This window comes from Barbus barbus (genome assembly GCF_936440315.1).
Source record: "Barbus barbus genome assembly, chromosome: 24".
Lineage (NCBI taxonomy): Eukaryota > Metazoa > Chordata > Actinopteri > Cypriniformes > Cyprinidae > Barbus > Barbus barbus.
In genome coordinates, this window is record NC_136752.1 from 30,186,541 (window position 1) to 30,238,873 (window position 52,333).

The 52,333-nt window shown below is 38.5% G+C and overlaps 2 protein-coding genes across 3 annotated transcripts; one reads left to right on the forward strand and one right to left on the reverse strand.

The window, feature by feature from the left end:
- Positions 1-296: 296 nt before the first annotated feature.
- Positions 297-15,301, reverse strand: LOC306843725 (uncharacterized protein). Its single transcript, XM_079375366.1, has 8 exons — positions 15,208-15,301; positions 11,810-12,236; positions 9,491-9,796; positions 6,655-6,765; positions 5,909-6,061; positions 5,797-5,828; positions 2,569-2,703; positions 297-1,994 (listed from the first exon to the last, which is right to left on the reverse strand). Exons 2-8 carry the CDS (start codon positions 12,153-12,155, stop codon positions 1,923-1,925), a joined length of 1,155 nt encoding a protein of 384 aa, XP_079231492.1. The 5' UTR covers positions 12,156-12,236; positions 15,208-15,301; the 3' UTR covers positions 297-1,922.
- A 1,099-nt stretch (positions 15,302-16,400) lies between these two features.
- LOC306843393 (actin-related protein 10-like) lies at positions 16,401-28,567 on the forward strand. Of its 2 annotated transcripts, none has more exons than XM_079374868.1 (13): positions 16,401-16,571; positions 18,742-18,814; positions 19,365-19,447; positions 19,535-19,643; positions 19,998-20,105; positions 20,530-20,597; positions 20,682-20,761; positions 21,549-21,584; positions 21,763-21,842; positions 22,958-23,031; positions 23,325-23,406; positions 24,635-24,836; positions 27,731-28,567. In XM_079374868.1, the coding sequence occupies exons 1-13, from the start codon at positions 16,495-16,497 to the stop codon at positions 27,907-27,909; spliced, it is 1,251 nt and encodes a 416-aa protein (XP_079230994.1). In that variant the 5' UTR covers positions 16,401-16,494; the 3' UTR covers positions 27,910-28,567. The 2 variants fall into 2 exon arrangements, with proteins under 2 accessions (XP_079230994.1, XP_079230995.1); XM_079374869.1 differs by lacking the exon at positions 27,731-28,567 and adding an exon at positions 24,997-25,697.
- The last annotated feature ends 23,766 nt before the right edge of the window (positions 28,568-52,333 follow it).

Here is a 52,333-nt window from a genome sequence, read left to right on the forward strand (position 1 = left end):
GTACTGCAGAACCCAAACACAACTCTTTCACTGTATCAGCATATTTAAGAATATGTTTCCTATTTATTCATTAAGCTTACTGCATATTATATAAACAAACATGAGCTCAGATCAATGGAGCCTACGATCAACAGCTCCAAAAAGAAGCACAAAACCTGTGCAAACTGAAAGAAAACAGTCATTTTTGATCAGGAAGGAACACCACAAGTGTTGGGAAAAATTCCTCAAAAGTACAACAATTATGAATCGATTAATTAATCAATAATGTAACTGAAAAAGACGGCACTGCAAAAGTACATGATTAGATATTTTATTTGAGTGTATTTACAGTAGTGTGCTGTGATTCTTCATGATCATCCTCTTACTGTAAAGATATTTCACAACGTTCACAAAACACCATAAGAAGCCTGCAGTGAATTTATGATTCTGATCAGATTTCCATCATCAAATGAAACAGAAACACGTCACATATAGTTCATATAGAACTGCACACATCAGATTGTCATCATTACAACATGAAAACAACATCATAACAATCATATTTACAGTCAAAACATCCTATATACTGTATGTACAACATTAGATCAAAGAGTTTATAAACTGTTTTAATCATCGTTTATTTTATAAAGCATGAGTGCTTTAATTTAGAGGATTCATTTTAATATCTAATAATTTAATATTTTCTAAATGAAATGTTTTATTTTATAGATATTGTCCTAAAGCAGCATTTCTTGCTGAATTCGTAAAGCATTGTGAGTCTTGAGTTTTCAGATGAGCCGTGATGAATGAAAGCACTATTATTATATCACTATATCACTGTTTAATACTGGATTCTGACGGATGTTTGACGTGTTATTAATGTTTGATCTCAAATGATGCCGTCTTACAGCAGATACTTCAGTGGTAGAAAGTAATTCTATATATTTTATGTGTTTTAAATCGACACATATGTAGTTTTACAAGTGGAATAATTGACAATGAACTGTTTTGAGCTACTGAAAATTAATATTTACCCAAGATGCTTAAGACCGGTTACTATAGCTAACTAAAACAAACTAAAACCACCAAAAAAAAAAAAACATTTAAAAACCACACTTTTTTGTAACTTTACTTTTTTTTTTTTTATCTCAGCTAATTGCCAAGATAAAATTTCTCATCTTCATTTAGTCAATGTACTTATAGAACAAACGTTAAAACTGAAATTAAAATTAATAAAAACTATATGGACATATATTTAAAAAATAAAAAGTACTAAAAATGACACAATAAAACAGCAAAATGACAAAGTTAGAAAATATAGAAATTAAAAAGTGATTCAAAAGATTAATAAAACTTATAATATCATCTCAGTGATACTAAAGTAACGCTGTTTTGAAGATTTTAAATCCAGTTCATTTTACATGACAGGTTACAAGACAGGTTACTGTAGTTCACTAAAACTGAATCTAAAACCATGACAAAACGTTAAAAACCATTTAAAAACACACATTTTTGTTACTTGGAGAAAAAAAAACACTTCTTATTTCAGCTAATTGCCTAGATTAAAATTTTAATTTAGTTACTTGATATAAAATAAAATAAAAATTTATAAAAACGATATGGACTATGGATATGTATAAACAAAAAAACTACAACAACAACGAAATGACTACAAGATTAACCAAAATTAAAATGAATACAGAAAATATAGAAATACAAAGTGATTCAAAATATTAATATCATCTCAGTGATACTAAAATAACACTGTTTTGAGGATTTTAAATGTTCACTTTCTCAGTTTCTCAAAACAGTCTGGATGCAGTTGAAGAAAAAAGCATATTGCGCTTCTGAAAGAAAAATGCATTTATAAATGTACTGACTGTGTGTTTTCTCGTTAGTATTTGTGAAACGCTGTTGTTCATATCACAGATGATTCCAGATCATCAGAACTCGTCTTCTGAGCTGTCCGCCAGCAGCATGGCGTTGTCTGGTCCGCTGCGCACTTCTCTGGGAGGCTAAAAATCATCAACATTCAACATAAATCACAAGATTAAAAGGTGATGCATGAAAGATGAATCTACTGAAGCTGCCAGGAGCTCATTTGTGTCCCTGCAGCACAAAAGCAGTCATCAGTAACACAGGTATATCTGTAGCAATAGCCAACAATACATTGTATGGATCAAAATTATACATTTCTCTTTTATGCCAAAAATCATTAGGATATTAAGATCATGTTCCATGAAGATATTTAGTAAATTTCCAACCGTAAACTTAATTTTTGATTAGTAATATTTATTGCTAAGAACTTCATTTGAACAACTTTAAAGGAGATTTTCTCAATATTTAGATTTTTTTGCTCCCTCAGATTCCAGATTTTCTAATAGTTGTATCTCAGCCAAATATTGTCCGATCATAACAAACCATACATCAATGGAAAGATCATTTATTCAGCTTTCAGATGATGCATAACTCTCAATTTTTTAAAAATTGACCCTTATGACTGGTTTTGTGCTCCAGGGTCAAATATGATAGAACTGTAGTGTTTGACAATCATGATTCTGACATTAAGCTTGGCTGTGACCGCCGTACCTTCCTCCTCTGGTGTTTGAAACTGTTCCTCCTCTTGCGATGGATCACTCTGATGCTGTACAGAGCACCGACCAGCAGAAGAGCTCCGGCTATTCCAATCCCGACCGGAGCCAACATCCCTGAGACATAACCAGCCTACGAGAGACCAGCGGAGAGCTTCAGTCTTTCTCAAAGAGTCTCTTCTGCTCACCAGGGGCCTCATTTATAAAATGTTGCATAGAAACCATCCTAAATTTCTTATGATCATATCTCTAATATGCGTACCTTTGATTCATAGAATGAACGTACGAACAGAAAACGTGCGTACGCTTCTCTTTCAGATGCCAAATCTATGAATCTCAAATGATTTTGAGCTTGCGTGCAACTGAATGGTTTCAGTTCTCTGCTTGTAAACGACTCCTAATTAATATCATTAGCATATAAAATACCAATCATCATAATGTAGAACAGCGAGCTGCAAGAACAGCTTAAATAAAAAAAAAACCTGCAATACTCCGACAATAAAAAGTGTGTACGTCTCCTCAGACCCTGACGTGACGCTAAGCACTTTTCCACGTCAAAGGCCGTCTTTATAAATATGAGCGCTGGCGTGGATTTAAGCGTACACACACTCTACGATCAAATCTGAGTGTACACACACTTTATAAATGAGGCCCCAGGACTGCATTTATTTGATTAAAAATACAGTAGAAATTGTGAAATATTATTATACAGGTACATCTAAAAAAATTTGAATATCGTGAAAAAGGTCAATATTTTTGTGACTCATTTCAGAAAGTGAAACCCATATATTTTATAGATTCATTACATAGAGTGAAATATTTCAAGCCTTTATTTCTTGAAATTTTGATGATTATGGCTTACAGAGAATGAAAACCCAAAATTCAGAGTCTCAGAAAATTTGAATATTTCATAAGATCAACCAAAAAAGGATATTTTAAACAGAAATGTCAGGCTTCTGAAAAGTATGTTCATTTCTATGCACTCAATACTTGGTTGGGCCTCCTTTTGCTTTAATTACTGCATCAGTGCGCCGTGGCATGGAGGTGATCAGTCTGTGGCACTGCTCAGGTGTAATGGAAGCCCAGGTTGCTTTGATAGCGGCCTTCAGCTCATCTGCATTGTTGGGTCTGGTGTCTCTCATCTTCCTCATGACAATACCTCATAGATTCTCTATGGGGTTCAGGTCAGGCGAGTTTGCTGGCCAATCAAGCACAGTAACACCATGGTCATTGAACCAGCTTTTGGTATCTTTGACAGTGTGGGCAGGTGCCAAGTCCTGCTGGAAAATGAAATCAGCATCTCCATGAAGCTTGTCAGCAGAAGGAAGCATGAAGTGCTCTAAAATCTCCTGGTAGATGGCTGCATTGACTGTGGACTTCAGAAAACACAGTGGACCAACACCAGCAGATGACATGGCAGCCCAAATCATCTCTGACTGTGGAAACTTCACACTGGACTTCAAGCAACATGGATTCTGTGCCTCTCCACTCTTCCTCTAGACTCTGGGACCTTGATTTCCAAATGAAATGCAAAATGTACTTTCATCTGAAAAGAGGACTTTGGAGCACTGAGCAACAGTCCAGTTCTTTTTCTCCACAGCCCAGGTAAGACGCTTCTGACGTTGTCTCTGGTTCAGAAGTGGCTTGGTAGCTCTTTTCCTGAAGACGTCTGAGCGTGGAGACTCTTGATGCACTGACTCCAGCTTCAGTCCACTCCTTGTGAAGTTCTCACAAGTGTTTGAATCAGCTTTGCTTGACAGTATTCTCAAGCTTACAGTCATCCCTGCTGCTTGTGCACCTTTTCCTACCCAAATTCTTCCTTCCAGTCAACTTTGCATTTAATATGCTTTGATACAGCACTCTGTAAACAGCCACAGCTTTCAGTAATAACATAAAATATATGAAAGTTTCACTTTTTGAAATAAGTTACAAGAAAAAATTAACTTTTTCATGATATTAAATTTTTTGAGATGTACCTGTAGTTTAAAACAGCTGTTTTCTATGTGAATATGTGTTAAACTGTAATTTATTTCTGTGATCTGCAGCTGTATTTTCAGCATCATTACTGCAGTCTTCAGTGTCACATGATCTTCAGAAATCATAATAATATACTGATTTACTGATCAACAAACATTTCTGATTATTATCAATGTTGAACACAGTTGTGCTGCACAATATTTTTGTGGAAACTGTGATACATTTTATTTATCAGGATTCACAGATGAATAGAAAGTTCAAACGATTTATTTCAAATTGAAGCATTTATCTGAAATAGAAATCTTTTGTAACATTATACATGTCTTTACTGCCACTTTTCATCAATTGAATGCATCCTTGATGGAAAAAACAACTATTAATTCCCTTTTAAAAAATGAAAACTTACTTTCTCCAAACTTTTGAATGATAGTGTATCACAGTTTCCACAAAAATGCTATTTATATAATATAATATAATATTATTAGTGCTCACGATTAATCGCATCTAAAATAAAAGTTTTTGTTTATATAATATATGTGTGTGTACTGTGTATATTTATTATGTGTATATATATATATATATATATATATATATAAAGACACACATACAGTATTTATATTAATATAATTTATATAATATATATATGTTATGTATTTATGTATACATAATAAATATACACAGTACACACACATATATTATATAAACAAAAGCTTTTATATTTGGATGCAATTAATCGTGATTAATCCTTGCATCGCACTAAATATTATAATATTATGTGCATAAATATTATATGATATAAAATTATATAATATATTTTATATATAATAAAATATATACAGCCTTGGTTAACATAAGAGACTTCATAAAAATCATAATTATTCCAAACTTTAAAAATATCCACAAAAATATTGAGCAGCACAACTGTGTTCAACATTGATAATAATCAGAAATGTTTGTTGAGCAGTAAATCAGTATATTATTATGATTTCTGAAGATCATGTGACACTGAAGACTGGAGTAATGATGCTGAAAATACAGCTGCAGATCACAGAAATAAATTACACTTTAACACATATTCACAGCTGTTTTACATCACAAAATTATTTCACAATTATTACTGTATTTTTGATCAAATAAATGCAGCCTTGGTGAGCAGAAGAGACTTCTTTCAAACGTTTGACTGGTAATATTTGTGCATTTCTCCAGTGTTGTGGATTGAAAGCATCAATATGAAAACAATGAGCTGTACCTTCTCTCTTATAAGCTCAACCCAGCTCCGCACTGCAAACAGACAGAGAATGAGCTCTCGTTATTAATGATGAATAACAGATGAGATGAACATAAGCGTGGCCGGTTCTCACCCAGGCCCTGGTTCCGCTGCACCCAGACCGGAGGAGGAGGGATCAGGCTGTACGGTGGACGGCTGTGGGGTGCGATGGTGCTCTCTTTCAGGTCCTCTTCACTCTCCTCCTCAGAGTCCATCTCCTCGTCCTCCTCATCTTCATCGGGCTGCTCTGGAAGACAGAGACGTTCAGCTCTCAGTGCATCAGACACCACACGCACTTAAATATAAAGGATCTTAAAAGGTTCTTCACAGCGATGCTATAGAAGAACCATTTTTGGTTTCACAAAGAACCATTCAGTCAAAGAACCATCTCTTTCACTGCAAAAAAAAATATTTTCTTAGTATTTCTGTCTTGTTTTCTAGTTGAAATATCTAAACATTCTTGAATCAAGATGCATTTGTTTGACAAGTAAAATAATTTATTAAGTCTTGTTTTCAAAATATCTAAATTTTGTTAGTTTTTGCTTAAAACAAACAAAAATATCTGTCAATGGGGTAAGAAAAATAACCCCATTGGCAGATATTTTTGTTTGTTTAAAACAAAATTAAGATTTTTTGCTTTTAGATTATTTAGACTTTTTTACTTGTACAGTAAATGCATGTTTAGATATTTATACTAGAAAACAAGACAAAAATACTAAGCAAGAAAATTATTTTTCGCAGTGTTGTGTCAATAGATTTAAATTACAATACATATTTTTAAAGGCTGTTTTCTCAAAACAAGTTTATTCTCCTACACCGAGCCATACACTTTTTACAAACCTTTAATTTTGGGATATTGCGTGTCTGTCTTTGGTTTTGACGCTGGTAAGTGAGCGACCTCAGAGCCCCCCAGAGCCTGATGGGTAACGGCACTCTGTGTGATGTCATCACCTGCAGGACCAATCAGAATGCTCAAATAACTGCACAATTTTTAAATCGTTTACAGAATATAAACAATCTATATCAGAGCTTACAGCTTGTTTTTAAACAGCACATGTTGTGTGTGTAAAGGCATGACGTATTTCTGTAGGCCAACACAAGCGTTTTAGCACTTTCAGTTCTATCAGCCTGAAGTCAGTGGGATTCTTTGAATGGTTACAAGTGTCAGTGAATGGGTGCCGTCAGAATGAGTTTAGGGTTATGAGTGTGTTTCTTCATCAGGTTTGTATAAATGTGTCTCTGCATCAGTGTCTCAGCAATGGATGCTCTGCAGTGAATGGGTGCCGTCAGAATGAGAGTCCAAACAGCTGATAAAAACATCACAATAATCCACACCACTCCAGTCCATCAGTTAACATCTGGAGAAGACTAGAGATGAAACACATCCAGCATTAAGATGTTTTTAACTAAAATACGATAATAATTAACTATAATCCCAATTACCAAAAATCTAAAAACGTTTTGTTAATATTTCCACTAAGTTATGAAAACATATTTCTGAATGTTGAAAGTGTCCAGTTTTAGAAATGCTTTAAAATGTTCTTAGTTATATGAATGTTTGATATATGAATGAGGAACATTCCATTTGATAATTTTCCAAACATTATGGAAACATTAATTTTGGAATGTTTACCTGAATGTTCTGAAACAAGTAGCAACACTTCAAAAACGTTAGGTGAACAATGTATAAATTATTTTAAGAACATTATTAAAGACCAGATAAATCTGAACAAACATTTCATTAATGTTACTGGAAGTACGTTTGTTCATAACATTGAGAGAACCTTCCCAGAACGTTCTGAGAACATTCTCTGTTATCTGATAATCCATAATAACGCTTCCTCCAGTGATAAAGTGTTCTGGTCTGAATCAGGAGAGACATCTGCACAGATCAAAACAGCTCTAAACAAATATGTGGCTGGAGTTTGATGTGAGAGACAACAGCAGATGCACTTTTCACTGGAGGAAGTGTTATTATGGAATATAGACTCATATTTGAGTTAAAACCGTCTTAATGCTGGATTTGTTTCAGTTTTTGTCTTCTCCTAGAGCCCTGCATTTCAGCCCGACGGGCCCCGACTTTTTTACGCCTCTAGGGCCAGGCTTCAGGCCAATGTCCACGTCATAGTTCAGACGCGGGTCGGGCCTCAGGCCTGTTTTGGGTTTCTCCTTATTTTATATTGTAGACATCCATCGATTAGTGATGAATAAATCACCGCGCTGGTGGAAACAACAGGAGACCGTGCCGTGACTGAGAGCAGCTCGATGGTGTTTAGTGTCCCGCAGCAGCAGCAGCTGAAGAGCTCTGTGTTCAAACGCACGCAATAGACTAAAGCTTGCTGCAAAACCCCAGCAAACATAACCATGAATGTGTCTGTGGGAAATAGTAAGGAGATATTTGAATTATTTACTAATAAACTAATGTTTTCTGAGTCCGTGTCTCAAGGATGAAGTTGCTGATCCTGACTCGCCGTCTCCTCATTAGAGCGCCTTTAGAGAGAAATGCATCTTTATTGATTATGATTAAATTATAATAAGAGTTTTTGTTTTCAATTGTTTTATTTGGTTAAGTGATAATGTAAAGCTTTCTACAGATATATGTATCATGTCTGTGAGGCATGTATTCTCTGCTGAAGCTCCTGTTCAAGACGGCAGAAAGCACATCAGGTTTGTTTTCTTTGTTTTATAAAAGAACTACCTTTTGTTGGTATTGTGAGTGCACACAAATACAAGTAGACCCTTTACAGGTCCCAATGATGTATTACTCTTACCTTTATCAAAAAAATAAATAAAAAATAAATGACAGTGTAGGCTATTTTAATTAGTTTCCACTGAAAACAATGCAAGTGTTTGCTGGTGCCTCCGTGTCCTGCAGGAGCGTGCTTTAGCTTCCACTCTCAGCACAAACTCAGATACAGGCTACACACATTATTATTATAGCGCAGGATTGTTATATGCTTGAACTGTTTAGTATATCTATAGATCTTATTTTAGGCAAGTCGTGATGATACGAGAAGGCTAAATTGATCAAACATAGGCTATGATCAGCTCATGCCGCTGGCCGCTTGGTCGTTACTTTAAAAAACTAAAACTTATAGCCTATTTAACGAACAAAAATGCTCCAAACGTTTTTCTAAATGAACTAAGTATTAAAAAAACGAAACGAAATATAATAATTTTGCCATTACACACAAAACCTAACTGTTTTAATAGCCGAAACAGTAGTATAAACTGTTTTAGGAGAGGAGGGGCTTGGGTCGGTAATTCTGATAATCTGTCGGACACGGGCCGGGCTAGAGCCTAAATTTGAGGCCCGTGCAGGGCTTTCTCTTCTCCAGATGTTAACTGATGGACTGGAGTGCTGTGGATTACTGTGATGTTTTTATCAGCTGTTTGGACTCTCATTCTGACGGCACCCATTCACTGCAGAGCATCCATTGCTGAGACACTGATGCAGAGACACATTTCTACAAACCTGATGAAGAAACACTCATCCTGATCTCAGATGAACTGAGGGTGAACACATTTGAATTTTTATTGAACTATTCCTATAATTTGTGAAGAATCATAAACTTTTGTGGGTCACAGAGCTCCTTTTCTGCAATAATCCAAAACATCAAAATAGTGGAGAGACCCAGAGTGAAGCTGCATCATCTCTGCTGTTATATATTCTCACGTTGTGTCGTCCCATGATGCTCCTCTGCTGGATGGGACTCTGTGATTGGCTCTCTTGCTCCAGACGTCTCCAGCGCTCCTGAGAGACGGACATCAGAGGAAGTGTGGTCTATATCCATGGACACCATCCGCTCCAGCTCTGCGTCTCCCGCGGTTACGGCTGCTGGCGTCATGGCAACAGACGGTTCGGATGATGCTCTGGCCGGCGTGACGTCCTCGATCGGCTCAAAAATCAGAGGAAGGTCTTCGGAGGACATGGTGGCCTCAGTGCCGACGTCTTGAGACGAGGGCAAGACGGTCACTTCCTCTGTAGAAGGAAGTACAACAGGAAAATGCACTGATTTACAAGAAATATATAAGCAGTCCAATCACAATATCTTCTCAGATTCTCAGAAAACCCCTGCAATCTTACTACAGGTTTCATTAATATTTTAAATGTATTTGAAATTAATCGAGACTGAAATGTAACTGAAATAAACTAAGTTTACTAAGTTTTTTAAATATTTTAGTTTTAAATTAAATAATGTTTAAATATTTTATTTTATTTCAGTTGAAGTTTATTTTATTACTAGTAACAGTTATTTTTTGTGTGTTTTTGTCATTTTTGACAAGTTTTTATTTCAGTTTATTTATTTTAGTACATCAATATATATATATTTGTTTTTATATTTTATTTTATTTTTAATGTTTATTTTATTCCCAGTAATATTTAAAGTTTTAGTAATTTTGATGTGTTTTTTTATTTAGTTTTTTGTCAATATGTCTATACTTTTTATATTATTAATTTGTAGTTTTATTTGGCAACTAGTTGAAATAAAACGAAGGAAAAGGAAGTGCAACCTGATATATAACTCGCATACAAGAACTATATATGCTGTTCAGTCAAAAATGATTGCTATCTGTTTTGTAAAGTGAACTTAATGGACCAAAGCAGATAGTTTCTCAAGCTCCATTTCATGCATAGCATTCCCACTTTGAGAAGAAGTCTGCATTTTCTGTCATTTCCATAACTATTGATGCATTAATGTTTTCAACAGCAGCATGAAACAATGACTGAACTGATATTTGACCCGTTCTGAGAAAGCAGTTTGGACTTGATGTTGACTCAGTGTCAGAAACTGTGAACCAACAACATCAAAGCACGAGCAAACGGAGTTAGTGTGTGGTGCAGACGCTCTTTTAGCAGTCAGCTCCACTTTCCTCCAGCAGCTCTCAAAATAGAAAGTAATTAGGCTGCCGGCGGCGTCCGCTGGGGTTCAAACTCAAAGTGGAGCGGCAGCAGCAGCATTCAGTGTGATTTACTCTTATCTGTCTGAATAATGACTCGATAGAGCTGCTTTACAGCAATCTGTATCAAAACCCATGAGTTTTGCAACATTAACACTGTTATTTTCCTGCGAAGCTGCTTTGAAACCCCATCCAGAGTTTATTCACTTGCACTGGAAAGAAAACTCACAAATGAGAACATATCCTTTCAGACGCGATCTCAAGAGACCAAATCTGCATCTGTGCTAATTTAGCATTATGGATATACTCTTATAGTTTAATGTTTTAAATCAGGGTTATTATAGTTAATGTAAAACTCAAACTATAACCATTAAAGCACATTTTGATTACATGAGATCAAATAAAAAACTTAAACTTATTTTATTTCAGCTATAAAGATTTCTCATTTTTATTTAGGTTAACTTGATGTACTTAACTAAAACTGAAATGAAAATTAATTAAAACTATATATTTAAAAAAAGATGAAAAACTAATAAAAATGACAAAAACACAACTTAATTATTAAAGTTTTAGTACTTTTGTTGTGCATTTTACCTTTTATCAAGTTTCAGTGTTTAGTTTTTTACAGAAATGAGAAATGCTGCCTTGACCACTAGTTAAAATAAAGTCATTTTTAAAATATATTTTATACTATTTCAGTATGTTTATTTTATATCAAGTAATTGAATGATAATAACCTCAATCTGTATTCAAAAGTCAGAGATCTCAATATAAACTCCAGCGTTTCTCATCAGATGATCTGAGCTGCTCCACATTATTACAAACACTCAACCACTGAGTCTGTTCTGTGTCCAAAATCCTTTAATGATCAAAATTATAAATTTTTCTTTTATGCCAAAAATGATTAGGATATTAAGATCATGTTCCATGAAGATATTTAGTAAATTTCCTAACGTAAATATATCAAAACATAATTTTTGATTAGTAATAATCTTAAATCATTTTACTTGTCAGTAAATGCATCTTGATTCAAGAATGTTTAGATATTTATACTAGAAAACAAAACAAATCATTTTTTGCATCGTTGACTCACCTGCCCTCAGACGATCCGCTTCAGTCCAGGTGTCGGTGGCATCCAGCAGTCTGGAGCTGAAGCTGGGTCCGGATCCAGACAGCGAGTCTAGCAGGAGAGCTGAAGCAGTCAGTCTTCGGTCCTCCTCAGAAGAGTTGATCTGAAGCGTGAGGCTTCTCTCCAGATCTCCAGCAGGAGGCGTCGTCAGCGAGAGAGAGACGTGAGAGTCTCCAGAGGACGGAGAAACGGAGCCTTTATCTTCTCCATGTTCCAGGTTCTCCATCCGTCTCTCATATGGGGCGGCCCGGCTGACGAGACAGAGCGCCGCCAACAGGAGACTCGGGAAAGTTGCACCGGTGAACATCATGGATCCGTCGCATGAATTCCAAAAGACTCAAAACCGAAGCTAAACGTGAGCAGATCCGAAACACCAATGCACACTAGCTTCCTGTAGAAGATAACATCTCAGTTCAAGATTACACTGCAAAAAATGATTTTCTTACTTAGTATTTTTGTCTTGATTTCTAGTACAAATAACATTCTTGATTCAAGATGCATTTACTGTACAAATAAATGATTGTCAAGTAAATGCATTATTACTTAATACAAGATATTAAGTCTTGTTTTCTAAAATAAATAATCAAAATTTTGTTAGTTTTTGCTTAAAAACGAACAAAAATATCTGCCAATGGGATAAGGAAATAATCTTAATTCAAAGGCTAAACAAGATTATTTTTCTTGCCCCATGGGCAGACAATTTTTTTTACTTTTTTTTTTTTTACAGAAAACAAGACTATCTTAAGTCATTTTACTCGTACAGTAAATTAATCTTGAAGAGAATAATTTTTTGCAGTGTAGTTTATATTTTCATATTATGAGCATGAATTGCTTTAGACATTCTTAGACGTCTTTAACAAACACTAGGTTTGATTTTGGCATTGCAGCAGACAACAGACATTTCATTGTTTGATCAAAATTATTGCTAGGAATAATTTAATTGTGTGTGATATTGATAGGATCATGTCAGAGCGTCTCTACTAAACTCTACACCCTTGAAAACCATAACAAGCGATGACCAAAACTATAGTAAATATGAAGAGCTCAATTGAGTTTCTCTGAATTTCACAAAAAACTGAACTATTTCTTTAAGAGATATGTTCACCCAAAGCAGTTATTGTAAATGAAATGATCACAGACAATCATTTTGATGTACTCTGCCTGACTGAAACCTGGCTGAAACCAAATGAATATTTTGTTCAGAAACTGCACTTGTTAAAATTACAAATGACTTACTTCTTGCTTCAGATCAAGGCTGCATCTCATTGCTAGTATTACTTGATCTTAGTACTGCGTTTGACACTATAGACCATGACATACTCATAGATCGATTACAAAACTATACTGGTATTCAAGGGCAGGCTTTAAGATGGTTTAGATCCTACCTGTCTGATCGCTACCACTTTGTTCATTTAAATGGGGAGTCATCTCAATTATCACCAGTAAAGTATGGAGTACCACAAGGATCTGTCCTAGGTCCTCTGCTATTTTCAATTTACATGTTGCCTCCTGGTAATATTATTAGAAAACACGGGATTAGTTTTCATTGTTATGCTGATGATACTCAACTATATATCTCAACAAAACCAGGTGAAACTTCTAAACTATCTAAGCTAATAGATTGTGTAAAAAGTGTAAAAGATTGGATGACCAATAATTTCCTCCTATTAAATTCAGATAAGACAGAGATATTACTTATTGGACCAAAAAACAGTACACAGAATCTCGTGGATTATAATTTGCAACTAGACGGATGCACTGTCACGTCCTCTAAAGTCAAAAATCTGGGAGTTATATTAGACAGCAACTTGTCCTTTGAAAATCATATTTCCCATGTTACAAAAACAGCATTCTTCCATCTTAGAAACATTGCCAAGCTTCGAAGCATGCTACCTGTTTCTGATGCAGAAAAGATAGTTCATGCATTCATGACCTCTAGACTGGACTATTGTAATGCACTGCTGGCTGGTTGTCCTGCATCTTCAATAAACAAGCTACTGATAGTCCAAAATACAGCGGCTAGAGTTCTTACCAGATCAAGAAAATATGATCATATTACCCCAATTTTACAGTCTCTGCACTGGCTACCTATTCAGTTCCGTATCATTTACTAAATATTATTACTTGCCTATAAGGCCTTAAATGGTTTAGCACCTGCGTATCTAACTCATCTTCTACCACGCTATAATCCAACCCGCTCTCTAAGGTCACAAAACTCTGGACTTTTGGTAGTACCTAGGATAGCAAAGTCCACTAAAGGAGGTAGAGTTTTTTCATATTTGGCTCCCAAACTCTGGAATAGCCTTCCTGATAACATTCGGGGTTCAGACACACTCTCTCTGTTTAAATCTAGATTAAAGACACATCTCTTTAGCCAAGCATTCACATAATGCATCTTATAATCTTGTACTGCAGTTATATCTGATCAAATGTACATTATTATTATTCTTTAGCTTGGGTTGAACAAATCATTTTTGCTGAGATGGAACAGCAGCTACGCTAATTATGTCTCTATTTGTTTCTCTGTTGATTAACATCCCGTGGTAACTAGGAATGACAGAAGCCAACGCTCAGACAACATACAGAATTACCAAATATTGCCATAAGCTAAATATATTAAGGTTCTGCAATATATAAATATATTGTGGAAACTTAAATTCCTGTAGAGCTGCTTTGCAACGATTTGTATCCTAAAAAGCATATAAACAAATAAACTTGAACTTGAATGTGTCACATTTTTAGATAACTTATCACCATTAAAATAATCTGCCATGTCTAAAATGCTGCTTATATGAAGAATAGAATTTACAAAGGAACAAAAATAAAATTATTATAAAAAATTGGTTGTGTAATATTTTATAGCACACTTAAAATGAGCAATATTTACTGTAAAAAACAACAACAACAACAAGATTAATAATTGGTGAATGCATATTCATGTTATGTGCTGCATCCATTCTGTAATAGTCTACATGACTCTTTCAGTTCTGCAACAGTAACTTGACACACACACACACACACACACACACACACTACAGCAATTCACTGCCAGTGTCTAAAAATAGCACGGAGACAATGCGCCCTACTTTATCATGCAGTTATGTGCATTCATCATTATTGCTCTGTTTGCGTCCTATAAAACAAACATTATTGCAGGCGAGTTAATATGAATACATGCATGTTCTCTAGCGCTGAACGCCTGATTTCTGGATTGTCATCATCACTGCTGCGTAATTCCTGACAGCGCAGAATGCGTTTGCGACCGCGCTCGCGAGTCATATGCGTTAATGCATGCAGACACTGACTGCTCAGCTTCATTATAAGCACACAAACAGAGAGACGCTAATGAGGCTCATCCTCACCTGCTGTGTGTGAACGCGTCGCCAGTCTCATGTCCAGTGCTCCTGTCATCCGTTACCGGTGTTTAGTGGCATTATATTGTGTCTGCGTCAGATCGAGCTGCGCTCAAGTTTGCGCTGCTTCATCATCTGCAGACGCGCGAGGATCTGCGCAGACGACTGCCGCGGAAATACTGCACAATTATAGCAGCGGCACTGTATTATTATTAGGCTATTATTACTATTAATATTATTAATGGTTATTAATAATGAATATTGTTATTTATTTATTTTTAATATTCTAAAGTACTTTTTAATGACAGAAGTCTTTTGAAAATTATTTTAAACTCATATCCAAACCAAAATTTGATTTTAAATCAAAATAATTATTTTAAGAGTTTTATAATTTGAAAAGTATATAAATATATATTTTTAAATAATATTAATAATAATCAATTCATATAAATTCTTCTTCTTCTTCTTCTTATTGACTAATAATAATAATAAGAATTTATATGAATTGATTGCACTCTTAAAAGACAGAATGATATTAATACTAAGTGTTCTTTCTGTTTATAAAACAATGCAATTTGTTTAGATTTATTCTGGAATGGCTCTTACACAACATCATTTTGGTGTGATATTCTTGACTTTATCAAATGTTATGTGAATCCTAATTATGAGTTTACTTATAGAAATGTCATTTTTGGCTTTCATGAAGTGATGCCTATTTTATAAACCTTATTTTCCTGTTAGCTAAATATCATATTCATAAATGTAAATTTTGTAAATGCACAACTCTTTTTGTAAGATTCAAACTTGAATTATAAATGTATTTTAAATCTATTGAATTCTCTATGAACTTGAACGCAATAAGAGCAGTGGATTCCTCTGGACTGAAGCACTGAAGGACCCTGGACTGGACTGTTGTTGTGCTTTGACGATGACTATTGTTTTGCTTTTTTTATGCATTCAATAATCAAAAACAAAAAATAAAAAATAAAAACTGATCTCAGATCAGCGGAGCTGGTGACTTCACGCCGGACCCATTTCATACGCCTACCGTTCCACACAGCACTTACACATGTCGCTACACAGAAAAAAACAAAATAGTATAATTATATAAACGTGTAAAAATGTTTGTTTGTTCGATGTGTTGGATTATTTACCGTAATAATTGTCAGTCAGGCAAACACGGGGCAGCCATTCTGAAGGACCCCGCCCTTCCCTCTGATGCTATGAGTGTCCTCGCTGTGTTTACACATCAATAATTCTGTTTTCTGATACTTTTATTAATTTCTATCGATAAAAATGCCCTTGTTTGAAGGCTTGGGCAGTGGAGGAGAGAAGACAGCCGTAGTCATTGATTTAGGAGCGGCCTACACAAAGTAAGTGAGCTGTTAGCTCGAGGCTGAGGGATAAATAAAGTGATAGAAACCATGTTTTAGTCAAATAACAGCTTATAAAACCTGATTTATGCGTCCTGATTCATCAGTTCATCATTACATTAATAGCACTAGCAAAAAATACTGTTTTACCAGTGTTAAAGGAGCTGATGGCGTGTAAATACCGTGTTATTTGGACATGTATCTTGCTAATAGCATGTTTAATGGATACACACCATAGCAGTAATTTACTGCTCCGCAATTAGCTGGAGATTTGTTTTAATAAATAGACATACCATAACATGTGGATGAGTCATATTTCACACTATAATTTATGCTGAAATATAAAAATATATATATATAATATTCTAAAATGAAATGTTATTTATTGAAATGTTGTTATATGCATGTGTCAATTTTATTTAATTTCTTTATTTTCTTAAATATGTAGGTATATAGTATTTATAGAGTTGTAACTTTTAGTTTTAGTTACTTTTTCTTATTTGTAAGTCGCTTTGGACAAAAGCGTCTGCTAAATGACAAAAGTTAAGTGAAAAGATATAGGCCTATAAAATAATATATATATATAGACCTATGTAAATCAGCATAAAAGGGGGAAAGAAATAATAATAATATATATATATATATATATAAACGGTCCTATAAAGGTTTATGCTGATTTATATAGCATATTATAATTAATTATTTAAAACAAAATTATAAATATATTTCAAATATTTTTCCATCTTAATGGTCCTAAAAAGGCTTTACGCTGATGTATGCAGAGTAAAAACATTATAAAAATATCTAAACATAAAAAATAAAGGGCTGCCACTAACGACTATTTTTATTTCTATTTATCTAAACGACTAATTCCCCGCAAAAAAAATGCTTTTTATTATTAAAATTTAATGGAATCATTAAAATGGAATCCAGAAAATAATGGAAAACAGAATTTGGTACAGATACAACTGTAAAACTCAATTAATTAGACAGGCTTTTTGATTAATAAAATTTAACAAAACTGAATTTGGAAATAAAACGGATTTCATAGGGCATATAATTTTTTGTCATAATAAAAATGTATTTAAGTGAACAATAGCTTTTAAAATGACTTAATACATATATAATAGCAATGATGCAATAATAATTAGTTCAAATAAAGTATCAAAAGCAAGAAATCATATGGTTTTATTGAACAAAACTGTTAAAATGCATAATGTATTATAAACAGTAGAGCTAATGTAGATTACGCATCACAACAAAGACCTGCAGCGGCGCCGACGGCCACATTACTGTTTAATATTGACCAAGCACCATTTAATTCAAACGGACACTTAATCTTTAATATTTGTCCATCTCTTTAGGACAGAAATGCTGTATTTGCTGTAGTTATATGAATATGTGGACATCTATCCGTGTAACTCAGAGTGAGGGTTTGAGCTTTTATTTTGAAATCTCGATGTATTCTCCTGTGTTTGTGTAGATTTATAAATGATTTACCTCACAAATCTGATGAAATGCTGCACGTTGAGTTCCCAGATGAAGGTTATAATAAACACAAACTCACAACAGCATGCAGAGATGAGTTTGAGACGCTCCTCATGTAAATGATAACAGTTTCTGTGGAGCTGCTGTGAGACGCACGAGCTTAATCTACACACATGGAAATAATTAAAGACCATATACGGTGTGAACTGCATCGCATATCATTATTTCATTAAATCATAGCTTTTGTGAATTCACAATTATGCTTAATTCTTTTTAAATGGGTTTAATATATCATGTAGCCTTGGAAAATAGTCTAATAATGTGTTTTATGGATTCTCGTCCTAGAAATGCACCACTTCCGGTATTTTGCGATTTTACGATTTTTAATAATCGACTAGTCGCGACGAATCGCGACAGCCCTAAAAAAAATATTTAAAAATGGTCGTAAAAAAGATTTGTTTTACTAATAAATAAAAAATAAAGGTATTATTGTTATATTACAGTATGAAGCGCTTGAATATATGTCCTGAAATGTTTTGTGATGAATGTAATTTTTATTTATTTATTTTTTTAAATATCCTAATATCATAATGTGAAGCACAAGTATTTTTCCTTCAGACAGAAAGCTGTGCCGCTCGTGTTGATGTGTTGTACTGATGGATGATTATGCTGTTATGTGTAGATGTGGTTTTGCTGGTGAGACGGGGCCCAGATTCATCATTCCCAGTGAAATTAAACACGCCGGATCTCAGGAGGTCGGTCTGAGAACTAATCATAATAATGAAGTAACATGATCATATTAAACCGACATTTACTGCATCTTTATTTTAATATTGGATATTTGTGACCCTGGACCACAAAACCAGTCTTAAGAGTCAGTTTTTTGAAATTGAGATTTATGCATTATAAATAAATAATCTCTCCATTGATGTATGGTTTGTTATGAGAGGACAATATTTGTCTGAGATACAACTATTTGAAAATCTGGAATCTGAGGGTGCAAAAAAATCTAAATATTGAGAAAATCTCCTTTAAAGTTGTTCAAATGAAGTTCTTAGCAATGCATATTACTAATCAAAAATGAAGTTTTGATATATTTATGGTAGGAAATGTACTAAATATCTTCATGGAACATGATCTTAATATCCTAATGATTTTTGTCATAAAAGAGAAATGTATAATTTTGATCCATACAATGTATTGTTGTCTATTGCTACAGATATACCTGTGCTACTCATGACTGCTTCTGTGCTGCAGGGACACATATAGTTAAAACATTAACCTTAGCGTCTCTCACTCTTCCAGGCTGTGCGAGTCGTTCAGTACAACATCAACACTGAGGAGCTCTACAGCATCCTGAAGGAGTTCATTCACCTGCTGTACTTCCGGTACCAGAGACGCTTTTATGTGCTGTTTTAGAGCTGGTTTGTGTTTGTTCATCACAGCTGAACTCATGATGCTGTTCCTCCCTTCAGGCATCTGCTGGTGAATCCTCGAGACCGGCGCGTGGTGATCATCGAATCCATCCTCTGTCCTTCACACTTCAGAGAGACGCTCTCCAGAGTCTTCTTTAAGCACTTTGAGGTGAAGTCATGCTGCGTCTAAAATAAAACGTCTTCATATCTTAATGGTTGCTCTCTTGTGTTAAGTCAAAAGATCACATTGTTTATTATATGATAATTTTGATCCAAAGCGGTTTCGCAGCAAAATAAAGAATATGAATGGGAAAATAATAGAGTTTTGGAAAGCCTAACTGAAAATGATGGACAGATATTTAGAAATGCATTAATTTGGACCCAAACCAAAAATAAGATGATCTAATAGAAGATCTACTATGAGCCACATTTCTAGCGGTTACCTAAATTCTCTCAGTCATGTCTACTGATTACAGTATAGTAAGTATTACTCAAAACATTTCATCGTGTCTTTCTGTTGCAGGTCCCATCAGTCCTGTTTGCTCCGAGTCATCTGATGTCTGTTATGACTCTGGGCATCCAGTCTGCTCTCGTCATGGACTGTGGATATACAGAGACGCTGGTGTTACCAGAATCCTTTCACAGCAAATAAGCTCTTAAACTATTTTGCCTACTATTTTTGTTCAATTAAAAATGAAAATATCCTCACCCTCAGTTCATCCCAGATCAGGATGAGTTTGTTTCTTCATCAGGTTTGTAGAAATGTGTCTCTGCATCAGTGTCTCAGCAATGGATGCTCTGCAGTGAATGGGTGCCGTCAGAATGAGAGTCCAAACAGCTGATAAAAACATCACAATAATCCACACCACTCCAGTCCATCAGTTAACATCTGGAGAACACAAAAGCTGAAGCATCCATTGCTGAGACACTGATGAGAATGATACAGCTATTCCTTTAATTCTTATTCTTGGTCTGAATGATTGATTAGTGTTAGTCTTCACCTGTTGTTTACACACAATGTTATATGTGGTCAGATGACTTTAACAGTGCATTAGATCTATGAAGGCATTCCGATCCTGTCTGCGTGGGAAGCTCTACCGATGGGAGGAAAAGCTGTTCATAAGTAGGTCCATGTGGAGCATCAGATAAAAAGAGACGGTGTGTAGATCATAATGTTTGTGTTCTCAGTGTTGTTGTTCTTCTGTAGGGAGCTGCACAGTCTGCTGAGTGAGCAATGCACACTGGACACCGACTCTGGCACCGGCCTCAGTCTGCCCACCGTCATCAGTAAGACCGATACACATCACACATTTTGTTGAGGATTATAGTTGATCCATCAGGCTTTTAGAGCTCATATTGTCTGATACAGTGAGAATATGAAGGAAAAACAGCTCAATTTTATTCAAAAATATGAATTTGGTGCAGATGCTGATATTTCTATGATGCAATTCTGCTGCTTGTGATGTAAATCAATGAGATCTTTATAACAGTAGAGCAGATACTGATTTAAAATGATCTAAATATCAGTGGTCGCTCTATATCTCCAGTAATATGTCTCAGTAAGATGAGATGCAAATGATCCAAACATATAATGCAATGCTGATTGAGAGAAATAAACGCTCCTCAGAAGATGTGAGATGAAGATCATTCCTCCGCTGAGAAACAGAGAAAGTAAAGCTTCTGGAAACAAACACTCCTCTAAAGATCCTGATGATCAGATTTGAGACGCACTGATTTTACTAGAAAATGATTGATGGAGAATCAAGTAAAGCTGAGCTGCTTCAGTCCAGTAAGAGTTCATCTGGAGATATGACTGCAGTTATTCTGACCTTTACTTGATCAAAATCAGTCCAGATTTGACACCAGAAAGACACTGAAGCTGGACTCTTCTACAGTTACACTAAAAGAGCTTTTAACCCTCTAAACTATCAACCAGACGACAGAAGACATGGAGGAGATTGATAGCAAAGTTTGATTATTTAGAGGCCTTAGAAATGTAAATATGAATATGATACAGTAGGTTTGCAGGGTAAATATCGCTTCATGTTTGATTATCTATTGGTCTTTATCACAGGCTCTGTTCCAGAGGATGTTGTGGAGGATATCAAAGGTACGTCATATAGAGACGCTTCCTCAGGCATAAAATCAGACATCACTCTACATTTACTCTTCTTGACTCCTCTGTAAAATGAAAAATGGGTTGCAAAAACTGTTTCATGCTGACTTGATCAGCTAACTGTGTGTGTGTGTGTGTGTGTGTGTGTGTGTGTGTGTGTGTGTGTGTGTAGTGCGGGCGTGTTTCGTTAGTGACCTGCAGAGGGGCATGAAGATCCAGGAGGCCAAATTTAACATAGACGGATCTGCTGAGGTCAGTGAACACGCTTTTAAAAAGTGTTCTATAAAAGCCTATAAAAAAATATATAAAAGCCTATAAAAAATCTTTAAAAATATTTTTTTATAGGCTTTCCTGTAGCTCAAATAGTAGAGCATGGCGCTAGCAACGCCAAGGTCATGGGTTCGATTCCCAGGGAAAGCAAGAGCTGATAAAATGTAAAAACTGTAACTTGAATGCAATGTAAGTCGCTTTGGATAAAAGCGTCTGCTAAATGCATAAATGTAAATGTAAAATGTAAGTGACTATTAAAGCTGTCAGTCGATTCAGATGATTAATTGCTAGAAATATCAGGAAATAAAACAAATATTCACAATAATAATCGATAATTAAGCTGCAAATCAGCATATTAGAATGATTTCTGAAGATCATGTGACACTGAAGACTGGAGTAATGATGCTGAAAATACAGCTGCAGATCACAGAAATAAATTACAGTTTAAAACATATTCACACAGAAAACAGCTGTTGTAAATTAGAATAATAGTTCACAATTTATACTGTATTTTTGGTCAAATAAAAGCAGTCTTGGTGAGTAAAAACATAAATTTGGTAGCGTAATTTGGAATGAAATGTTTTATATAGTTTTCTGTTAATTGTACGGCTGCTATTAATGGGATGCTGCTGACATGCTATTAAACAAAATAATAAAGTTAAAATACATTTTCCAACAACACGTTTTAATGAAGCATAACCATAATCAAAGGAATAAAATGAACAGATTCTGAATTTCTGAATCTGAATTCAACTTAATCTAAATCCACTGAGCACAATGCAATAATTAAATGATATAATCATTATCCCACACTGTATAAACTGTAATGTGTAGCATTTTTTACTGCTGTTCTCCAGTGTTTTTTGCACAAATGATTTTTTGCTCATCAGTGATATTTTTTTATACTTCATCCAAATCAACCAAAGACTGCAGATGATGTTTACCTAATCTATTTTATTAGATTCATAAATATTTATATATAAATAAATATATAGAGTTTCCAATAACATGTTTAAGAATAATCACATAATTCAGTATGTTACCTAACTGTATGTAGAATGAGTAAATATTCACAGTCGCTCTGATTGGTCCATCAGAGACCGGCTCCTCCCCCAGATGTGGAATATCCTCTGGATGGCCGGAAGATTCTGCATATCAAGGGATCCATCAGGTAAAAACCTTCAAACCGGATGTGATGATCTGATTTTCTGAGTTATTTTTGTCTAGATGACTATCAAGTTTATGGTCATTGAATGTCTTTCCTGAGGTAAATGTGACCGTATTAATCTCAAGCTGTTTTATTGACATTTAATCTTTTAGCAGACGCTTTTATCCACAGAACTAAGATTAATGAGACGACACGTTCTCGTTATTGTCTCCGCTCTCTCTTACAGACGGGGTTTTGTTTATTAATCTGACCCACATTCTGTGCTTCTTACTGAAACGTGCTGCGCTGTTTTCCAGAGACTCTGTGGCCGAGATGTTGTTCGAGCAGGATAATGAGGAGAAATCCATCGCCACGCTGCTGCTGGACACTTTGGTGAAGGTACAGAATATTCAATTCAGTTGAATTTTATCAAAGGACGAGGAAGCGTAATGTTGTCGCCACTGTTAAGCATATTAAACTGTTCTGCTGGCAGTTTTGTTCCTGAAAAGTTCCTTTCTTTTGTTTTATTCGATGTGATGATACATTCTGAAAGTCTTTCTGGTGACGAGTACTTTTGAAAAATCTCGTTCCGAAATTAAAGTTTACGATTACCAGTTTGACGATAAATCATGATAAAAATTCTCCACGGTATTATCGTTTTTATATTTTAATCATCATTAACACTGTATTCAATTACCGCGATTTGAACAACTGAGGATAAATAAATACTATCCAGCATGAAGAGTTTTAATGAACAGTCTCAGCACACAGAGAAGTTCAGATTTGTGTGAAAACATGGTGGAAAACTGCAAGGTTTTAAAAGAGCGCTAAGGGTATTATTCAAATCAGTATATGAATTAATTATATGAATGTACCTCTGAAGGTTCTAACTGTCTTCAGAAAAGATTCGATGGCATTTTGTTTTCATCTTCGCTCCATGTAAGACCTAATAAAGTAGCAATGCTGCTGTGTCACGGAGGTTACGGGAAACAGCTGTAATTCTGCTGCTCCATCAGCGCCACCTGCTGTCAGAGACTGGATTTACAGAGACTCACATTCAGTCTGTGTGCAGCTTCTGTCTGGACTGAACACAGACCGGATTTACATGCCCTGTCAATTTTGACCGGTTGATAAAAAACAAGCTTATGTGGATTCTACACATTTAAACAATTCAGATAAGTTATCTAGAATTATTTATGGAGCAGATAATATACATATACTCATTTATTAATCAGTTATCATTTTGACTCAACCCATTTCTTTAAAGGCTGAAATGTGAGGTTTACCTTTTTATGAAATGTTTTCAAAGCTTTATTTGAACACTTCGTACGTTATTATTAGCTAAACTGTTGACATTTAAAATCTGGACATCATTGGTATGTTATTGTTTGTGTTTATGCAAACAAAGTAATGTTATTTATTGTTCGTTGATTTTAAATACAAAAATTGGTGAAATGATTTATGTGTCAGTACATTTCCAGCACATTTTAACAAGACCGTGATACTACTGATAACCGTGATCATTTTGGTCACTATAATCGTGATGAGAAATTTTCATACCGCTACATCTATAGTTCTCAGTTTTCCCAGCATTCACCTTGTTCATTAAGTGTTTGTTCCTCACCAGTGTCCCATCGACACTCGCAAGGTTCTGTCGGAGAACATGGTGATAATCGGTGGTACGGCCATGCTGCCCGGGTTCCTGCACCGACTCCTGGCTGAGATCCGCTTGCTTGTGGAGAAACCCAAGTACTGCGATGCTCTAGCTACCAAGAGCTTCCGAATCCACAGCCCACCCTCCAAACCCAACTGCACTGCCTGGTTAGGAGGTGAGCACAGAAAGTCACGGCAAAGGCTTTGAGACTCCTGTCCTCTGCATGATCTAAAGATCTAACGTGTTTTGATAAAGCAGTTGTGAAAATGAAGATTTGCTGAAAATGTGCTCACCCTCGGTTCATCCGAGATGATGTGAGTTTGTTTCTTCATCAGGTTTGTAGAAATGTGTCTCTGCATCAGTGTCTCAGCAATGGATGCTCTGCAGTGAATGGGTGCCGTCAGAATGAGAGTCCAAACAGCTGATAAAAACATCACAATAATCCACACCACTCCAGTCCATCAGTTAACATCTGGAGAAGACAAAAGATGAAACTAATCCAGCATTAAGATGCTTTTAACTTCAGACTATTGCTTCTGGCTAAAATATTTCAAAAGAGTTCATAATCCTAGTTAACAGATATATGTTCTAATGACGTTTTGCTAGCTTTCTCATGAAGTCATGAAAATGTTATTTCTGATTGTTAACTGGACGCCCAATTTTTTCAAATGTTTTATGGTAATGAGAATGTTAAGGGAACATTTGATCATTTTCCTAACATTATGGAAACATTAGCCTACTTTTATGTTCTCTGAACATTCTGAAACAAGTAGTAACATTTTAAAAAATGTCAGACGAACGCCCAGCTGAAATGTTTCAGAAAAATTCCATGAACAATGCATGCATAATGTTTTTGTGCCAACGTTTTGAGGACATTATTAAAGACCAAATAATAGAGATACACCGATTGCAATTTTCTTGGCCCATTCCGATTTCTGATTTTGTAACCTGCCGATACCGATTTTCTTTTTCTAAAAACTATAATTGACAGCATATACAAACAAAAATCTATGCTTTTTAAAAAAAAACAATTAAATGCTAAAAAATATTTACATGATGAAAAATGATTAAACATTACAATTCCCTCAATCTGGACCAAGTTAGATGTTCTCTCACTCAAACAACTCTCAAAATAGAGTGCTCTGTGACTAGAAAAGAGGTAGAAATAACAATTAACTGAAAAGGAGTTGCTGTATATAACAATACAGATGTCATTTCTTAAATTGTCATTTTTTTCACTATCATCTTTCACATCAAATTCTTACATTGTTTCAATTAATTCAGTTAGAATAATAAGAAACTGTAGAGCTGTTACTGTTCAAATTAAACCAGTATCAGCAAACTCGGGAAACACAGAAGCTGCATCTGAAGTGGCTAAAACCGGCAAATTCCAGTCCCTGGCTGGTCGATCAGTGCATCTCTACCAAATTACTTTGAATGAACATTCTGTTAATGTTACTGGCAGAACGTTTGTTCAAAACTTTGAGAGAACCTCATCAGAACATTCCCTGTTAGCTGGATAACGCTTCCTCCAATGAAAAAGTCATTGGATGTGATGCTACATTTGAAGAAACAAACTCATCTACATCTCAGATGGCCTGAGTGCGAGCACATTTTCATTTTTGGGTGAACCATTCCTTTAACACACCTGGATATAACAATTTTCTACCATGGAACTTTAAACCATTCTCTGTGATGCATGATATATCGGCCACCATATCGGTATCGGCCAATAAATGTACATTTTTTATGTTATCGGTGCGGTAAAAAAATTTGTCCGATATCTTAATGCATTATTTCCTTCAGAGACACTTCAGATGCACACCATGATGGTTTTAAAATGCTTAAAATATTATTGGAATCTCTTTGAAAAGGAAAATACACTTAAGCGCAACATGTGCAGGGCAAGTCTGTCATAAAGGCTACATAAAATGATAATGTGAATTTTTGTGCGCCCGTGTTTTGTGCGTGCATTGAGCAACGGAGCTACACCTCCATCACAGTTAAGTTCGCTTGTGCATTTGCAGCCTTAGTGCAATTGTACGTTGTAATATTGTTTATTTTATGTATATCTGCTTTATCTCATATATAATGCGTTTGGTTAAGTTAATAGAGCGCTTCAGTTTACCGCTGCTCTTCAGCTCAGCACACGCAGCTCAAACAGCAGCGCACAACATTAATAACTATGACTGGGAATGGCGTGTATATAACATTCTAATGAGAACATTATTATAATAAAACATTGTGAATTCTTTGGGTTTATTTGCCGTGTTTCAGCACGTTGTTATGGGAAGAGCCAAGAGCGTGTCCACAAGAGGAGATACACATTCTGAATATAGCACGCAATAACTGCATCATTTTGTACATGTATAGAAGCTGTAATATTATGTTTGTTGTATTAATATCTGATTAATCTCATAGGATGCATTTCCTTGAGGTAAATAAGCTGCTAGCAAGCGCTTCAGTTTACTTGTGTTCAATCAGCTCTTCAGTCACAGCGCATGCAGCTCAAACAACATTGCTGCTATTTAAAACAGTGGTATTAATCTGTTACTTTATCAAAATTATAGATGCATTATTAACAATAAGCACCACTTTTATTTTTCTCTTATTATTTTTGTTAAAAATATGGTTTAGTAATTAAAATAATTTGTATTATTGTCCGTGCAGAGGCTTTTCCATTTTATTGATCCATAGCGCATGCATTTTGATTCTTTACATGTAAGTAATGATGTCCATTGACTTGTTTGCATTATTTATGCATTATTTTATTTATTTGTAAGACTTTTTTATGAGGAAATTTGGTAATAGGAGAGTAAAATTATTTTTAAAACATACACTGTTCAAACTAGGCTGCTTATGTTGAAGTGTTTGGGACGTGGCTTTTAATGATGAGACCTTTTTTGTAATCAGGCTCTCAAAAATTATATAAATTTAATTTAGATTTCTCAGCCAACATATCGGTTATCGGCTTTCAAATATAAAGAGTTATCGATATCGGCCAAAATTTTCATATCGGTGCATCCCTACCATTCACTCAAAGTTGTTTTGTTTCTTCTTCCCATGTAGGTGCTATATTTGGAGCGTTGCAGGACATTTTAGGGAGTCGCTCGGTGTCCAGAGACTACTATAACCAGACGGGTCGCATCCCAGACTGGTGTTGTCTCAGCACCCCACTGCCGGATTCAGTCTATGAGGCGGGAAAGACGCCGCCTCTCATGAAGAGGGCCTTCTCCACCGAGAAATGAACTGGACACTTCACATCTAACCTCCTCTAAATCTGCTTATTCAGATATGCTCTTTTATTTTTACAGCAGAAACGTATATATGAGTCCTCACCTGTAATAGCCTAAAGTCTGCCATATTAGTCAGCTATACTTAATTTGAATAGTAGGCTAAACCAAAACCACTAGGTGTCAGTCACCATCAGCTCATCATGAAAGGCAGGAGAAAATCTTTTCAAATGCTCTAAATGGTTTCCAAAGCATGACACTTATGTAGTTTAGGTCAAAAGGTTACTTTTTATTATTATTTAAATGTATGCTTGATGTTGCACCATCAAATACAGATCATCTTGACCATAGTGCCAAGAAACTACATAATATTTCAGTTCTATTTAACAACAACGAGCTTGAAGCACTGAATATGTTGAAAAGTTTGGTGTATTTATTAGGTTTGTGAAAAAATAAACATTCCAAAATTAGTGTTTGAAGCTGGGGTATTCTATTATACTTGTCCACTAAGTGTCAACTGATTTAGTCATATTAACTCAGATTGCTCTTTTCTGTTTCTTACTTTTGCAGTCATGTTTTACTAAAGTTTGAGGTCTGGTCATAAAAAATAAAAAGCTGTCAGCGTTTCTCTTTATGTGTTTTCCAGTTGTTTCAATAAACTTGCATGATATACTTCTCTGGAAGCTTATTTCCCCCAAGGAATCAAAAAGGTAAATTTGACAACATAAAAAACATAAAAACATTAAAAAAAGTCAGCATAATTGAGATATTAGCAAACTCTGAGACAGATCAATCGTGGCATAAATAGTCAAAATTACGTTTTTAATTTTTTTTATATTCTGTGGTGGAAATTAGCTTCCATAGACTTAAAAACATTTACTGCTTAAAATTGTATTTTCATCATATTTGTAAGACCACACTTGTCAGCAGCGAGTGGTAAGGACAACGGCACCAAAGATGAACATCTACTTTTGGCAAGTTCTAGTAACTAACTTGGGATTGAACCTTTCTTATTTTTTGTCAATATGACATTGGAATCAAGAAACAGAATTTGAGAACCACTTACAATCAGATTAGTAAGATGCTTTTAATTAAGTTTGAGCATTTATGTTCAAAATGGAAAAAATATGAATCGAGTCTTGAGATCCAATGAGGATCACACAGTTGAATAAGCTCCCATTTGTGCAAGTCTGGAGAACCATGAGTGTTAATGAAGAGGGAGGAGCTATCATTAATTAGCTGAAATCTGTAGAGTACAAAAACACCAAAGGGCAGCAGTGTAAGTGAACTGCACTGAACAAAAAATAAAATAAATAAATCAACATTTGTATTTGGTCGGACCAAAGCAAGTGAACTAGCAGACTTTCATGGTGAGAATACACCCTTAATCTCTGATAAATGCTACAAGCTCACCGTCTGTTGTCCAGGCTTCTCTTTCGGTGTAGGTACTCTGGAACATCTGTTGAAGCTCTGGTTGTGGAGGTCAACTCTGTTCCTCCACCTCCACAAGTAGCTGCTCCTGGACCTCTCAGGGTGGAGCTCAGGCTGGCCAATGGCCAATGTGTCACCAAAGGGTGCGCAGAAGGTAAAGTCTTATCCTGTGTCTCCCTAAAGCCTTTCAAACTTGAGTGTGGTTAAACCCCAGTGTTCCTCAGGGGATGAGGCCTTCAAGTCCTACTACAGTGATGCTGATTATCCCGTCACAAAAGTCCTGCGGGAGCCTGTGTATGTGGAGGTGCGCATTATGGAGAGGACTGACCCCAACATTGTCCTGATGCTGGGACGTTGTTGGGCGACTTCAACCCCCAGTCCACTCCGTCTCCCCCAGTGGGACCTTCTGGTTGATGGGTGAGTGTACAGCCGATCTTTTATCCAGTTTGTCTACTGGGAGGCACTTTCTAACCTTCTCTCTCTCCTCTTCAGATGCCCTTACCAGGACGACCGTTATCTGACCACACTGGTTCCAGTGACTGGATCGTCTGGTCTTCAGTTCCCAACCCACTACAAGCGCTTTGTTGTGAAGATGTTCACATTTGTAGCTCCAGCCTCACTGGCTCCTCTGCAGGAAACCGTATGCCCCCCATTACTTGATCGGTTGTTTTTACTACTTGTGGATTCTATGACTTGCTCCTCTCTTCCCTGTCAGATCTTCATCCACTGCAGACAGAGGTGTGCCACCCATCTTCTGGCTCTTGTGAGCAAAGCTGCACCAGGAAACGTGAGTTCTTGCTTTAACTTGACCAGCAGAACTGAGAATTTATAAGCACGTTCACGCTCCTAAAATTTCTCTTTCAGGAAGAGACACCGCTATCAAGGCCAGGTCTAGTGAGCAGACCGTGGTTTCTAATGCAGGAGTTACTCTGGCCCTGCAACTCTAGTGTTTTTAATAAACTTTGCAGAACACCAAGATTCTTTGTCTATTGGCTTTGTAGAATCTGGTATTCCATCCCTCTTTCCTTCCAAGGTTCCACGATCCTTTTTGTACAGTCATGCATTGAGTCTAGGCTTCTGTACAAGCCATGACCCTTATCCAACCTCAAGTTGTTAACCTGGGCGACTGCATGAGGTACCAAATTAAGGGTTAATCATTACCTTTTGGTTAACGGGACATTTAGCCCATCCAACCAACATGCATCTATCACATCCAAGTCACCTTTTATTTATTTAGCGCTCTTAACAATGCAAATTGTCAAAGCAACTGCACAATATCAAAAAAGGAAAACCGTAAACGTAAAATGGCAAGCTTAAACTCCTTTCAGTTAAAGGAATTTCATTATTGAATTCAGTATCGTTCAGTTTAAATGCCGTCTTTGCAATCAGGTCGATATCGTTGAAAATGTAGCGTCCCCAACTAAGCGAACGAACCAGCAGTTCAACTGCAGCACAGTCAGATTGTAAGGGCTCAACTGGTTGCAGTGGTCTTTTCCCGATGGCTGTCTAAATGGCGGGGTCCTCTCTGGGGCTCATCTAGGTGTCCAGGGTCCTGTTTCAAAAAGTTTACCAAATAAGTCAGGTTTATTTCAGTTATTCTGACTTATTGTCAGTTGATTTTGTTCTAAAAAGTCAGACTAACTGAAATAAACCTGGCTTATTTGGTAAACTTTGTGAAACGTACCCTGGTCTCCACTGATGTTCAGGGCTGTAGAGGTAATCTCTGGGTGCTGATCCACCATCTGATCTGGTGACTGCCGTGACCATCTGGGCTGGATACGAACCGGATCGGGTGGCTACGGTGACCTCTGAATAAGAGAGAAACGGACTAATATTACCATAGATGTCAATCTTCTTACGATGTAACAAATACATTTGTTATGGGGAGTGTTCCTGGACCTAATTAATGCAGCCTAACAATCCTTGAACGGATTTGATATTAGAAGCATATTAGTGTGTTGTGTACGCCAGGATAAAGAGATGGGTCTTTAATCGATTTAAACTGACAGAGTGTGTCTGACTCCCGAACAGTGTTCGGTACATTGTTCCAGAGTTTGGGCACTAAATAGAGAAAGGATCTGCCCCCCGCAGTTTATTTTGATATTCTAGGTATTATCAAATGGAGTTTTGAGAACGTAATGGACGTGGAGGACTATAATACGATAAGCGCTCGCTCAAGTTCTGAGGAGCTAAACCATTCAGGGCTTTATAATTAATTAACAAGATTTTACTCTAGCTGCTGCTGCATTTTGAACCATGTGTAGCTTTTTTTTTTTATTAAGTGGGCAGACCAACCGCCCAATAAAGCATTACGATAATCTAACCTTGACATCGTAAACGCATGAATTAACATTTCTACTTTTGACATTGAGAGCATAGGTCTCAGTTTAGATATATTAAGATGACGAAAAGGCAGTTTTACAAATGCTAGAAATGTGGCTGTTATGTCCTGTGGACGTATTTGTAAATTGTGCGCTCTTGGGAGAGTGATGTCACCTGTTGGGCATGTTATGCATTGCATGTTTTCTTCTTTTGATCTCGCTCTTTCTGTCTCTCTGTTGCAGATCGCTAATTGGATACCAGCTGATGCTCATTATTCATCAGTACTGAGTGAACGCTACAGAAATCCAAGATGTATAAGACCGCAAAGAAACAATGCTGGATTGCTGATGGCTACGCGCTCACTCTTTGTCCTGATCCAGACCGGTTCTCTGTTGTGTTTCAGCGTGACCGAGTGCGGTCTTTATTATCTCTTAACTTAGTGAATGAAATTCTATCGCAAACTATGAGAGCGTATGAACACTATGGCGGGTGTGTTTATGATTCTTTTGTGTTACTTTTAGTTTTTGTGTAAATACTTTTTTTTTTTTTTTTTTTTTTTTCCTCCTCTTTGGAAGCGCGAGGGAGAGGGTGCCATTTTCTTTGAACTTGAGTTTTTCCTTATATTTATGGTAGACAGGGAGTAAGGTAAGACTCATTTATTTATTTTTCTTTTAGTTAAGGTTATTTAGAGCTTTCGTTGATAGTTAGAGAATTTTTATGTTGGCCTGGCCCTCTCCTGAAGATTTGCTTCCTTTTATCAAAATAAGTTAGTTTAATTTTGTGCTTTTCTGGATCAGGGGATTGATGTGACCGCCAGACCTTTTTTTTTTTTTTACTTTTTGTTACGACCTCATTTACCCCTAGACCAACAGGGACGTTCGTAACACTGTCAAAGGAGAGATTATCAAATAGCACACCTAGGTTCGTGGCTGATGATGAAGAATTTACAGAGCAGCCATCAAGTGTTAGACGATGTTCTAGGTTATTACTTTTGGGGGTTTTAGGTCCTAAATTAACACACCTAACCTTGTGTTTACTGATGATATTGTACATGTAAATCGTGAAAAGTAACAGCTCTAGTACTGAGCCTTGAGGTGCTCCATACTGCACTTGTGATCGATATCTCTTCATTCACTGCAATGAATTGATGGTGGTTTTGAACCATTGCTAATGAACTTCCACTAATGTCAACAAAGTTTTCTAGTCTATTCAAAAGAATGTTGTGATCGATTAGCACCGAATGCAACGCTAAGATCCAGTAGCACTAATAGAGATACAACCACGATCAGAGGATAAGAGCAGGCCATTTGTAACTCAGAGCAGTCTCGGTACTATGGGATGGTCTAAATCCTGACTGGAAATCCTCACAGATGTAATTTTTCTCTGTAAGAAGCAATATAATTGTGAGGATACTACCTTTTCTATTATCTTTGACGGAAAAGGGAGATACAAGATCAGTCTGTAATTAACTAGATCTTAGGGTTCAAGTTGTTTTTTTTTAATGAGAGGCTTAACAGCCAATTTAAAGGTTTTGGGGACATATCCTAATGACAAAGACGACTTAATAACCAAAAGAGGATCTATGACTTCTGGAAGCACCTCTTTTAGTAGTTTAACTGGAATAGGGTATAAAATGTTGGTTTAGCTGATTTAAGTTTACACAATTCTTCCTCTCCTATAGTAGAGATGGCCTAGGACCTAAATGCATTGATATGCTCACGGTATAGTAACCTAACGGACCACTCAGATCATTAGGATAGAGTCACTTAAAAATACCAAGGGTTCACACAAAACAAGGGGAGTCTGCTTTTAGCTATTGTCACACACCGTTGGGACCAGCTTCCAGAAGAGATCAGATGTGTAAAAACATTAGCCACCATTAAATCCAGACTAAAAACTGTGCATTTGTTGAATGAGCACTGTGCTATGTCCAATCTGCCTGCATTTTATGTATAATCGTTCTCTTAACAGTTTTAAACTAATTTAAAATCAATTTCTATATCACTTTAAAACTGCTTTTTATTTTTAATTCCTTTTTATTGCTGTGATTTTTAAATGACTTTCATTTTAAGTAAAAGCACTTTGAATTACCACGTGTATGAAGTGTTCTATATAAATAAACTTGCCTTGATATCCATAGCTTTAAAATAATTCTATGCCAAATTTTAATGCTCACAAGATTTGACCGATGTTATTGCTTCTGCAGCGAATTAGACTGCTTTAGTCACTGCATCTCCCAGCACTGAGTATAACGGAGTCACATGATTGACAGTAGCCCACAGCTCTGGCCGGAGCAGATAAACGGTCTGCGCCGCGTAGTATGGATTTATTCTGCTTTTCAGTTCACTTGTGCAGTGTGGCTTTTGTAAAATCGACATGAGAACACAAGGCTGTTCACCATTTTTCAAATGGAAGAACACTCAATTGCTCCCCAGCAAAACATGTATGCACATTTGGACGAGAGCAAACGCATGTTGATTGGATGGGCTAAACGTCCCGTTAACCAAAAGTTAATGATAATCCCTTAATTTGGTACCCTATGCAGTGGCCCAGGTTATCAACTGGAGGTTGGTTAAGGGTCATGCCTCGTACAGAAGCATTCTGAGTCGAGGCATGACTGTACAAAAGGTGGTGGAACCTTGGTTTAAATGTGTGGGGGAAAAAAAAAAAAAAAAAAAAAAAAAAAAAAAAAAAAAACACACAACCCCACGCACTTGGAAGAGGCAAGTAATACCACAGTTGGCAAAGTCAAAAGTACCAATAGACGACAAGATCTTGGTGTTCTGCAAGGTTTATTAAAAACACTGGTCCTGTAAATCTAGAGTAACTTCTCCACTAGAAACCACTGTCTGCTCACTAGAGCTGGCCTTGATAGCGGTGTCTCTTCCTGAAAGAGAAGATTTTAGGAGCGTGAACGCGCTTATAAATTTTCAGTTCTGCTGGTCAAGTTAAAGCAAGAACTCACGTTTCCTGGTGCAGCTTTGCTCACAAGAGCCAGAAGATGGATGGCACACCTCTGTGCTGCAGTGGATGAAGATCTGACAGGGAAGAGAGGAGCAAGTCATAGAATCCACAAGTAGTAAAAACAAAACCGTTCAAGTAATGGGGGGCATACGGTTTCCTGCAGAGGAGCCAGTGAGGCTGGAGCTACAAATGTGAACACCTTCACAAAGCGCTTGTAGTGGGTTGGGAACTGAAGACCAGACGATCCAGTCACTGGAACTAGTGTGGTCAGATAACGGTCGTCATGGTAAGGGCATCTGAAGAGGAGAGAGAGAAGGTTAGAAAGTGCCTCCCAGTAGACAAACTGGATAAAAGACCGGCTGTACACTCACCCATCAACCAGAAGGTCCCACTGGGGGAGACGGAGTGGACTGGGGGTTGAAGTCGCCCAACAACGTCCCAGCATCAGGACAATGTTGGGGTCAGTCCTCTCCATAATGCGCACCTCAACATACACAGGCTCCTGCAGGACTTTTGTGACGGGATAATCAGCGTCACTGTAGTAGGACGTGTAGGCCTCATCCCCTGAGGACGAACACTGGGGTTTAACCACACTCAAGTCTGAAAGGCTTTAGGGAGACAGGATAAGACCTTACCTTCTGCACACCCTTTGGTGACACATTGGCCATTGGCCAGCCTGAGCTCCACCCTGAGAGGTCCAGGAGCAGCTACTGGTGGAGGTGGAGGAACAGAGTTGACCTCCACAACCAGTGCTTCAACAGAAGTTCCAGAGTACCTACACTGAAAGAGAAGCCTGGACAACAGACGGTGAGCTTGTAGCATTTATCAAAGATTAAAAAATTCACACCAAGTCATAGATCACTTACTCAAAATGACTGTCCCTAGTGATGGAACCAAACGGTCCAATGCCAACTTCATACGAGGAGGTCATTCTGTTCTCATACACCACATATCCGCGGTCCTCCTGTGAATAGCAACACTGTCGGCATCCAGTCCATAAGCAAAGCAGAATTACACCAGAAGCAGCTGCTAACCATCATGCTCGTGTCACATGCGGTCACAGGGAACTGGTATATAGCAAAAGAAGGTGTGGACTCCACAGGACCGCAAGGTGGGTCATTTCCACCCAGTAGACTAACCGAGTCCAGACTCAGTCTAGGCAGAGTAACGTCTCTAGACACCACTACCACAAACTGACCATCTCTAATACACTGGACAGTCACTGGAACAAAAGGTATAAGAACAGGTTAGTGCTGAGAATCTGTTTAACATGAACAGAATAAAATTGAGAAAGCTTACCTGCCCTCCCACAGTAACACTGCTGTCCGTTAAAGCAGCAGTTGATAGCTTCACAATCAGCACCACTGATCCTAGGTTGTCCACATTGGATCTGCTCATAATCTGCTACAGCACATTTATCAAGGGGCTCTGCCTGGGCCACTGGCTTCTGAAACTGCTGAGGAAACCGCTAGTCAGTTTGCTGTTGAGCTGGCTTCTGAAAGCGCTGGTCAGTTTGCTGTTGAGCTGGCTTCTGAAACCGCTGGTCAGTTTGCTGTTGAGCTGGCTTCTGAAACCGCTGGTCAGTTTGCTGTTGAGCTGGCTTCTGAAACCGCTGGTCAGTTTGCTGTTGAGCTGGCTTCTGAAACCGCTGGTCAGTTTGCTGTTGAGCTGGCTGCTGAAACCGCTGGTCAGTTTGCTGTTGAGCTGGCTGCTGAAACCGCTGGTCAGTTTGCTGGAACATCAGAGCTTGAGGGTTCTGAGGCAAATTACTCCACTGTGGAACAGCATGACAGAAAACACAAACTGCCACAATCTGAAACAAGCACAATCTGAAACAAACACCAACTTCCAACCATTGTTCAACAGCTAGTCACAAAGTAGAAGTGCAGCCTTTTGGTCTTTTTGTACTCTACAGATTTCAACTAATTAATGATAGCTCCTCCCTCTTCATTAATCCTCACGATTCTCCAGACTTGCATGAGTTGGAGCTTATGCAACTGTGTGAAACTTGAGCATAATTAAAAATAGCATACTTGTATTAATTTCTGCCATTTTGAATTCAGCCTTGGTTTTATCCTGCATTAGCTGAATCCCGTTGTTGACGTTTTGACAATTCTGGATTGTTTTATTCTTAAGGCAGGCTCACACTACGGGGCTTTTCGTTGGATTTTGCTGTCGCAGACAGATTTCCAGAGTCTACGACAAAACCCCCAGATCGTGACCAAATCATTGCTCGTTGTGGTAGCTGAAGCTCGTTAAGTATGAGCAGGTCAGCAACGTGATCCGAACCCGTCTTGAACTATCACAGACGCTACGACATTTTCAAACCTGGGGCACGTTCAGGCTCACACCGTTGCCTAACGTTTTGCTATGGTTTCCAGATTGAACGACATGTTTCCTGGAAACGGTGTGTAACAGGGTTTGAGATACGTTTTCTCATGTTTGGTGGGTGTTTCAAAAATGTCAGCCCATTCAGCAGAAACATGTATATAAACCACGCGGTATTAAAGAGACAGCTCGCACTATGGGTCCAAGTGAAGTCGTTTACAAATGTGTCCACTGCAGCTCAGTATACGCAACAATTGAAGATATTAAGACGTTTGTCATAAGAGTTTTATAGTAACATAGCATATCAACATGATGATGGTGAATTTGTAAGTAAATGTAATTAACATCAAAATAAATTCACAAGAGCAAGTATATTGTTTGCACACGTTTATTTACATTAAAAGCAAAATAACTGAAATAATAAGAGCACAAGTATAAATCTGGAACTTCTTTAGGTCTGTCTAAATATCATGTAGTAATTGCAATGTCTTCTGTTCCGGTCCGTATGCTTTCCTTAGGAAAGTGTGCTAGACACTGATTAATGTAACATAAAAATACTATACATATTTTTATATTTTGCTATTGTATTGTGGAGTGACACTTTCATAAAATGTTCTATGCTCCTCTGATTATATAATGGTAAATATTACAATATCATAGCACAACAACAGTGATCAGCAATAATGATAAGCCTCATAATCACAATAAAAATAATAAGGTCATATAGATCATAACACAGTCTCGGAGGTAAGAAGTGGATTATCCTTCACCTGAAATGCGAGGCAAATGTTGGATCACAATAATTAGGAACCACAGTTTCCACAAATCCCTTCACTCAATTGGGATGTTGTCTTTTATTCTGGACGGCAAGGGCAATGACTGTAACATCGAGCATATTTTGCAGTATTAAACACGTATTTACACCGATTTCATCAGGCTCCAAAAATTCTTCAAAAACAACACAAAGAATGGCCTTCTCAGCTGCCATAGTTGCAACACTTCAGAACATCAGAACAGGGTGTTCAACGCACCACCGTTTCCGTTTAATAAACGTTTTGCACCATTTTTCGGGGCTGAACGCAGCCCTGTTTGATATTATCACCATGTAATCTGGTAATGTGAGTGACACAATGACATGATGGAACTAATCCAGCCAATCACAGTGTAGATGGTATAATCGGTCTTATCATGGATCTTTATGAACAGAAACGAAAATCCACAAATTAATCAAATCAACTAACTAGAAGTAAATTTAACAAATGCATAGATTGTGCATATAATACCACCTTTCATTGTACTGTTTAATTAACTCCAACTCTTTCTGCAGTACTGACAGTTCTTGTTATCCACGTCTTCCAAGCCATTGTTTCTGCCATATTCTCTTTTGTCGTGGTTTCTTCTTTCTTTCAGATAAAATAACTGCACAGACCAATTGAAGGGCCAGTTGATCATCCATGCTTGAAGATTGATTGATCCAAGATGATTTTACAATACATATGTATTTCAATACATGAAGATGAATCATGAAGTCATTTGAGCGACTGGTCCTGGCCTACCTGAAGGACATCACTGGACCCTTGCTGGATCCTCTTCAGTTTGCCTACAGAGCAAACAGTTCTGTGGATGACGTTGTCAATATGGGACTGCATTACATCCTGCAACACCTTGACAAACCTGGGACTTACGCAAGGATCTTATTTGTGGACTTCAGCTCGGCCTTCAATACCATCATGCCTGACCTTCACTCTGTGCCCACCTCCATCTGTCAGTGGATCACCAGCTTCCTGACAGACAGGCAGCAGCTAGTGAGGCTGGGCAAACTGACATCCAGGACTCTCACCATCAGCACTGGCGCCCCTCAGGGATGTGTTCTCTCCCCACTGCTCTTCTCCCTCTACACAAATGATTGCACATCTAAAGACCCCTCTGTCAACTTCCTGAAGTTTGCGGATGACACTACAGTCATCGGCCTCATCAAGTACGGAGATGAGTCTGCTTACAGACAGGAGGTTGAGCAGCTGGCTGTCTGGTGCAGTCACAACAACTTGGAGCTCAACACGCTCAAAACAGTGGAGATGATAGTAGACTTTAGGAGGAACCCCCTGCACGCCCCCCACTCACCATCACGGACAGCACTGTGGCTGCAGCGAGTCATTCAGGTTCCTGGGCACCACCATCTCCCAGGACCTGAAGTGGGACATTCACATTGACTCTATTGTGTGAAAGGCCCAGCAGAGGCTGTATTTCCTCTGCCAGCTAAGGAAGTTCAACCTGCGACAGGAGCTGCTGAAACAGTTCTACTCTGCCATTATCGAGTCTGTCCTTTGTTCATTTATATCTTTTTGGTTTGGCTCAGCTACCAAAACATACATCAGAAGACTACAACAGACAGGACTGCTGAGAGGATTATCGGTGCCCCTCTACCCAACCTCCAAGATCTTTATATCTCCAGAGTGAGGAAAAGGGCTAAGAAAGTCACTCTGGACCCCTCACACCCAGATCATTCTCTCTTTGAACTGTTGCCCTCTGGCCGGCTCTACAGATCACTGAGCACCAGAACAGCTAGACGCAAGACCATTTCCCCCCCCAGGCCATATCCCACCTGAACAACACATAACACACCTCAGTACTGTACATCTGTAAATAACTCATCAAATCTTCATCCGTACATTGGACAAATGCACATTCACAGTTCTGTCTATGGACATTTTTTCTTTTCTGCATATTTTTATTTTTATTACTGTTGTTATTTATAATTTATTGTCTATTCTCTTCATTATAAGTGTTTTTATTACCTTAATTATATGTTGTCTGCACTATGTTTGTATTTCTGTACTGGAAGCTCCTAACACCAAGACAAATTCCTTGTGTGTGTAAACACACTTGGCAATAAAACTCTTTCTGATTCTGATTCAATACATTTGAAGTATTTTATTTCCTCATGAGTGAAGGGCTAATCTGCACCCCGACAAATAACATTTTGGGCTATACAGAAGGATATTGATCTTGCAGTGTGCAAGATTTTAAAAGCACTTTATAATATGAATGACTGTATTTTAATTATAATGCAGCATTTAAGAATAGAGCAGCTATGGCTGGGACAGGGTTCAAATAACACTTAAAGGTTCAACGTAATCATGAGTATGTTAAATCAACTTTCTTTTGAGACAGTCTGAAAATAGAGGCCTGTACATTCCAAGATGTTTCTAATGGCAAGCTCATACTATATTAGTGTTGTTTTTGGCGGCCTGTTTTAATTTTGGTTTTAGACTAGTCTTGGTGTGAAGCTGTCATTTTAGTTTTTATTAGTTTTAGTCATGGTTCATACTCTTTTTAGTCTAGTCAAGTTTCAGTCAACTAAACGTCTGAGCATTTTAGTCTTATTTTAGTCAGAATTATCCATGACTAGTTTTGTCTAGTTTTAGTCGACAAAAACTGATGGCATTTTAGTCTAGTTTTAGACTATTCTAGTTTTAGACTATTGTATTTTAGTCTCTTTTTAGTAATGCAATTCTATTTAACCCAGTCAATGTAGTATAAGTACCTAGTAGCAGGGGCGCCGTAAGCAGTGGGGGGGGAGGTAGGACGATTCTAGGAGTACAGACAAGGACTTTTAAGGGGCTTAAGAGTTTCTTTAGAAAATGGAAACATGGAGAGAAGAAATGCATTGCACACAGTGAGTTAATAAGACGCTACACATTAGATCGTGCAGGGATCATGTTTGTGACCGATCTTATTAGAGACACACTAACAACTCCGACACCGCGCTGAAATGTCATAGCGCCAGAAATGGACGTAATCACTACATTAACATATCTGGCAACTGGAAAAATGCAACTATGCAGCAGTGATGATTTGGATCTGTTACAGCACTTATTAGGCTATGTCTCTGTTCATGTCCTATAAAATACTGTATGTATGACAGCATGGTAAATAAAAAATAAAGAATATATATATATATATATATATATATATAATGTGTGTGTGTGTGTGTGTGTGTGTGAGGAAGAGAGAGAGAGCGAGTACGGTAAAACAGGAAAAATTACGTCTGTAATTTCAAAGTAAGGCTTATAATATACCCTACTCTTAAAAGCGCTCTTTTATTTCCTTCTTGACAACCAACCAATCACAGTCTTCAAAAGACTGTGTCATTCCTAGCAACGGGGTCAGCTCTGCCTCCTCACTAAGATAAAAGTTTTTGTCTTTTCCTCGCTCAGAGTTGCTCTCAGATCGGTCCTGAATCACTTTTAAGCTAAGACTCCTAGTTAGACATTTTTAAGCTAAATTAGGAGCTCTCTAAGAGGATTCTTAGAATCTTTAGGAATACGGGCCCAGATGTACAAACCAGACCCTCCCACCTCTGTAATAAACACGGAGATGTTAGTCCCGTCCGAACTGGTACATGAAAAATCGCAGACGTCAGGTGATAAGAATCGAAACTCAAACTTAGTTTAGAAAACTAGTCCCGTCCGAACAGGGCTTTTGTTTCAAAATATCAGAACAAATGCCACTGATGTGGAAACCAGGAAAAACATTGTTCAATAAACCCAAATCTCCACGCTTCACCATGGATTTAACATAACTACAGGAACAACTTGGTGAAATGAAGTCAACACTTCAAAGCTTTGAGTATTACCAAATTTGAAAATTATTTTTAGTGTGATTGACGTCATTTGTTCATCCTTCATAGGTTGCCTCCATTTATAAAACTAAAAGTTTCATAATGTAGGAAAGCAAACACTTATTTACATTTACATTTATTCATTTAATCCACCAATCTAACCTGCACCTGCTTATTACTGCACTGGTCACAGTACTTTAAACACATGCATTTGCACTACTCATATTTTGCACAGACTGCACATCGTTCAAGTCATTACACTATAAACTGTTTAAAGTTGTTACTGTACAAGCACAGTAAACTATTTCTATAAAATATTGCACTACTGCTATTTTGCATAGAATACATTGTTCTATCAATACTTTGCACACTCATCCAGCTGTATTTATTTATTACCACTGTTCTCACGTTCCTGCTGTTCATAATGTGTATATATAATCTGTAATCTATATAATCTACATTGCTCTGTTCATAATGTACATACAATCCCTACATTGCATTCCTATTTTATATTCTGTATATACTCTGCTCAATACTGTATATAGCAATTCCACTGTATATTCTGTAAATCATATCTTCACTTACTCTGCACTTATATGTATATAAAACACTATATTCTTGCACTTCTGGTTAGATGCTAACTGCATTTCATTAGCTCTGTACTTGTACTCTGCATAAATGACAATAAAGTTGAATCTAATCTAATCTAATTTAGCTGACGCTTTTATCCAAAGCGACTTACAATTGCTATATATGTCAGAGGTCGCACGCCTCTGGAGCAACTAGGGGTTACGTGTCTTGCTCAGGGACACATTGGTGTCTCACAGTGGATTCGAACCCGGGTCTCTCACACCAAAGGCATGTGTCTTATCCACTGCGCCATCACCACCCCTTTTTATTTAAAAATAAAAAGGACATTAAATTACCACTATGTGGCTGCACAGACTTATTGGCCATTTCCACTCCCTATATATACTGTATATATACACTCACCTAAAGGATTATTAGGAACACCATACTAATACTGTGTTTGACCCCCTTTTGCCTTCAGAACTGCCTTAATTCTACGTGGCATTGATTCAACAAGGTGCTGAAAGCATTCTTTAGAAATGTTGGCCCATATTGATAGGATAGCATCTTGCAGTTGATGGAGATTTGTGGGATGCACATCCAGGGCACGAAGCTCCCGTTCCACCACATCCCAAAGATGCTCTATTGGGTTGAGATCTGGTGACTGTGGAGGCCATTTTAGTACAGTGAACTCATTGTCATGTTCAAGAAACCAATTTGAAATGATTCGACCTTTGTGACATGGTGCATTATCCTGCTGGAAGTAGCTATCAGAGGATGGGTACATGGTGGTCATAAAGGTATGGACATGGTCAGAAACAATGCTCAGGTAGGCCGTGGCATTTAAACGATGCCCAATTGGCACTAAGGGGCCTAAAGTGTGCCAAGAAAACATCCCCCACACCATTACACCACCACCACCAGCCTGCACAGTGGTAACAAGGCATGATGGATCCATGTTCTCATTCTGTTTACGCCAAATTCTGACTCTACCATCTGAATGTCTCAACAGAAATCGAGACTCATCAGACCAGGCAACATTTTTCCAGTCTTCAACCGTCCAATTTTGGTGATCTCGTGCAAATTGTAGCCTCTTTTTCCTATTTGTAGTGGAGATGAGTGGTACCCGGTGGGGTCTTCTGCTGTTGTAGCCCATCTGCCTCAAGGTTGTGCATGTTGTGGCTTCACAAATGCTTTGCTGCATACCTCGGTTGTAACGAGTGGTTATTTCAGTCAAAGTTGCTCTTCTATCAGCTTGAATCAGTCGGCCCATTCTCCTCTGACCTCTAGCATCAACAAGGCATTTTCGCCCACAGGACTGCCGCATACTGGATGTTTTTCCCTTTTCACACCATTCTTTGTAAACCCTAGAAATGGTTGTGCGTGAAAATCCCAGTAACTGAGCAGATTGTGAAATACTCTGACCGGCCCGTCTGGCACCAACAACTATGCCACGCTCAAAATTGCTTAAATCACCTTTCTTTCCCATTCTGACATTCAGTTTGGAGTTCAGGAGATTGTCTTGACCAGGACCACACCCCTAAATGCATTGAAGCAACTGCCATGTGATTGGTTGATTACATAATTGCATTAATGAGAAATTGAACAGGTGTTCCTAATAATCCTTTAGGTGAGTGTATATATATATATATATATATATATTTTTTTTTTTTTTTTTTTTTTATCAAATTATATTGAGACATTATGAATGACAATAAAAGTACATTTTATCTGCATCTCAACTACCCTGACAGCACAAGTAAATCTTCAAGACGTCTGTTAAAGATCTGGGCCCGTATTCATAAAGATCCTAAGAATCCTCTCAGAAAACTCTTAATTTAGCTTAAAAACTTTTACGTAGGAGTCTTAGCTTAAGAGTGATTCGGGACCGATCTGAGAGCAACTCTGAGTAAGGAAAAGACAAAAACGTTCATCTTAGTGAGGAGGCGGGGTTGACCCCGTTGCTATGTATGACACAATCTTTTGAAGACTGTGATTGGTTGGTTGTCAAGAAGGAAATAAAAGAGTGCTTTTAAGAGTAGGGTATATTATAAGCCTTCACTTTGAAATTACTGGCGGAATGTTTCCTCTCGCTCTTTCTCACACACACACACACACACACACACATTATATATGTATATATATATTCTTAATTTTTTATTTACCATGCTGTCATACTTACATTTAAATTTCTAGGGGGGCACAAATCACGTTGTGTGTGTGTGTCGGGGGGGGGGCTGCAATCTGTGATCTCGTGCAGTTGCTGACGCTCGCTAAAGCGTGCAATCACATTATGTGCGCTGTTTTATCGGTACTTTCACTTTCAAAATCGATCGCGTTCAGCAAGGAGGGGAGAGCTCCGGGTCCTGACAACATTCCTGGGCGTGTACTGAGAGACTGTGCAGTGGAACTCACTGAGGTCTTCACAGACATCTTCAACATCTCACTAAATCAGGCTGTTGTCCCCACATGCTTCAAAGCTACCACCATCATTCCAGTCCCTAAGAAGTCATCTCCATCCTGTTTCAATGACTACCGTCCAATAACACTCACTCCCATCCTCATGAAGTGCTTTGAACGGCTAGTCTTGCACCACATCAAGTCTGCCCTCCCCCCCTCCCCCCCTCCCCCCCCTCCCTCCCTCCCTCCCTCCCTCCCTGGACCCCTTCCAGTTTGCATATAGGTCCAACCGCTCGACCGATGATGCCATCACCACTGCCCTCCACCCAGCCCTCACACATCTGGAGAAAAAAGACTCATATGTCAGGATGCTGTTCATAGACTTCAGTTCAGCATTCAACACAATCATCCCTCAACAGCTCACTCACAAACTGGCCCAGCTGGGGCTCAATACCTCTCTGTGCAACTGGCTGTTGGACTTCCTGACCGGGAGACCTCAAGCAGTACGGGTCGGCAGTAACACATCCAGCACCATCACACTGAACACTGGGGCCCCCCAAGGATGTGTGCTGAGCCCCCTCCTCTTCACTCTGCTGACCCACGACTGCACACCATCACACAACTCCAACATTTTCATTAAGTTTGCGGATGACACGACTGTGGTGGGTCTCATCAGCAACAGAGATGAGACAAACTACAGGAGCGAGGTGAGCCGCCTGGCCGGGTGGTGCAGTGACAACAATCTCTCTCTGAATGTGAAGAAGACGAAGGAGATTGTTGTTGACTTCAGGAGAGTACACACTCAGCATGCCCCTCTGACCATCAACGGTGCGACTGTGGAGAGAGTGAGCAGCACCAAGTTCCTGGGTGTGCACATCACTGAGGACCTCTCCTGGACTAACAACACTGTAGCACTGGCCAAGAAAGCACAGCAGCGTCTCTACTTCCTCCGCAAACTCAGAAGAGCCAGAGCCCCGACCCCCATCATGTGCACCTTCTACAGAGGCACCATCGAGAGCATCCTAACTAGCTGCATCACTGTGTGGTATGGCGCTTGCAACGCATCCTGCCGCAAGTCACTTCAACGCATAGTGAGAGCAGCTGAGAAGATCGTTGGTGTCTCTCTCCCCTCCCTCCAGGACATCTACAGCACCCGTCTCACCCGCAAAGCCCTCCGCATTGCAGGTGATCCCACCCACCCGACACACAGCTTCTTCAGTCTGCTGCCATCAGGGAGGAGACTGCGGAGTCTCCAGGCGAGGACCAGCAGACTGAAGGACAGCTTCATACATCAGGCTGTCAGGAAGCTGAACTCCCTCCCGTCCTTGCCCCCCCTCCTCTCTTTCACCCCCATTTAACACAGCAACACACTAGGAACTCTGACTCTGTGACACCCCCCACCCCTCCCCACCGACCAACAAACTGTGACCGGCACCTGTCACTTGTGCAGCATTGGCTGATCACTACCCATCCAACATTGACTGCAAATTACCTCTTCGGATAGTCTGACAAAAATCTATCCGAACAGTCACTTCGACTTGTCACTTTAACAGACTGATAAGCTCTTCTTGCACTACACTCATAACAAAACAAATCTGCACAGTTTTGTTTTTGTACATTCAACTGGTTTGCACTCCATCTATTCTGCCATGTGCCTTATGCACTTTATCTATCTCTCTTTTTTTTATTTTCTACAATGTCCTCAGACTGATAAGCTCTTTTGCACTACAAATATATCTACACAGTGTTGTTTTTATTTTACTGGTTTTGCACTCTATCTGCCATGCGCCTTACGCCACTTTATCGATCTAATTCTTGTTTTTTTCTACAATATCCTCATTTGTATATTTGTATAGTTGTATGTACATATGTTTAAACTGTATTTATCTGTATCTGAACGTGTTTAATGTTAACTGTATGCACCAAGGGTCTGAGAGTAATGCAATTTCAATTCTCTGTATGTATGTGCTGTACATGTGGAAGAATTGACAATAAAGCTGACTTGACTTGACTTGACTTGAGAGGAGGGAAAGTGGGGGGGCACAGTAACTCGTTTGGGGGGGGGGGCATGGCCCCCCTGGCTCCGGCCCTGCATATTTACTGTGTTTTATAGGAAATTAACAGAGACATATAAGCCTAATAAGTGCTGTAACAGACCCAAATCATCACTGCTGCATAGTTGCATTTTTCCAGTTGCCAAATATGTTAATGTAGTGATTTCTGGCGCTATGGCAATTCTGCGCAGTGTCTGAGATGTTAGCATGTCTTTAATAAGATCAGTCACACACATGATCCCTGCACGAACTAATGTGTAGTGTCTTATTAACTCACTGTCATGCATTGTGTGCAACACATTTCTTCTCCCTCTTCATTTTCGTCCATTTTCTCCGCTGTTAAAGAAACTCTTAAGCCCCTTAAAAGTCCTCGTCCGTACTCCTAACAAGTTTGACCTTAAGACCTCTTTTAAAAGTTAAGATGCGTTCTGAATTACTTTTTTCTTTACTGGGATTTTTTCTTTAATTTTAAGAGTAAACGCCCACATTTCTAAGAATTGTCTTAGAATTTTGTCACTAGGAGCTACTTTTTGCATTAAAATTCTTCATGAATACGGGCCCAGGGAAACATCTGCCTTGTAATCTGATAAACGCCTCAGAAGCAGTTTTACATGCATTCTAATAAATGTTTATTTGACATCTGACAGGAAACGTCTTAGAGACGTATATTGCAGATGAGCAAACACCCTAAAAAATACGTCTTGTATATGTAAAGGCAGACATCAAACAGACATCTCCGTTATGTACATGTGCGATTAGGGTGAGTGCTTTACTGTCAGGTGCTGGTGCCACCTTCTGTAGAACTTAATGGCACTGGTGTCCTCAAATGTTAGTCTGGAGCCCTACAATGGTTCTCGAAGTCAGAAAAGTTATAACAATAGAAGAAGGTTGTCCATGGTATATTTTCACTGCAAAACAATAACAAATATCATGTTTCAGGAGGTAGCTGTTTGCATGGGGTTTCAGAGGGGGGCGGGGTGATTTGAGTTCAGGGCTCTCACAGCCTGGGGTAAAAGCTGTTGAGCAGTCTGGCAGAGCGGGCTCTGATGCTCCGGTACCGTCTTCCTGATGGTAGGAGCTGGAAGAGACTGTGGGAGGGATGGGTGGAGTCCTTCACGATGCTGTTGGTTTTGCTGGAGCATCAAGGAAGGAAAATGTCCAGGATGGAGGGGAGAGGGGCACCGATGATCTTTGCAGCTGTGTTCACTGTCCGCTGGAGGGTCTTGCGGTCAGCAGCACTGCAGTTCCCGTACCAGACAGTGATGCAGCTGGTCAGCACACTCTCAATGGTGCCTCTGTAGAATGTGGTGAGGATGGGTGGAGGGAGACTTGCTCTTTTCAGCCGGCGGAGAAAGTGTAGGCGCTATTGTGCCTTTTTGGAGAGTGACATGGTGTTGGTGGTCTAGGTGAGATCCTCTGTGATGTGCACCCCCAGGAATTTAGTGCTACTGACTCTCTCCACAGTCGAGCTGTCGATGGTCAGTGGGGGGTGGTCAACGAAGTTTCTCCTGAAGTCCATCACAACCTCCTTTGTCTTCTCCACATTGAGGGACAGATTGTTTGTGCCACACCATTCAGCCAGGGACACGGACGGACTGAGGTCCGACACGGACTGACTGAGGTCTTCCGGTTAGAAAGTCCAGGATCCAATTACAAAGGGAATTGTTAAGGCCCAGCAGGTTTAGTTTATTTATGAGCTGTTGTGGGATTATTGTGTTGAATGCCGAGCTGAAGTCAATGCACAGCATTCTAACATAGGAGTCTTTATTTTCTAGGTGAGTAAGAGCCAGGTGGAGGGTGGAGGGAATCCATAGAGCGGTTTGGACGGTATGCAAACTGGAGCGGGTCGAGTGTGTTGGGGAGGCTGGTTTTGATGTTGTGCATGACTAGCCTCTCAAAGCACTTCATCATGATTGGAGTCAGTGCTATGGGATGGTAGTCATTTAGACAGGACACAGGTGATTTCTTTGGTACCGGTATGATTGTTGTGGATTTGAGACATGTGGGGACGACTGCCTGGCTCAGCGAGGTGTTGAAGATATCTCTTAGGACATCAGTCAGCTGTGCAGCACAGTCTCTCAGAACATGGCCAGGTATGTTGTCAGGACCCGCAGCCTTGCGTGGGTTAATCCTAGATAAGGTTTTCCTTACAGACAGAGCGCCCGGTCGTTGGGAGGTGTGGGCAGTTTTTGTGCAGGTGTGTCATTCTGCATTTCAAACCATGAATAAAAGTGGTTCAGTGCATCGGGGAGGGATGTGTCATCATCACAGGCCTGTGGTGGGGGCTTGTAGTCAGTGATGGTCTGAATGGCTTGCCACAGGCACTGTGTGTCTCTGCTGTCTGTGAATTGATTGTTGATATTTTTGAGCATATGACCGTTTTGCATTTTTGATGCCACAGGACAGATTGGCTCTTGCTGTTTTGAGGGCTGCTTTATCTCCTGATCTGAATGCTTCATCTCTGGTCTTTAGCAGCCCACGAACCTCTGCTGTCATCCATGGCTTCTGGTTTGCACGTGTGGTGATGGTCTTGGTGACTGTCACATCATCAGTGCACTTTTTGATGTAAGCAGTCACAGTTTCGGTGTACTCATGCAGGTCTGTGTGGTTGTTGTAGGTGGCTGCCTCTTTAAACATGTTCCAGTCTGTGCACTGAAAGCAGTCCTGTAGTGCTGAGGTGGCATTGTCTGGCCATACTGTGATCTGCTTTTGAACCAGTTTGATGAGTTTGAGAAGTGGTCTATATGCTGGGATTAGCATAACAGAGATGGGGTCTGAGTACCCGAGGTGGGGGCGGGGTACAGACTTGTAAGCGTTCTTTACTGTTGTGTAAACAAAGTCCAGTGTGTTGTTTCCCCTTGTTGCAAAGTCACATGTTGGTAGAACTTTGGCAAAACTGTCTTTAAGTTTGTGTGGTTGAAGTCACCGGCTATGATGAAAAAGCCGCTGGGGTTATTTGTTTGTTGTTCACTGATGGCGCTATACAGTTCACGAAGCGCGTCTTTAGCGTTTGCACACGGGGGGGGGATGTAAACCGAGACAATAACAATGGCCGTGAACTCCCGCGGTAGGTAGAACGGTAGACACTTCACAAACATAAACTCCACCAGCGATGAACAGTGTTTTGATAATACCGCAGCATTGTTACACCAGTCTTTGTTGATATACACACACAAGACACCGGGTCTTGCCAGATAGTGATGAATCTCTATCCGCTCGGTAGCTGGTTAGCCCGTACTGCTGAATGGCGGATTCCGGGATGTTGTCGTTTAGCCATGTTTCAGTGAAAACATACACACAACAATCCCTTGCCTCATGCTGTGTAGACCGACTGAGTTGAATTAAGTCCAGTTTGTTTTCCAGAGAGCGAACGTTTGAGAGCATGACTGTTGGAAGAGCCGGTCTTGTGGGGTTAGCTCTTAGCCTAGCTCGTATACCTCTGCGCTTACCGCGCTTCCGTCCTCTCTCACGCAGCTTGCGACGCTGCCTTGTGCGGGTAGCGTCATTAGGCGAGGCCGTGGTCTCGAGGTCCAGCTCCAGTAGTAAACAAAGGCCTCGTAGCTTCTCAGTAGCCGCCGGCGAGAGTTGGTGTTTGTACGCGTTGCCGATATCCAAAAGGCTTTGGCGATCATATATGTGTTTGGGAGTGATTTCCTTGTGAGTTAGCGGTAATTTTACACTATTTGGAGACGAACAGATGACATTAAAAGACATAAAAAGCACCGTCTTTGGGACCCGGAGCAGACGCTGCGTCTGACCGCGCCGCCATCTTGGATCAATCAATCTTCAAGCATGGATGATCAACTGGCCCTTCAATTGGTCTGTGCAGTTATTTTATCTGAAAGAAAGAAGAAACCACGACAAAAGGGAATATGGCAGAAACAATGACTTGGAAGACGTGGATAACAAGAACTGTCAGTACTGCAGAAAGAGTTGGAGTTAATTAAACAGTACAATGAAACTTAGTTGATTTGATTAATTTGTGGATTTTCGTTTCTCTTCATAAAGATCCATGATAAGACCGATTATACCATCTGCACTGTGATTGGCTGGATTAGTTCCATCATGTCATTGTGTCACTCACATTACCAGATCACATGGCGATAATATCAAACAGGGCTGAGTTCAGCCCTGAAAAAACGGTGCAAAACGTTTATCAAACGTAAACGGTGGTGCGTTGAACAGAGTCTGATGAAATCGGTGTAAATACGTGTTTAATACTGCAAAATACGCTCGATGTTACAGTCATTGCTCTTGCCGTCCAGAATAAAAGACAACATCCCAATTGAGTGAAGGGATTTGTGGAAACTGTGGTTCCTAATTATTGTGATCCAACATTTGCCTCGCATTTCAGGTGAAGGATAATCCACTTCTTACCTCCGAGACTGTGTTATGATCTATATGACCTTATTATTTTTATTGTAGCACCGATTTGGTCACGATCCCGGGGTTTTGTCGCAGACTATGGAAATCTGTCCACGACAGCAAAATCCAGCCAAAAGTCCCGTAGTGTGAGCCTGCCTTAAGAATAAAACAATCCAGAAATGTCAAAACGTCAACAACTGGATTCAGCTAATGCAGGATAAAACCAAGACCGAATTCAAAATGGCAGAAATTAATACAACTATGCTATTTTTAATTATGCTTAAATTAAAATTATGCTTTATTTTTAAAAAAAGCGGCTATCATAAAAATACACATATGTAGGAAATTAAAATTCTATGTGTCACATTTAATGTCCAACAACATATTTTAGCAGAATGTATATTTTATTCAGAATTCTTGCGCTAGTATTCTATTCTGCTCTGTGTGTGTAGCGCAGCGCTCGTTCTCTCGCATAAGCCCCGCCCACTCCTGACAGCTAAATGGATATATTTGCATGGCTTTCTGACATTTACAGATGTAAAAAATATACCTGTGACGTATCAATTATGCACTGAGGAAAACACAATGTTTCAAATGCGTTAAACAGCACAAATATTCGCTGTTTGCTATGGTGGATCGATTTGATCCATGATCGACATTAAGGGCTGCTTCAGAATAAGCGTGTACATCACATTATCCTGACTCACTGAACCTGGATAGCATTAGTCAGATTGCGTGAACTTGAATTGTCGTTTATGGAACCGCTTTAGTCCCGATTTGTTAGGTTATTTCAAGTCAGGTTTTGGACTTTAATCCCCGCTTTTCTTAGCGTCTTTTATGGAACAGCCCCCCGATCTCTTCTGGAAGCTGGTTCCAATGGTGTGTGACATAATAGCTAAAAGCGGACTCCCCTTGTTTTGTGTGAACCCTTGGTATTTCTAACTGACTCTATACTAATGGTCTGAGTGGTCCATTAGGTTACTATTCCGTGAGCATATCAGCAATGCATTTAGGTCCTAGGCCATCTCTACTATAGGAAAGGAAGAATTGTGTGAACTTGTTAAATCAGCTAAACCAACAACATGTTAGACCCTATTCCAGTTAAACTACTAAAAGAGGTGCTTCCAGAAGTCATAGATCCTCTTTTGGCTATTATTAATTTGTCATTAGGATATGTCCCCAAAACCTTTAAATTGGCTGTTATTAAGCCTCTCATTAAAAAAAAAACAACTTGACCCCCAAGATCTAGTTAATTACAGAGCGATCTCGTATCTCCCTTTTCTGTCAAAGATGCTAGAAAAGGTAGTATCCTCACAGTTATAGTCCTTCTTAGAGAAAAATTATATGTGTGGATTTCCAGTCAGTATTTAGACCTTCCCATAGT

What these genes read in the sequence shown, in the direction of transcription:
- LOC306843393 (XM_079374868.1), top strand. Translation starts at nt 16,495, where the DNA reads ATGCCCTTGTTTGAAGGCTTGGGCAGTGGAGGAGAGAAGACAGCCGTA. An exon ending in TGTTGTGGAGGATATCAAAG is followed by an intron (nt 21,585 to 21,762) that starts GTACGTCATATA and finishes GTGTGTGTGTAG; the next exon opens with TGCGGGCGTGTTTCGTTAGT. An exon ending in CTGCACTGCCTGGTTAGGAG is followed by an intron (nt 24,837 to 27,730) that starts GTGAGCACAGAA and finishes CTTCCCATGTAG; the next exon opens with GTGCTATATTTGGAGCGTTG.
- LOC306843725 (XM_079375366.1), bottom strand. Translation starts at nt 12,155, where the DNA reads ATGATGTTCACCGGTGCAACTTTCCCGAGTCTCCTGTTGGCGGCGCTC. An exon ending in AGCGGATCGTCTGAGGGCAG is followed by an intron (nt 9,797 to 11,809) that starts GTGAGTCAACGA and finishes TTCCTTCTACAG; the next exon opens with AGGAAGTGACCGTCTTGCCC. An exon ending in TCAAACACCAGAGGAGGAAG is followed by an intron (nt 1,995 to 2,568) that starts GTACGGCGGTCA and finishes GATGATTTTTAG; the next exon opens with CCTCCCAGAGAAGTGCGCAG.